Source organism: Lygodium microphyllum, chromosome 10, assembly GCF_053477565.2.
Source record: "Lygodium microphyllum isolate KBCC chromosome 10, Lygodium_microphyllum_v1.1.10, whole genome shotgun sequence".
NCBI lineage: Eukaryota > Viridiplantae > Streptophyta > Polypodiopsida > Schizaeales > Lygodiaceae > Lygodium > Lygodium microphyllum.
Genome location: NC_141144.1, coordinates 94122933 through 94195021, shown reverse-complemented (window position 1 = coordinate 94195021; position 72089 = coordinate 94122933). Strand labels below are relative to the sequence as shown.

The following is a 72089-nucleotide window of genomic DNA, read 5'->3' as shown; positions in this document are numbered from 1 at the left end:
CTTGATAGCATGGCACATGGAAAATAGATCCAAGGATGGTCAATTCAAAGGCATGGCACCACATCAACTCATCATTTTTAGAGTTTGAGAAATAATCGAGGAATTTGCACCATGGATAGCATGAAACCATTCACATTCCACTTAACCACTTACAATGTATAGTGAGTAGTCCTTGTTGACTATATTATTCTACCTCGACTTTCTACCAAGAAAGAGCACCTATCCTCAACTTGCTTGTGCTTGGAAGCTAAAAGGTCAAGAATACAAATGTCTATATCCATCCATTGATTGATGAGTTCAAGGAGTTATGGGAGGTGGATCACATTGAATGACATGAACAAGCACATTGGGAGGTGGTCACACTCGTATAAGCATCGTTCTCGTGTAGATGACATTATGGATCCTTAGATGAGTTTGTATGATGAGCTTGTCAACCAATTTTTGCAACAAACTTTAGTACTTCATTGCATGTTTCTATCTTTAATGCAAGTATATATACAATATATTTATTATTGTACATATCAATCTCCACACACATATTGGACTAACTTGTATTTCTTTTGTCAATGTAGATCATTGCACTATGGTTGTGGACATCATGAGCTGGCAATATTTAGACATAGAGCTCAATGATATTTTTGCATTGATGTCTCCTAAGAAAATGGTGCATTTTAGATATAGACTAGACACATCTCTATCACATTCTAAGTTTGTATACTCAAACACATCACTCACACAAATAAGCATAGCAAATGCTCTAGGCTAACTATGGATGGTGGCTCGGGTGCTCCTCACTCTAGTGGGGTGCACTAGTGCCTTTGGTACTCCTAACTCTAGTGGGGCAGCTACATAGGTTATCGCTACTAGTACTCCTCACTCTAGTGGGGAAGCTGCACGTGCTTACTATGAGTGGTGGCTCAAGTACTCTTCACTCTAGTGGGGAGCTAGTAGCTTAGGTACTCCTCACTCTAGTGAGGGATTTGGTGCTTTTGGCACAGTTGGTGATGATGGATGCTATAGAAACATAGATGTTGTGACCCCTCGTTACTCTGATGTTTTGCCCCATGGTGGGGGCACCAATGTGGGTGGTGGCAATGGGTGATACAAAGAAATAGATGTTGTGACCCCTCATCATTGGTATTCTTGGCTCTACTTGGGGTGTGGGTGTAGCCAAGGGTGACTTTGGTGCAAGTGGCTTTAGTGCGAGTGGTGGTGATAGGTGTTGCAAATACGTAGATAGTATGACCCTTCCCATTGATATAGTATGCCACCATCACCCTCATTAGCCGTGCCCATTGAGACTCACTCTCCCATGATACCCAATCTTTTTCAGTCCTATGTAGATCTCACTCATGAGGCTATATCTATCATGTAAAATACTCCCGTAGATACTAAACAACATACTAGATTCAGTAGGCAATATGCTAGAGTTATGTTACCTAGCTACATCTATTTGGTGGATGAGGATATTGGAGAGGTAATGATGGGGGGGAAGAGGGTCAATCGATAGTGGATATGTATAGGTTTTACCATGTTCCATCAATATGTCATCTAATTGTTTTGTTAAAGTGATGCAATGTGTGAGATAATCTCATACTTTTGGCTAATATCTAAAAAGCTAATGAATAAGTGGACAATTATATTGAAGCATCTGCATTTTTCATGCAATCATTACTATTAGCCATTTATAATAATGTTGCAAATAGAATATTTAAAAGTGACAGTATATAGAGATATTATTACCGATGCTAAAATAGCAATGCTAACAGGGATGATTTTGTCCCAATGCTAATAGTGATGCATATAGTGATGAAGGGAGTTTTTTTCCCTAAACTAATAGTGTCACTATAAGGATCACTATATGTCAATATAGGGGGTATTTTTTTTCCTAAACCAATAGCATGACTATAGGGATCAATATAGGTACAATATGTTGTAGTGTCACATTAGTGAATCCATCATACACAAATTTGGAAGTGCTCCTTATTGGGTGCTCCTTATCGGTGTTGAGTCCTCGGCTCTAGTTTGCTATAAGGGACTCATCGCTTCTCTTGACCCTCATAGCTCAGCGTCGTGTAAAGAATGATCGCAACAGAAGAGAAGGTAGGTAGCCAACGAAGACTGAAGAAGGTGACGAGCTCCGACGACGGAGGAGGAGAGTGGAAGACAAAGACCTAAACGAGATAATTGCCGAAGATAGCTTCCTCTTTGACTCCCGTAATTCACTTGCCCTTTCTTGCGAGATTGATGGCGATGGAAAGCCAAAGCTCCTGCTGCTGCAAAGAAGGCTGTAGCACCCCCACTCAAGACAAGCGACGCCATTACATTCAAAGCATGCTCCGCCACCTCCATCTTCTCCTGCCATCCCTGCTTCAAGGACCAAGCCTCCCAGCCATTCTCCTCTCCCGTTGCCGCCATCTCTATTGATGGTGCTGTCTCCTTTTCCCTCTGACAGATAGCGACGCAGACGAGAGGACCTCGTTAAATCTATCAAGAGGCTAAAGCAAGTGGAAGTAGCACAAGAAAAGGCTCTTCAAGAGAAGTATATTTCAAAAGCAGAACATGCTGAAGATAGAATTTGTATTACCATAAAGGTATCAAAGTCATCACCATATGCCCAAGGGAGTGTATTTCAATCAATCCAAATGTATCTCTTACCTATTGTGAGAAATTTAATCTCATGGGATTGGTCTTGTTCAACGACATAGTAAGCTTTCCCTTAAACTATATATTTTTTGATATTCTTGTACTCCTTATATTCATGCCAAAGCATGAGAAGCTTTAGAAGAATCTAAAGCACGTAATGCAAACATGTGTGCCTCTATTAATCTTATTGATTCCTCTTGTGAAAATATTTTGATGTCTTTCGGATTCTATGTGTTTATCTTGAGTTGAGCACTCTTCATCATCCTTGCTCCCTTCTCAAAGAGTCCCTGCGGCAAGCGACTTTCACGAACACCCCGCGCGAATCCCGTGTGACACCTTGTGAACCCGATGTGAAAGGAGCACGCAACCTTTTGACTGTCAAGATGGGAAACTCTTCAAATACTCCACCCACTTCATCATCGAGTGCTTCTTCCTTTTCAACCAAAGAGATGAAGAATTTATTGCAAACTCTATCTTCAACTATTATGATGCAGAATCAGCAAATGCAGTTATCTATGCAGCAATAACAACAGTTACATTAACAATAATTGGATCAACAACGAATGCTATATTAAGAACAAGAGTGAGAGCGGAGTTTTGAGCCCAAGATGTGCTTAAAATTTGCCAAAAAATCTGGAATTTATGGGAAAAATATTCAACATCGAAGGCGGCGGCTCCAGCTATGACGATTTTAAGCACCAAGTGAAATACGACTTTTAAAAGGCGCCCAAGCGACACTTGTGAATTTTTGATAATTTTTCCGACTACCGTGTGGGTTGTCAGGCCAGTCAATGCGGGATATAAAGTCGGATGCGCAAAAATTTACAGCACTCGAATCGAAGCCAGGACGGGGAAATGGCCACAAATGGGGCAAAATATGAAAAGGTGGACATTGGAGAAGACCAAAAGGGGTGCCCTTTGGAGCCTTTGCCCCTCCTCCCCCCCCCCCCCCCCCCCCTCTCCCCAAAAAAATTTATGCATCCCTTATCAAAAAATGTGGAAAGAGAAGATGGGAGGATGAAAACGTAAAGAAGGCGGCATCATTAAAATTTGCTCCTCCATGGATGGATCTTGTATTGGCAGGTTACAAACACCCTATGCAACGGACATTACCCTCGATCTTCTCCCTCCTTGCCGGTCTTATCGCCTGTCTTCGCCCGTGAAATGGCTGTGGGAATGAAGAGATGGAAATCTAGTATTTCTCTCTCCTCCCTCTCTCTCCCCTAAAGGGCTTTTCTTGTGTGCAAGAGGAAAATGAAGAATGGTGAAGGAAAGCTTGTCCGGTTGGGACCGAATTGCTTCCGAGTGGATGAAGACATGAAGATTGCTGATTGTGAAGATGCTAGACATTGAATGTGGGTTGACCCGTAGTCCCGTACCAAAATCGAGATCCCGAAACACAAAGCCTAAGCGGTAATTCAATTTTTATGAAGGAAAAATGAGCTTTTATGCTATTTGATTGATGAAACATTGTTCCCATGGGCTGAATATTCATTATGATGTTGTTTGCTATGATTTTCAACAGTTTATAATCTGAAAATCAGAAAATTATAAGTGATATGGCCGAAATTAATGTTATAAAACCCGAAAAACACTCGTTTAAGGGGTAAATTGAGATTTTTTTGCAAAATAAATGGGAAATATGAGATATAACATCAACAAAACCCTGAATTTTTGCTAACAAGAAACCTAAGGGCCACAGCCCACAATCAATCTTAATTTTTAGTCATTTTTTATTGAAGAAAATAGAGAAAAAATACCAAAAAATGGTGAAAAATAGATTTTAAATGGGAGAAATTTAGGAAACGATAAAAGAAAAATTCCAAAAAAGTACATGTGTGTTTGTGCAATGTATAATGAAGGTAAAGCATGAGGTTGGCCTCGGTTTATCCTCGTTTCTATGTTTTCGTCCGTGTTTATCGTTTTCTTTATAATGAAATATACATAAAATGACTCTTTCACCTATCAATGAATGCAAAACATTAAACAGTAGGGTGAGAGGGGAGATTGAGCGTCAAAATATGAGCTAAAATCTGGTTTTATGTGTTGCATCATGCAATCTCGTGATTAAAGACCATGGCCCCAAAGAAGAAAGTTATGAAGGCCACGGAGGCAGAAGCTACCAATAATGCTATGAACACAATCACTACAAACGAAATAACAAGTATTGGGATTACAAATGAAGCTATGAATACCATCAACCAAGCACTCGTCATGGATCCCCAGGTACTATACTTTGATAATAAAGACAGCTAGCATACCATCATCCCATGAATTGGCAACAAAAAGCTGCATTCGTAAAATGGGATTTTATTTATTTCTTATATATAATCTTTTAAAGAAATTCTTAACCCCAAATTCCAAGGGGTAATTTGGATTTGTACAAGATATACCAAGAATAGTACAAGGAAGGTATTGTGTCACTAAAAGACTTAATATTTTTTATTTGTATTGATCTAACCAAACCTCTAATGGATAAGCACGGATGCTAATTCTTAGTACATAAAAAACCTTGAGATGGAATTGTCAAACAAATACTTTTCATAATAAAACTCACCAAGACCTTTTTTTTTTAAATCACGGGCAATGACCCACGAAACTCCATTGAGAAAAGTTCACCAAGGGAGTTATTCTCAAAAATAGAATTCTTGTTTCGATTCAATCCAAACTAGATCCTGAGGAAGGGGAGATCCGAGAAGACTATTGGAAGATATTTCCACTTATGCTAAATTTTGCCTTGATATTATTATTTTTGAAAAGAAAAGATGTATCTTGGAAATAAATTTGTTAAAAGTTTATGTATAATGCATTCAAAATAAAATGTTCGTGATTGTAAGTTTAGTACTAATCTTTCCTAAAATCATCAAGCTAAAAGCTGGATGATCGGTACAGATCGCGGACTGAGACAGTATTTTGATGAGCACAGAACGCCAACTAAGGCAGTGTTCTTATGCCAGTGTGAATAAAACCTACTCCAAGGGGTTTCTTTTTTGTTTTGCGTTAGTAAGTATAGACCAATCATGATGCGAAAGTTCTTGTCGTAGTGGGGAACCCTAGTTGGTAGAAGGAGGTGAGGATACCAGGGGGCTCTGGTCATAAACTCCTAGGGCTCTTATGAACTACTGACTACCCTTCGAATTCCAAATAGTATCCTGAAAGTTCCAATGCTAGTTTACGAACTGAACTTGGAGAGAATAATACCTTCAGGTTGATATCATTTCTAGCTAGAACAAGAAAAGATTGTAAAATTTTATTTTTCTTAAGCCTAGAAGCTTACTACTCCAAATTTGTGACACTTCTAAAATATGCATCTACGATGGATGTTTCACACCAAGTATCCAAATTTTACAATGGTCTAAATCCGCCCCTAAATACGCGCCTTGAATCAATGAGACCATTGGATTTACAGGATGCATTGATTTGAATAGCTCCAATAGTTGAGGAGATCGAGCAAAGGCCAAGAAATGTAAAAATTTGGAATAAAAACAGTTAGAATAAGGGAAACTTCCAATGTTATGCAAAAAGAGCCCCAGGGCAGTACCAACTAAATAGGACGAAGAAAGCCAAATCAAATGCAGTGGGAAACTTTATACCCACAGGAAAGAGCAATGAGACTCCAAGGTGCTTCTATTGAAAGGAACAATGACATTTCAAGAGGCAATGCACAAATCTAGGCCAAACATCCACCAAGGTCAATTTCGCGGGCAAAGCCAAGATGCCAAGGGAAAGGTTACTGGAATAAACCTAAAGGAGGTCAGTATTGATAAAGATCTTACAATGGAATTTGATGGAAAGAGCTAGAGTACACACCACTCTCAATAAGAAGGGTCCAAATTGCCAATTCTCAATAATTCAAACACCAGCAAATTATCAAGGTAAACCCTTTCAAATTTTAATCGACTGTGGAAGTACCCACTCTTTTGTATCACCAAAATGTGCAAAAAGGCTAGGCATAAATACGACTCTTGCACCTAGTTTGCTTGCGGAGTTAGCAAATGGCAAAGAAGTTCTATCAACACAACAAACTAGCAAGGTAGAATTTAGCTTGGGTGGCAATTCTTCCCAAATGAGCTTCCGAATTATGAACCTCAAGGATTATGAATGTCTGCTAGGTATGGATTGGTTAATTCCAAATAATGCCCATATCCATTGCAGAAAGGGCCAAATCACATTTCAAAACTCAAAGGGAGAACAAGTAACCACTTAGGGAGAAGCATAAACTAGATCCTGAGGAAGGGGAAATCCGAGAAGACTATTGGAAGATATCGCCACTTATGCTAATTTTTGCCTTGATATTATTATTTTTGGAAGGAAAAGATTCGTCTTGGAAATAAATTTGTTAAAATTTTATGTATAATGCATTCAAAATAAGATGTTCATGATTGTAAGTTAGGTACTAATCTTTCCTAAAATCATCGAGCTAAAAGATGGATGATCGGGTGCAGATCGTTGACTGAGGTAGTATGAGGCAGTGTTCTTAATGGTGCTAAACCTCCCCAAGACCAGCATGAATAAAACCTACTCTAAAGGGTTTCTTTTTTGTTTTGCATTAGTAAGTATAGACCAATCATGATGCGAAAGGTCTTGTCGTAGGGAACTCTAGTCAGCAAGAGGAGGTGATACCATTGGGCTCTAGTCATAACCTCCTAAGGCTCTTACGAACTGCCAACTACCATTCAAATTCCAGATAGTATCCTGGAAGTTCCAATACTAGTTTAGGAACTGAACTTGGAGAGAATAATACTTTGGGTTGACATCATTTCTAGCTAGAAAAAGAAAACATTGTAAAAATTTATTTTTCTTAAAGGAACTATTGAGAAGGGATTTCTTTACTCTATTTTTGTGTTGTGAAATAAAGGCGTGTAACAAATTTGTATCAGGAGATAATTCAAAGAAGCTAGTTTTATATGTTTTGAACCTAAGGTGGTAGGTAATTAGGTAACTAAAAATACTCTCTCGAGGAAAGCGAGAGGATGCGGATCCAGACCTATGGTTGGGTGGTCTTGTAAGCTGAGAGATTTCCTAAGAAGGAATAAAAATCACATTTTTATGGACCATTAGAGATCAAAAAGCCTGACTTGCATTACTATGGAACCATGAGCAGAAGGGATCAAAGTGCCACACTTCCCTTCGTCTTCCATTCTCTTTGAACCTAGCACAATGCAAGCCTATTTCAGTCAGCAAATTCTACAAGGGGTGGAAACTCAAACCACTGATGCTAATCAACTGTTAGGAGTTGATTTGACCAAAAAGACTCTGATCGATCTTCATGGGAATGGCCAGAACTTCCACTGTGGGGTGGACTCAAGCGATCCTAGTTAGCAAACTCCAAGGGTTTTCATCAAAATCCCAAACAACATTTTCAAGGACATCTCTTGATGGGCTACTAAGAATGTATCGTCGAGAAAGCAGCTCTGGGTGGCGGGCACGTTAGAGAACTCTAAAGGTTGCCTCTTCTCATCAATATACATCTTCATTAGATCTTGGGCCTTTTAAGATTTATCTTATATTTATGAATAAGGGTCTGCATTCTTTTCAATTCTTCTTTCCCATGAGGGTTGATCTTCTCACTGAAAATGATTGTGGATAAGGGCACCTTCCAACTATGCATAGCCTCAAACATTAAAATTCCAATACTAGCACGGGCGGAGTTATTATAAGAAAATTCAGCCAAATGTAACCATGAATCTTACACATGCTACATATCATGACAAAAATGGCGAAAGTAAGTCTCCAACCACTTATTTACTCTTTCTATCTAGACATCGGTCTATGGATGATAGGCTATAGAAGAAGCCAACTTAGCATCCATGGAACTGAATGCCACTTGTAAAAAGCTACTCATAAACTTAGTATACCTATCGTATATAATCACATGCAATAATCCATGTAATCTAAAGATATGCTCCATGAACTGACTAGCCGCTTATAAAGCAATAAACTGTGTCTTGGTAGGAATAAAATGGATTGTCTTAGTGAGTCTATTCACTACTACATAGATGTTATTCTATCTCTTTTTGGTAGTAGATAAGCCATTAATGAAATCCATGGTAATATGTGCTCAATTTCCTTCAAGGGTAAGCAATTCATTGTCAGTCCACTACACAAGAGTGTGTTTATGAGTCAAAGCTTCCATCTCGGAGCCTAATTCACTTGTGTGACATTTGGTCTTAATGTCTGGTACCTCATTAGCTCACTCTTCCTCTTTCAACCTCCGTAGCCATGCTCTAGATCCGACATTTTTTACAAAATGGCCACTATATTTGGTCAACACTATCTTATCCACAAAGTTCCCTCTCAATAAAACCTTTTTGTCCATTGGTTACTTGAGGATGCATGTCCATATAACTAATGGGGTTTGAAATATTAGAGACACTCCTATTATAATTGATTTGAAACTTACCTAGAGGAATAGATGGTTGACTTCTAGCTCCCGAAGGAGGATTTGACTCATGAATAAGCTCATTAGTCCTAAAAGAAGTCTTTGCAATCTCATAACTGGTATGTGTTATACCCTTATTGCCAATAATACTTGGTTGATGATTATGATTTGATGACTAAAAGGACTGTTTGTCTCTACTCTCTTTGTCTACCATTTATGCTACCACAAGCATAGATATTTGAGCAATAAGCTTATTTAATGAATCTTTAATAACATAGGTAAACTTCTCCAAGGAATTCTTAGTAGAGTGGGCCATCTCAAATCTTAGATTAAACCATCTGTTCAACCACTGGATCTAGTTTAGAGGCTAACTCCATATGTCTGATAGAATGCCTAGTCTCATGGTTACAAAGAATGGCATTGAGTATACTATATGCAGCATACTCTTGAGATTCTTCATCATCGTAATATACCTCAAGTATTATCTCATGTTTTTCCTTGAATTGTTATTAAGCATTATCATTATCCTTTTAGCTATTTTTACTCATTGATATAGTGCAGTCCTAGTAGACCTCCTCTCATTAAAATGGCTATATTTTTCGCTTCGATATCAAAGTCAAGTACTTTTTTAAGAAAAACAAAGCGAACAAATAGCTCTTCAAGATGAGCTATAGCACTCCACTTCAAAATTAAAATAGAATATTTTTAAAATACTCTTTTTTTTGTTACACAGATAGTCCTGCAACTTGTAAAAGCATTGTTTTGGTCTATCAACCTCTCTTAGGTCCAAACTAAGGTCTCCAAACCCTGTGGTACCTTGTATATGACTTGCAACACCCTATATAGGCCTTGGAAAATTTTTGAATTACTTTGCAATACATATAACCATGTAAAAAGTACCCCGAAATAAGTTCCAATTCACTATTTGACTAAAATACCCTATGCAAAATCTATAACCAATATGTATAATCATTGTAGCTAATCAATGAGGCCCTGATCAATGATCTTCAATTGAAATATTTGGGTCTTCAATGAATCCACTCATGGTACCTAATGGTTACCTAATGGTGAGGGATATAACAGCATGGTAGGCTCCCTATACATGACTAGTTGAGTATTTGACTTTCATGCATTGTAATATGGAAGAATAGGCTTTTGGATTTTTGAGAGATTGATTTTTCATGGGGATACAAATCTTTGTAAACTATTGTAATCTCTTTACATAAATAAAATGGTTCTCGTCTTTTGCCAAAACTGCCTTTGTATAGTTGGAAGGTTGAAACGTGTTAATAAGAGTTTCCTCGTGCAACTTGGAAATAATTAATTGTTTAAAATAGTTTTCATTTCTAAATTTATGGTTAACATATTTACGATAATGTTTCTTGGTAACACACTCATTTGGGAGAGTGCAATAAGTAGCTCATCTTGGTAATTGGTAATTCGTAAAACGTATATAGTTAATGAGCTGCCTAGCAAAACATTTCTTTTGTAGTCAATGGGGTGGCACCTTGAGCTCATTGCTATGGGATGTCTTGAACCATTGCCACCTCCTATGTTTGTACAAGGCATACTTTGCTGCATCAACTTCATCAAGGTGCATTGTGTCATTATAGATAAAGACAATGACATGACCACATTGCAAGTTCTTAATTCAAAAAGGTCGCTCTTACTACAATTGTGCACTTCCAAGTGGTTTAAGATCTACCATCTTGTACTCTCAAACATGGAGAATGCAATCACAAAGATCAAATTATTGGTTGGAAACTTGGATACACTTATTAAAGAAGATGAGAGAAACCATAGTCAATGCATAAAGTTATCTAAAGGTATCATTTGCAATCTATTATCCCATACTAATGTAATGTTCATTGAAGAAATTCCTAGGCCAAGGCCAAAGCCCGTAGAAGTTGCCACCTCTTCTTTAGTAGAACTTAGCATAAGAAAAGCATTAATCCCCACATTGGATTCTTTGATTTGGATGCACTATTTTTAAATATGACTTGGGACACTCCCAAATAATTGAAATGCTATGACCAAAACTCTTATGTAGATGCCTTTATTTCATGGGCTATTTGAACTTTACTTACACTCTTGTAAAGAGCAACCTTGAATGTATGGTGTCTTCATACTTGTCGCACCTATTCTTGTAAAATTGTGGCTTTTACTGCTTGGAGAAGAAGATATTTTCAATGCTTCAAAATATTATGTTGGCTTCGCACATGAAGGATCTTCCTGTCTCTTTAAGACTACAATTTCTAATCGTCCTCTATCTATGGTTCTATTTGAAGCTAGTAGATGTGGCTCACCCTCGAAATATGCGTTTCCACCTAGTTCACAAAATTGAATAAAGGTAGGCATGACTCTAATTTTCTATATGGGATATTCAACTATGTGAGACCATTCATAAAATGTTGTGATTTGGTTGGTCACAAAGCTAAATGTAGGAACAACTAAGTTTTATGATTTGATCATGTTGTTTGGTATGGCATGCACAATGTTGACATAATATTCCAAGTAAGATCTCTTAGAGGCTCCATGATATTATGTTTTAATGGCGTGCCACTTAAGTATAGTATCCCTTGTATTCTTATATTTTTTAGAAATGGTCTTAAATGCAACAAAGAACCTTATGATTAATAATGATTCTCAAAGTATCCTTGGGCCTATTAAGGGTGAAGGAGTCAAACTCATTGAAAGTTGTTTCTTCTCCATATACTTAAGTGGCACGCCATTAAAACATAATATCATGGAGCCTCTAAGAGATCTTACTTGGAATATTATGTCAACATTGTGCATGCCATACCAAACAACATGATCAAATCATAAAACTTAGTTGTTCCTACATTTAGCTTTGTGACCAACCAAATCACAACATTTTATGAATGGTCTCACATAGTTGAATATCCCATATAGAAAATTAGAGTCATGCCTACCTTTATTCAATTTTGTGAACTAGGTGGAAACGCATATTTCGAGGGTGAGCCACATCTACTAGCTTCAAATAGAACCATAGATAGAGGACGATTAAAAATTGTAGTCTTAAAGAGACAGGAAGATCCTTCATGTGCGAAGCCAACATAATATTTTGAAGCATTGAAAACATCTTCTTCTCCAAGCAGTAAAAGCCACAATTTTACAAGAATAGGTGCGACAAGTATGAAGACACCATACATTCAAGGTTGCTCTTTACAAGAGTGTAAGTAAAGTTCAAATAGCCCATGAAATAAAGGTCTCTAGCATTGAAAGCAATCCCTCCATAAAAAGAGGCTCACAATCTTCCTCTTCTAGAAGTAAAAGACCATAAGGTCAATATAAGTTTAGAAACTTTGGCTCAAACATCACTACAATGTCAACTTGAAAATGGATAGGTACAAAGACCAAGGAGACCAAGGGCAACCTAGTCAAAGCTAATTGCAATACATGAAGACAAAGTTGGAGATAGCATGGACAAAATGACAGGTCGTGGATTAAAAAAGCTATTTTTAAGGTAAATGATAAAAGGAAAAAATAAAGTTAGTCTTAGTTAATAGTCCAATTACTTTTCAAGACAAGCTTTCTCTTTCCTCTTTTCTTCAAGCTCTTGTTGAAGCTTCTATGGTAGACAACAAGAATCATTTTACTTAATCAATAGCCACTTCCTCTTTCTTTGCAACTATGAAGCAAAGATTCTAAATTTTTTGAGCATCAAGTAAAGCACCATAGTGCTAGCATTGATTGAGGGATTGCTTCAAGAATGGGCCCAAAAATTTGCCGCAACTTACACTAATTTCAACAACATCCATCATATTCTTCAATTTTTTGAGCATCAAGTAAAGCACCATAGTGCTAGCATTGATTGAGGGATTGCTTCAAGAATGGGCCCAAAAATTTGCCGCAACTTACACTAATTTCAACAACATCCATCATATTCTTCAATAAGTATTACTTAGTTCTAGGGTCATCGGTGAGATTAGCACTCTTATTAAGCAAGGCAACATATTTTTCAAGTTTTTGAGCTCTTTTTTTAAGCTTCATTAAACCCTAGCTATGGCAAAACAAGGCAATAGTTTCAATGGTCAAGAATCTTGACAAATCTCACATGATTACTTATCTTCTTGGTCTTGAAACTCTCTGTTTGGTTATGGCTTACTAATGGCAATAAGATTAAGCCATTTCTTAATCTCTTCAAGCTTTCTTCTCTCAATGACCATGGATATCAAATTATTGCTGAAACTTCTTTAAAAGCCTTTAAACTCTTCAAGAAAAGCTTGTATCCAAGGCCAAAGGACATTGTTCAAGCAAACATTGAAGTGATAGATTGAAGAAATTGAAAAACTTTCAACACATTGAGCTTCTTAGAGTACATAATGGAGTCTATTTTTCAAGTGTTCAAGAGTACTCAAGCACATGTAATTTTTGGGATCTTTTTATTGTATCTCATCTTATCTGCTTGCACTCAACTTTCATGGTTTCCTCGCTTCTTTATTATCTTACTAGTCTCTCTTTCCTTCCCACTCAATCCTACATACCTTACTTTCAATGCTTCAAGATATCAAAGTGCTTCAAAGTCTATAATCAACCATGATGTGAAGCCTACGCAAGGTGACAATAAACTTTGAAATAATTAAATAAACAAATGGCAAATTTTCATACTTATGGACCTTTTGAAAGGTTAAAAAGAAATGTATACAACTAATCATGTATCTTAGTGCACATACAAAAATGCAAAGATAAAGAATGACAATATCATAGTATCTGAGGATATGGATGATGCAATTATTGAAAAATCGAATATACAAGCTGAATTTGAAGAGCATGAAAAAAATCTTGATCTCAATCAATATTATCAAGTTGCAAATGGATTTCCATTGGACCCTGGTGGACATGTTCCTTTTGATCCTAATGGAATAGATTTCCCTCTTGCTACCACTACCCTTTGTTCTATTTCCACGGATCCTAGGACAAATTCAAAGAGCCCTAATACGCTTTGTATGAGGGACACCATTCATGGAAGAGATTTGTTTAACTTGATAAACAATGGTAGTGCCCATAATTTTGTGAAAACGTGTAAAGATAATTCTCTTGTGCATTGCATGCCTTCTTGCAAAAATAAGCCTATGACTTGGAAAAGAAGAAAAATTGCCATTAAGAAAATAGAAATCATTGTAAAGATGTTTTACTTATTCAATCATTTTTTTATTTTGAGGTTTGTATTATAAAGAAAGTAGTTCAATCCCTCTCCACTAAAAGCCCCATTATACCAAGGTAACAACAGAATAATCCTATAATCCAGATTGTTGATGATTGCTTGCAAAGAAATTCGGTGAGAGAAAAAAGTGGTTCCATTGCCGAACGTCATTGTGTTTGTAATGTGCTTTCATATTTCACAAGGGCAATGGAGTCTCTAAGCGAAGGACTAATTTCGATGGTTGATAAGGGAAACATCAACCTTTTTAGACATATTTAAACATGCTACTCCGAGTAGAGGTAGATTCCCCTCCAAAATAGGCAAGATCCCTAGCAGACCCTCAGCTTTCGTAGGCGTTCATGGGCATATGGCTAGCCAAACATTGAACCCATGCAGAGTGTCATCTACCTACAGTCCATAGTATTAAGGATAAAATGATTAGTCTTAAGATCGAAGAGCCCCTATCGGCTGTACTAGGAAACCATTCTAGCCATCAGACCTGGTGGCAGGCTTTTCAAGTCATTAGAGCGGTTGTCCTCTAAACAACTGCCCATAGACGCTTGCAGTGTGCAATTAGCCCCAATCATGAAGTCTTGTGTTACAATTCGCCTCTAATCTGCAAATGTTTATTCCGTAGCGTTTCAAATTTGGGGTGTGTATTACAATGTGCCAGCTAGGTCTGTATTCACATCATCCGCGCTCTGGGAACTCCTAAGGGAAAATATTTGTACAGGTTACGCCCATGCAGTATGAGTTACCACAGCACCTATACCTACAGAAAGAGGGGCGCAGAGCATGAGGGGAAGTGCAAATAGCTAGGCGGTTGAAGAACCTTTGCCGATGTGAGATAAATCTCTCTTTGGGAATTTCCAGAGCTAGTGATGAAAGGACTGGATAGAAAGGGACCCTTTAGATCACTCTTCCTTCGACAGAGAAACGTAGTTGACAGGAGCACATGGGCGAGGCCTCTCCTTCCCGTCTTTTCCAGCCCGCACAGGAGTCACTCCATTCTTCTTTGGCGCAACGTCTGTATGGAGCAATGCTGTCCCCATTGAGAGACGCCGATTGGGAATCACGGTAGGAGTATTGCCGTTGGATCGTACACTAAGACCCTTTTTGGCACTCAGTGTGTTGTGGGGACTCTGCCTTGATCCAAAGAACGGCCCTTGTTCTGCCGCCAGCTGCCCTTGTAGCTTCTTTTGATCCTGAACCAACACGAACCAAAACAAGTGAGCCCTGGGGCTTTGATTTAAGAGCACAATTAAAGATCAACACACAAACAGTGGTATATTCATCTACAAATTTACCTTCAATTTCCTCTTCTCTTGTTCTTTTTCCTTCCTCGATTTATTATGGTCGTCCAGAACTTCCAACAAACGCATCTGATACCCGCAAGAAAAGATTTGCATTAGCCCAGAAATACGGCCGAATCGGTTAATCGAATGGAGATTTTTATTAATCTTACCCCATCGTAAAGGAAAGGCACGCAATGTTTGTCTTCCCATGTTTTAGTTTTTGTAATCAACGCCTCCATCATAGCTGCAAAATACGACTGAAACTCGTATAAGATATTGAATGTATGATAACGAAAGCAGGTTTTGGATCGAAGAGGTAAACCTGGCAGCTTCTGGATCGTGATTCGAGCTCGTTCGGCACGCTTCAGATTTATGTGGGCGCCTCTAGTCGCACTATACCGGTTTTCGTCCTGAGAACAAAAGACATCATCCTAATTATTCAGAAAGAAAGATATGCTTTAAACAGTGCTGTCGTGGCTGGCTCGACGAGCACGGTGAAAGTTTGTTCGTTGCTTTACACAGAGACAAAGGGAGTCAGGCACACTTGATGCTGAGTATACCCTGTTATATTCTTCCAGCCAGATTTCTTCTTCACATGCGGACATCCATTTCTCCAGTTTTTCCAAGATCTCTCTTCTACTGAGAGCCTCCTCTTTAGCAGCTGCTAATTTCTTATCCATACACTCCAAAAGTTCCGAGGCGTCAAACAGACCTTGAGACAGCAATCGAGAGCGCTTCACCTCAGTACAACTTGTCAAACGGAAGGATAGCATTGGCTAGAAAGTTTAAACATAGATATAGATAAATACCTGATTCGAATATGGCAACAATCTTCTCTTCTGTTGAGTCAGGATCTGGCACCATATGAGCATCCTTGTAAATGTCATCTATTTCCGCCTGTTTTTTCATGACAAGCTCTCTCATTTTACTGGCTTTGAGTTGCTCTAATCTATGTACTTCAGCTTCAGCCTGCATTTGGAAGGAGCAAGTGCAAAATTGTCTCAAAATCACTACTCGTTTCAGTATATGCAACCACTAGACAAAGATGACAACCACTTGGCCACCAGAATTAAACCTTCTTCACGTGATCCATTGAGAGAGCTCCAGAGATACAAATTTCGTTTTCATGAGCTCCTATGACACTCGTAATGTGCTGGAATTCGCCATGTTCGTCTGGAGAAATATCCAAGAGAGTCCACAGTTCAACCAAAAAAGCCCCTAAATCTTGAAGCTGCAGGGGATGCGAAGATGTTAGTTGCAGGGCCGCAATACTTTAAGACGAGGTCCCGTGCTTAAAATCTAGTCATGCTCACCCGCCGCAGGCGCTGTTTTTGCTCCTTAAGCAGAAGTTCCAAGGCCGAGTTCAGTCCAGAAAGAGTCTCGTCGCTGATGCTTTTCGATTCACAAGGAGAAGGATCGCCCAGGCTGGGATGCACTTCAGTAACGATCTTCTTGAAATCCATGGCAAGAATGTTACAGAGATTCTGGATCGAGTTGATGCAATCTGATAATTTTTGAAGCCTAGCAGCCTGCAAAAAACGCCATGAAGGATTGATACTCGTATCCCGTTTCAGTTCTAGCAAGGGGTACAGTCCAAGTGAGTACCTTCTCCTTAACCAGGGAATGTAAGTAGACTCTACATTCCTCGAGCTTTGCTTCAGAGAGATCATTCTCATCGACAGATGCAGACGCAGTCGCATGTTTTGGATCTGAACCGGCGAATTCAGCTTGGAAAATTTGTGTCTGCGCTATTACGTCCAAAATTTGTTTGAGACGATCTTCTTTCTTCTTCCGCAGTTCTCCCAGCTGCGGCTTAACTGCCTCAAGCTGCTCCCTCAGTGTACTCTTTACTTTCTCACACTGTCAACCCCAAGCCGTTTTGTACATTTCAATTTGTCTTTTCATAGATACTTATGCATGTATGAGATCGTTCCATTCAACAACTCCTGTTGAACTCACCCGTGCAAGGACTGAGCAGAAAAGAAACACTACCTTGCTTACCTTCGTTAATCCAAGGGACCGAGCTCCTAGAATTGAGACTAGAGATGCAATCTCTGCCTCGGCATCGGCTATCTCTTGGCGGAGAAGGGCCTTTGCACGACTGGCGTGACCTACTTTTCTCCTGTAAACTTCTAGGCATTCTTGCTCAAGCTGGAGAAGAATTTTGTCTCTCTCACAATTAGTCTCGCCGACTTCATCCCAGATCATCTGTGAGCATAGGGATGGTAGAAAAGTTGAGATTATAAATCTCTTGCCAGTAAGGAATTACGGCGTCGAGAATCAAGTATCTGGCCACTAAGAAATGAGTTAGAACGTCACGAAAACCAACGAACCTGCAACTCACGAAGCAGGGAGCTACAAGTTGTATCTGCTGGAATGTCTGCCAGATCAGCCATGACCTCTCTCTTCAAGAGTAACAGGCGAGCCTGCGCTTACGATTATGCAGCCGATAAGACGACCTCCATGTATAAGGTTCTTTTGCTCTGGAGAAGGCAAAACGATAAGCAAAATGAAGCGACAAACTACCTACAAGATCTTGAAAGTTTTCAAAAAAGGAAGCAATGGATAAAAGGAGAAAATTTCACATGGCGCATGCACGAAACAAGATAATGCAACCTTGCTTGAAGAAAGGTGGAGTGCAATTGAAGCAAATCCACTTGATGAAAGGAGTTCGGAACTTCTAGCGTGAAGTTGGCGAACAATTTTGCCTTCTCTGGAGCGGGACCGATCATTCCAGGAGTGCAGAAAGGAGCTCCACATACCAGACTGCAGTGCACAAAAAAGACGGGCCTCGAGGAACATAAGGATAAGGCAGGAGACGTACCTGTGCTATGGCGTTATAGAGGGGACGGCCAAGATTTCTCGGTTGAATCTATACTCGTGTCTGAGAGCTTGAAATGTTGGAGCCTCGTACTGCGTTTTTGAACACTGTCTCTGACGGTCTCTCTCGATCTGTGCGTGCGCGCGCGTGTGCACTGTGTATGTTTGCACCCGGGTGGGGAGGAGAGAGAGGCTGTTACTAGATAGTAGAGTTCTCTCGCTGTTTGTGGAAGGAGACGTTGACGTGGCATACGCCGCCGTTTCCCGCCCTTCCACCGTCCGTCCAAACCATGTTTTGAAAACAAGCACCACCCGGTAGTACGCACGTCCTTTTCCTTAATTTAATTCGCTACCTGGCCTAACCGCGCATTGTGTGATTTAGAGAGGCTTCACACGCGGGCTGTGACACAACTCTCTGTGTGTTTTGTGTGTGCCGAAAGGGAAAACGTGTATTTAAGGGCCATGCAAGGTTCGGGAAAAGACGGGGTTCGCTTCAACGTAGAACTTGTTCACCTTGGCAAAAATCCTTCTCAATTCTTTGGAAGAAAGACATAAATCCTCTTCAAATTTCTCTAATATAGTTATATTTGTTAAATATATGTATACGATACCGTCTCAATAGGGGATACTTCCTTCTCAGATGATGATGAAAAGGATTTACTTCCTCTTCCTCAAAAAAAAAAAAATCGAACCCTGGGGCCATGTCGCACTGGCACTAATAGGGGCAATGATGTTTCATGTTTCTTCTACCCCAGCATTACGATCGCACCTAGGGTCTATGCATTTATGGGAGCAGAGAATGACAAGTAGGTACCTGACAATTTGTCAAATTCTGGGGGTAGGATTGGTGATGAAGTGAACCTACCATTCAATGGAACCAATGAGAATCATATTTGTGCTTAATCCTACAAACCTTGGGTTAGGAACACCCTTCTCGCAAGGATTTGTAGGGGTTTCTTAGGGGTTAGCAAACCCCTCTCTCTCCATTGCCACAAGGTGCAACCATATGGTAGCACCACTCGATGCAACCCAGCTCTAATAAGGGAGGAGGGACCTCCAACAAGCTGTCATCTATTGAGACAAACAAGATAGTTGAACAGTTAGGAAAAGGAATCCTTCATTCGACGTCCCTTTTATTGTAGATGTATAACAACATACCACGTGAAGGTCTAAAAAATTGATCAAATGGATGTGGTCCCTTCGTGAATGTGTTGTTACACATTTGGGAAGCCACAATCCACGAGGTTGTTTTTGTGAGACAAAGGGGGAGCAATCATTCTAAAAATAAAAGGATTGTGTGAGTGAAAGTAAGCAATTGTGCTAAAAATAAAGGGAATCATTTGGCCTACCTTAGAGCTCGGTTGCCTCTCGCTTTAGCAGGGTAAAGGGGTCAATAAAGTGACGGCTCCCAAAAGCAAAACACACCCTACTCCAATTGAGTGACAATTTTGAGCAAAAGACACCATTTTTTTCAACCGCTCAACATTGTAATACAAATTTTTTCATATTACATATAGGCTTATTGTGAGTCAAACAATCGAGCCATGTTAAAATTTTAATATTTTAGATGTTTTAAAACCTTAAAACAATGCATCCTCAAATGTCACTCTATTGGCCCCTCACTCTCATTCTTTTATGAACCCTTCATTTCTAACTAGGGATACTTGATAAAAATATCAAAATGCCCCAAAGTTTTTTTCCAAGCTCCATATGATATATAGAGTTGCACTATTAAAAAATATTTATGTAACTCACTTGAAAAAATAAATTATAATGAAGGATTGTTAGATGACACTCTATTGGCCCCTTTACCCTAGGGGGATTGGGAAAGCAATTGACTCCACTATAACCCAACCATTCAGAGTAAGAGTGGGGGTAGTGGGGTTTTCTTCCCCTCACTAGTGCTTCTAAAAATACATGTACTAATGTTATGCTAATAGTAACCAATCCCATTTGTCAACAAACTAAAAATTCAATCATGTTTCTTACTTTATCTCTACTACCCCTCGAGTGGCCCAACTCTTAACCTTGACATTATCAACGTGTAATCAAAAGCAATTAACAATTGTCAAACAAAAGTGTAAATCATTGATCATTATGATACGTTTACGTAAACTTCAATAATCAATCAATATAACGAAGCATGTCAAGACCCCATTTATAGCATTGAAACACACTATCCTAAGCAAAAGTGAATTTTCTTTTCATAGAGAAGCCCACTACAACCCCCCATCACAAGGGCATCACCAATCTCAAAACTACAACAATATGAAAAGGTATAAGTTTATGCTTTTAAAAAGCCAAATCAATTTTTACAAAAACTTATGCCTCAATGTCAATAGATCACACCTTCCAAAGGAGTCATGATGTAGTTTCATGAAATAACTGTATATTAGAAAATATACTCAAATCCTTTGAGAAATAATTTTGAAATCATGCAATATCAAGAGTAATACAAATAATCATATCTCAAGTTTTATTAGGTAAACTTTATATCTAGGATATCAATACTCACGCTTTTGTTTACATGTCCATATGCCCCACGCAATTACATCAAGAATTTTCTAAAATGTAATACCCAAATCTTAACAATGGTAGTCAAAATTAAAATGTATATCAAAACTTGATGCCATTATTTATAATGCATCTCCTTCTCGTCGCCTAATTTGACCTAACCACTATTTTTTAACCTATTTTTATTCTATAATTGTATTAATTGTTATAGGAAAGGTCTAACACATCAAGACACTAACTTATGCTAAATTCTACTTATCTATCTTAAATATGTATTTTCAACCCTTGAATATTCATTTTTAAGTACTCCATATTTCCTTAAAAACTAAATATTTGTAAATCACCCCATAAGTATATTATGATCTTCCTATTAACCGAGTATTAACCAAAAGATAATGAGCATGCCTTAGCTTTGAGACCCCATTATGAACTTGCACAATTTTCATTAGAATGCATATACACATTGCACACACGAACATGCATGTGTGTGTGTGTGTGTGTGTGTGTGTGTGTGTGTGTGTGTGTGTGTGGAGAGAGAGAGAGAGAGAGAGAGAGAGAGAGAGAGAGAGAGAGAGAGAGAGAGAGAGAGAGAGATCCCCTTTCTCACATTGACCTCACGTCAATACATGAATCTTTGATATTCCCCCAAGAGGCATTTTTTAAAATGCAAAATGTAATACTAATTTACAACTTTTAAAGTGTGGCTTGGGAGCCCTCACTAGCAAAAACTTTGGCTATTGCTAGTATAGAGTCATTGCTAAGATGATCAAGAATTCTATGTAGGCTTATGATGAGAGGTTTATTGTATGTAGAAGCACTATCATGATAGTTTTTATGCACTTATGCTTGATGCCTTGTTGCCATGGACAATGTTCGTACCCTCTAGATGCATGTTAGTTTTAAGGGTTTGATCAATCCTCTCACATATGCATATAGTTTCTTCAAATGTGTACCCTAGTAAGGTAAAGGGGCTAAGGGCCATCCTCATAGCAAAACATGTCCTACCTAGTTTAGTTGTTATTGGTATTTTTACAAAAGATGCATCATTTTAGCTACCCAAAGCTCTAACAATACTTTCTAGATATATGTTTTCTATGATTGAGGCATATGATTTCTTTTGTATATTGGTTTTCTTAAGGCCTTAAAACAATAAGTAACTTTGTCTACTTGATAAAGATATCAATTTGCTTCAATATCTTTTATTGAAGTAATATATGATGTGTGTATCTCAAGTATGGGAAACTTATATCATTCATGCAAATATGAAAACCCCTAAAAGTCACTAAAAATAGGCTCCTTTACTCTATTTTTTCTAAATATCTATAGTTAATAAACCTTTAGAGAAGGTTTTCTTATGTGTGATTTTGTATATGTGTCTTGTGCCCAACTTAGAAAACTTGTAAAAAATCCATTTACCCGAGCATTTACCACGCAAACACAATAACTCTTTATGCATATTCAATCGCACAAGCACCAGACACCTAGTTCTTGACATTCAAGCTAGTTAACAAAACAACATAAAATTTACCGAAATCTTATAAGGTGCAAAAGAAAAAGGTTTTCGACTTATCATACTAAACAACTTATAAACCCTTATCAATAAGTTTTCAAAACCAAAGTAAAGTTTCAAATAGCATTCAAATTCCTATAACTTGGATTTAAAGTTGTAGCAGTCCTAGTAAATTGAAATAACATACTTCACCATGTATGGATCATATAGAAGCTTATCTCCATCTCAACTTTGCCCTTTTTTTAATCCACAATAGGTTTATTTTCTATATTTCAATCAAGGTGACACAAATATTAAAAATATTTGAGCAAATGATCACAATTGAAATTATCAACCGTTATCATATTTTGATAGTGATATGTGAACACACCTAAGACCACTATGGTACACTTTTCTCTCGTTAAAGGTTTTTTTCCCCCATCCTTGTGTACATGCCTATTCACTTAGAGCATACTAAGTCTTATAAATCTTCTCTATTGATACCTCTCAATATACATTGAGCTATGCTCTCTCAAGTTTTTTCTTCTCTAAGTAATGTACTTGCATTTATGCAACCCTAAATCTAATAAATGGTATAACATCACTCTTCAACCTCTTAGGTACAGTTATCAATACCCTCTGTTTGATTTCATTAAACTGGGACAAGATTTGATGATCATTTATAGGTCGACAAATGTCATGGGTTAGTCGACAAATGTCATGGGTTAGCCCTAAGGGCTTGGCATTGTTGGATTTCTTATTCGATTCTTTTTTATCTACTTTTACACTACTACAAGTATTATGTATGCTATTTCATCCCTTTGTATAGAATATTTGTGTTGCTAGGTGGCACCTACACGAGGGAATGAGCACCTTCAATGATTGTCCCTTGTGTGCATGTTGACGAGATGAGTGCCTTGAATGGTTCTCTGTTAGCACAGGGCATGTTCCTAAGAACAAATTACTTTTCATCTTGGGTAGAAGGTTGATGGGGACTCCAGCTATCCTTTTCGAGCATGAGACTTGCAAGTGTGAATGCAAGTGAAGCCGTACATGGGTGATGCCACAATATTCATATCTCAACTGCTAACGTCTACGTGATTTGATTATTCAATGGAATTCCAATGACTAGTTGATTTATTATGGCTAGCTATAATTTATTCAGCTGATTCTTTTTCTAACATGATTTTTTGAATTTTGGACAACTGATATGTAGAGCATGATGAATTGGATATATGTGGCAAGTGCAATTTATTCCAAAGACTTCTCCATTAAATTATTTAAATAAATGCATAGTCCTTTATTTTAAGATGTATGTACGTCTTCTTTATAAATATTTATTGATACTTGAGATTTTTAGAAAATATATTGAAGATATTATAAAAGTATTTTATGGCTCTCAATAGTTGTGAGTTGTGTAACTGATTGTAACTATTTATTTAGTTAACTCAAACTCTTTTTTGAAAAGAGTGATTGTAAAGGGCCCATCTTTGGGCAAAGTAAGATTCATTTTAACATTATAAATATGGCATGGAGAAGATACCCACTCCATGTATGGGGCAAAATTGCACCTGATAGTGTGTTGTTTAATTTCACTTTACTCTTCTTTAAGTCTATTTTGAGTTTTATGAGTTATATTATCGATTTTTATAAGAAAAGAGAGTAAGGGAGAGTTGTGGTATCAGAGCTAAGCTTACATCTGGGGCTTCCAATCGCCTATCATCTTGCATGAAGGCAAGCTCTTTGGAGCAATTGGGCTCTATAGTCTGTCTTAGCTCAAGCTAACTGCATGGCCAGATTCCTAGGGCTTCAAAACCCCAAACCCCTCTATCTCTACTAAAAATTTTGCAATTCATTCCAAGATTGAAAAATTCAACACCCCTACCATGGTGCCATTATTATGTGAGTTTCAAGTCAAATTAAGTATAGTAAGACCTTAATTAATCTTTGCAATTAATTATTGTTTAAGCTTTAAAAATCTTAAAGCTTGTTTTTTGCAATTCAGAGAGGGGGAGGGGGGGGAAGGGGGCTTGTTTTTGGCCATTGCCAACAAATCGACGCCATCCTTAAGTCCTAGAACACTAAGTTTTTGTTTAGTAAGGCTTAATCTTTCCCAACTTAATCAACTTCAAGCCTTTGCTATTCCAAGTCACCTATAGACTACTTAGATCAATCCAAATCATCATTAACTTCCAGCTTCTAAGAGGTGATTCCCATGTAAACACTACGGGGCTGTGAAACTGCATCAAACTACAATTAAAGTTTTTTGTATTTCTTGCCTATTCGAGATGTTAACCTCAATTTGAGATGGTGAAAAAATAAAGGAAAAAGTGAAAAAAGGATGGAAAAAGAGCAAAGGCATAGAGGCAGCTCCTAAAGTTAAGCTGAGGCAAAAAGTGTAATTTTAAATGAAAGACACCTCAACAAACTCTAAACACTCTTGTAAAAGAGCGCCAGGTTGCCTGCTGTGCCATTTGTAAAAGAATAGATAAGTATAGGCTTAGGGCATGAAGCAATAAGAGGGAATTAGAAAAAGGGACCTTGCCACAATGACCGGTCATGTAAAAAGGGATGGGTGCCCAAAAGGGATTTAGGGTTTTGTATATAAAGTTGAAAAGTGAATGAGAAGCTCATTCTGTGGTGTGTGGCTAACAAGAGTCGTCTCTTCTTCTCTTCACCTTGCTTGTGTGTGTGCTCTTGAGAGAGGAAGTGTGAGGGAGTGAGTGAGTGTGTGGGAGTGAGGGATCAAAAGGATGAAGCCCTTCACCATCTCCTCTTCTCTCTTCTCTTTTCTCGTGCACGCGGCTACGGTGGATGGAGCTTGGAGATGGAGGAGGCTTGAGGATGCTTGAGCTAGCATCTAGGATCGTGAAGCTACCGGCGTGTGCGAGAGAGGAGGCAACTCATTTCGGCATCAAGGTAAACTCACTACACCCCGAGAGGATCGACGGTGCATTGGCTAGGTGAGAGAGAGCCATGAGAGCTCACTTGAAATGTTTGAAACAATAAGTAGTTCGTGGGTCTTGGCGGTTGAGCGTGAGCTCCCACTACACATGCCATGACGACCCATGTTATGACACCCTAGGTCGTGATACCCCATGTCATATTACCCCATGTCACATCGACCCTTGGCGTGATGACCCTGACATAAGTCACCATCTGAATGTGACATTGCTTCCTTGTGGCACAACCACCATCCGGAGGTGAAACGCGACTTTCTCGCATCGACAACACCGGAGCTAAGGCATGGCTCCCCATGATAACATGGAGGAAAATGGAGAGAATGCAACCATCCCAGTGGTTGAAGAGAGGAAGAAGAGTTAAGTTCAAGAATGGAGAGAAGCTTAGGAAGAAAAAGTAGTAGGACTAGAGAGGTAGTTGGAGGGCATGTTAGGGTTTCTGCACTCAATTTGGAGGAATGTGCATATGAAGGAAGAAGCGTAGGAAAAGATGAGAAAGTTTAAAGTGGGGCAGGATTACAGAGAGTGGGTGATACAGCAATAGAAGAAAGAGAAAAGACACAAATTACAACAGGAGGTACATAGATTGGCAGATCTAGGGAGAAACCTCTAAGTGAGCTCAAGATGCAAAGAAAGGCAAGGAGAAGGAATTAGCTAAAGTAGGAAGCAAGAAGAAGGGCAATAATGAGGACAAAAGGCAAAACAATAAGGATGATGAGGAGAGTGAAAGTTCAGAAGATGACTATGGCAAGTTCAAGATGCCTCAACCTACCAAGTACAAGGGAGAAAGAGATGGGTTGATCATGAAGAAATTTATTGTAGAAGTAGATAGATACTTGAAGTATGCTAGAACCACTAAAGATAGAAAGGGAGAAGTGGTAGCCATCTATTTGGAGGAGGATGCTACTAGTTAGTACCGGTATGGGGCTCTAGTTGGTGGGATTGCCCCTAGGAGTAGCTCAATCTTATGGTCTACCTCTCTTTTAGGGATAGGCCTTTGGGTAATTCTACTAGCATCACATCTGCATACTCCTTAAGTATGGCTTCTACTTCTTTATTGCCAACTTGCGATTTAGGATTTTTGGTGACCTCCTACTCTATAGGTCGAATCATGCATACATACACCATATCTCCCTTCTTCACAAATTTCTCCACTTGTTTGGTACTGCAAGTCATGATGCAAGGCCTAATATTCGTTACTATTTGAGGCATTCCTTGAACTGGAGCTCCTGGTTTAGTAGGTCCCGACTTTGCAATTTGACAAGAGAATCTAGGCTTGTGCTCCTTCATTTTCACTTTGATTAACATCCTTCTTGGAAATTGCATTCTTAACGTCCTTCTTGGAAATTGCATTCTTTCACATGGTACTCTTACATCCTCTCCTTGCATACCTAATAGCATTTCATGAACTCCTTTACCAAACATTGCAATGACATACTTGTCATAGAACTCTAGGCCCAAAATGACTTCAAAGTCATCCATGGGTATCACTAGAAAATTGAGCCTGGCCTTCCATTTCCATGCTTCCACTTACATCGCAAATACTTGCTTGACTTCCTTTGCTTCTCCTTGTGCAAAAGTCATTGTTAATCTATCTTGGGCCTTAGACAATTTTAGTCCATATTTTGCTGCACAAACTGGTGGGATGAAATTGTGAGTGGCTCTTGTATTTACCATGAAAGCTCAATCCCCTTCACTCACTCTACCCTTAAGATATAAGTAATGTATTACTTCTACCCGAGCCACCATACATTGGGGATGTGCACTAACTATTCCCACCCTTGGGTGGTCTAGGCTCTCTTCACTTCCATTTGAAATTTTTTGGATGCATGGGGGTTATGGCTCCTCTCCTCCATATGCACTGATGAAGTAGTCCTTGAGTTCCTCTTGAAATTCCTCCCATGAGAAGACAATGCAGCCTTGCTACTATTTAATGCATCAAATCTGGTGATTTCAGTGGTGATAAAGAGTGAAAAAATGGTGGATCTCACAACCAAGAGCACTCCTCATGAGGTTGCAGATAAAAAAATTAGATTTTTTAATGATTGGAGAGAGCGTCGAAAATATGGCACTCGCCACGCCCCCTCCCCCCTAAAGAAAAACATTTTTTTTCTTTATGCCCCTTCATTCCACAAGCTTAAATTCAAGTTTTTTTTATAAAAAATATCACTTTTATATGTTCATGCTTCCTACCAAGTGTATTTTTTACTTTTAGAGGGGCAAACGTGCTTGGAATTGAGATCTGTCTAGACGCACTACAAGATATAGGCCTTATACCGATGTTAAAAGCGATGAAAATGTAAATAACAAAATTTGCCCTCGTCCTCGCAAAAAAGCGTCGTTATTGGCGACACCATAGAACAGTTGGTATCAGCGTCACTATTTGTGTCGGTGATATCGACGCAAATATCAACGCTGATAACGACGCTCTATGATGCTAATAACAACGCAAATAATGACACGTGCAGGTAAATTTATGACACTAATAACAACGGTAATAGGGGAAAAAAATTTATGGCAGGGCAGATGTAGCACTGTGTGCTTTATTTGGGCCATATAAAATAGTTTCTGCATTGTGTACAATGCTCGTGTAAACAAAAACAAAGTGTACTTAAATCATACCACTGATACATGAAATAAATATATGATTGCATAATGAAAGCGAATGGTACAATCATGACAAGATATCACTGCTACATAGAAAATGTTTACACAGATCAGGCGACCAAAAAAGAAGGGTGTGTAAGCTCCAGGGATCCAAGGGCGAGTTACATATCCTCGCCATTCGAAAGCTTGTCTCGCCGCAAAGGAGCATCGAACGAACTCTATAAAAAAAGAAACAACTACACATCAGTCCACCATACAATAATGCATTCTAATTAAGCATAGTAACTACGGACAAGAAAGATGAGTGACTTACAGGGCCGTCACGTCTATACAATCGGTCGATCAATGCAGTGAGACTGTGCCTCTCTACATATCGAGTCTCAAGGCCGATCGGATCACGATTTGTGATGGAGTGCTGCAAAGAAAACAAAATACTAACTATTAGAAACATGATTGTCAGTACAAAGGATATTTAAAAAAAAAAGCCAGCAAAATAAAAGAAAAACTTACAAAGTCCTCCAAATATATCCTGTGGCCGCTACTCCCAAGATGATGGACCACTCCGGCCTCTAGTCGTGACCTCGCTGCCTCGTGCTACTGAATCCAACGTCCTGGAGAATCTGTAGCCTCCTCCCTCAGTCGGCGCCAGTCGCCCGCATCTAGCCACTTGGGCTTTGCAACCCCACTCTTGAGTGCCTTGCATGCGTCTGATCGTCTATGTGACATATATGCATGCATACAGTCCATCATTCAGCCCGTAGAAAATCTATCTAATGTGGCTGGAACCAGAAACTCCTCATGCAGCAAGGATGCTACTATATAGTCCTTGCTCCCCTCCGGTATGTTTTTCCAATGATCTAAGACATTGTGCCGAAAAACTTGTTGGCATAACTCTCTCATGCGAGCCATCACCCTCCTCCCCTCATCATTCATGATGATGGCTCCTGACCTATCATCAACAAGATAGGCATATTCCTCTGGGATACGCCTAAGATGAGTCCTCTCCCACACCTGTGTCCACGCTCCTGGGCATATCTAGGAGACCCCTGTACGTCTGGTGTACCGGCCGGGGTAGTATTTATCGGTGTAGCACCCATAGGGGTGCCACCTGCAGAGACGACTGAGCAAAAGCCGGAGTAACTGGAGTAGACGTCCCCACAGGTGTGACAAATCCTGGAGGTGACACAACTCCAGCAGAACGATGAGACGAAGAAGATATCCTGCAACTCCTCATCACTCATTCCTTGACTCATCCTAAAAAGGTCACCTGCACATATAAAAAATGATGTTAGCATAATCAATTTAAATAATACAAAGTACGGTAATATAAATCCTAAAAAAATGATCTCATATAAAACACATATCTTATGTGCCCTTATAAGCGATTAGTCAACAAATTGAGTAAGTGGATGCTCCAAGTATGAAGTATCCTATGGTCCCATGGCAATCTCCCGACACAACTCCGCATACACTGGAAGGTTGATAGACATGTCACCACAAAAAAATGAGTCCACCTCGTTCTCACAAAGAATTCTTGGACTCCTATATTTTCATAATTGTTAGACGATGCTAGCTCCTCTACATGCTCCAAGCTTTCGATGGCCTCCATCCCTTGCAATATCGATCCCTTTATTTGCACATTGTCCTCATCTATGCTCGAAACATCGCTTTGATCATATACTCTCGCACTTTGGGGAGCTGAAGGTATAACATACCACCATCGAGGTTGTTGAGGGTTTGGATAGAAGATTACATGTTCACAAAGACGTACAAGAGAGATTAAACTATTGTGACATGTACCATGTCGTAATACAATTAACAAACAAATGAGTTCATGTATCCTGTTCACAATGGGCTGGCAACACAAAGGTGTCGCGCAAATCTGTCAATTTTTTTTCGGAATCTATTTCAAGAAATCCATAGGGGCCTCGTCAAACTGTTGCTCCAGCTTCTTCAAGTACCACTGTACATCGAATAATATCATGGAGAAGCTACGGTAATCTACCGTAACAATACTTTGTAAGTTCCCAAAATATTTCATCTCATCTATAACCGTGTTTGGATCCATTGCTCGTCATTGGCTCTCCTGCTCGTACCTTGCCATGATACCATAGTCCATTGTGGAGCGCATTTTGTCAATACGCTCCACATGAAAATACCGTCCGCATGACCACGCTGCACTATATATTTTGTACTGTACATTGAAACACTCAAATTAGTTGTCGCATGTAAAATATCGATACGAAAAATCCTAAACACGTAATCACCTTTGGACTACATCCCTTCAAGAATTCCCACTCCTTCATTGAGACCTCCACCCCTTCGCGAGACGCTGCGGTCAAAGCTCCATGCAACCATTGCGTTGACATGAACCGCAGTATCTCCTCCATGCCCTTGGGATATCGAGTCGGTTGATGGCGCGTACTACGTCGAAATTCAGATCATGCTTCCTCTCGATCTTGCCTAGCTTGTTGGTACCTGGCAAGCCACGTCTCCATAGAGGCATGGTGCAACATACAAAAGCGATTCACCTTCTCTTCCATTGCAGCATCCATTCTTTTTTCTACCCCATTTCCAACCACCACATCTCCGATCAGTCTATCATCGTCCTTCAACGACCAAAGCATTTTGTTGTCTGGATCCATCGTTGGTAGCCATTGTGAAATATGCACTAGCGCCTCAATCTTCAGCCATGCTACCTTCTGGCCGAGCTCATTGTCGCACAAAGCCTTTGAGGGTTTTCATGAAGCGCTTCAAGAAGAATATCCATCGTGTATAGACAGGTTGAGCAATCTCCACTTCATCTACAAGATGTACAAGAAGGTGGATTTGTATCGTGAGCATGCTGGTAGGCATGTATTTCTCAAAGAGATAGACCGTCTCCACTGCTCCCCGCCTCGCAGATTCAATAGAGGACGTCTTAATCTCATTCTATGAGATCCATTGTACTAAAGTCGACAACCTCTAAATGGCCCCGTGTATTTCTGGAGTAAGGCATCCTATGATCGCGATCGGTAGTACAAATTGCTACAAATGAGAAAGCATTATGAACAATGGCTACACTCTAAATAGCAAAATGCACATGCCAATTACAATCCATTCATAGTGCAAACCTGACATATCTTATGCCATTCATGGGATTTTAACCTTGATAATTGGTCTTCTTTAGAAAATGCAGACTTGAGAGAATGCATCATACTTGTTGGAGTGCGGATAGACTTGACGACTTGCTTCACAATGCGCTTTTCTTTAGTGAACAAAACCCAAGGAGCGCGAGGTAGTTGCACGCGACCATCAGCACTCGACTGCGGCCAAAGCGCCTCCATCTTGCCTACCTTCTTCAAATCCATTTGTGCCCCTATAGTGTCTCTCTTTCCTGTGATGTGGTCCCATAGAAAGCTGCTCACATTCTTGAAAATATGCATGGGATCCAACAAGTGGTTGATTTATAAGTGGGTCCAATATGGCAACTCGTAGAAAACTGAGAACCGTCGCATTCCGTTTGGATGTGACTCCGCGTGGACCATTTTTAGCTCGTATCAGCTTGCATCATTCATACGTGTTGGAGGTCGTCCAAGAAAACCTTCCTTGAGTTCATGACTCTCTGGCAAGAAGCGGCGTGTCCTTGATATACCATCTTCTTCATGGTTCGTGACCTTCGGGAGTCTAACTGTGGTCCGCACAATGGACATGCATGATAATCTGAGATAACCAGACTTGTTCCAATACCTCTATCCAGTGAATACAAACTTGAACGAGATAAAATATAGATATTACCAATGAGAACGAAAGCCTATTTACCTGAGCACTCTTCGAATCCTGGAAAGTCATGAATTGTCCACATGAGAATGGCTCGAATATTGACAGACCATCGACCATCATGTTTGCTCATATCTTGCACGGTGACCCCCTCCTCCCACAAAATCTTAAGCTCATCGACTAATGGACGAATATACATGTCCATATTTGCGGCAGGGGATGAGTAAGCTAAGGATGAGATGTCCTTTCTTCGTAGAAAGCCATGGAGGGATATTGTAGTTGACAAGGACTATAAGCCACACACTGTAAGAAGTTGAGCACACCGAATGGGTTCACACCATATATTGCAAGACCGAGCCAAAGATTCCTTGGCTCTCGGGCAAAGCCTGGGAAGGTAGAGTCAATGTGGCTCCATGCGTAATGAATCCGCTGATATTCGTTGAACTCCATCTGTGGACCTATTCTGCGCATGCCATGTTGTCAAGCTCGCCATGCCAGACATAAGAAACATGTGGTTTATGCGGGGGATAAGCGGAAAGTGTCTAAGAACTTTTTGAGGGATGGTTTGCCCTTGCAAGTCATGTCGATACCTGTGAGCACCACACTTTGGACATGTCTCTGTAGTCTCGTATTCTCCTCGAAACAGTATGCAATCGTTGATACATGCATGGATGCTGTTGTAGTCCATGCCAAGCTTTCGTAAAACATATCGTGCATCATCACGAGACTCAGGCATGGTATTTGCAAGTGGTAATATATGATATTTCAATAACCTTTAAAAAATCATAAAACATCTTGAAAAAACACAAATGTTATTAATGATGGTACTGAAAAGAAATCAACGAAGTGTATATATAAGGTACCTAAACAACTCAGTCACACTCGCATCGCTCCACTCGTATTTTACTTGCATACTTAGGAGTGCAAGTAGTGTCTTCAGGCGAGATACTTGGCACCCATCATATAATGGTATGGATGCTTTCTCTCTAAGCGGATCAGAAGTATCGACATGATCCATGGGAATAAATGCATCGATCATTGCCTCCATCTCAGGCTCCAAGATTGTAGGTAGGTCTGGAAGGCTGCCTGTCTCCTTTGGTATTGATGGTATAGTTTAGGTAGTACCTTCCAAGTGGTAGATTGGCTTAGGCACTCCATCCATCGCATGCCCACAAACTCTTCTAATTGGCTGCAAAGTGTGCACTCCTCCTTGGGATGAGACGTCACCTCCTTGGATAGAAAATTTGCCACTAGCGACACCCAATCTTCTTGTATATGGTATTCAATTAGCTTGCGAGTACAATGCATGATTGATATTAACTTCTCTTACCGTTTGCTGAAAATCCAAGATCGCATGATCAATGATCTTAGTTTGAAACTCACCGAAGCGTCGTACGTATTCTATAGACAATTGACGTTTTTGTCTAATTGCCAGCTTGCATTGAGAGCAAGGACATGGGACATGCTGATTAAGATATGCCTCGCGATCTTGAACAACAAGGCCTTCATTGTTTTTCATTTTATCTACATTACGACAAACAATTTGTTTTTGTTATCATTCTTTTTTTCTTTCTTAAATTGTTTGAGAAGGGATTTCTTCTCTTGTAACTCAGCAAAAATTAACGTATGTAAAGTCTATCTCGTTCCTTTTTCTTTTTTCTTTTCCTCCCCCTCTCTCATATTCTTTAACGATCACGGCTATGACTATGACCAAGACCACGACCACGACCACGAGTGCGACCACGACCATGACCAAGACTATGACTACGACTACGACTACGACAACCATGACCACGACCACGATGACCACGACCACAACTACGACTACAACCATGACCACAACTACCACTACCACTACCATGACTATGACCACCACATCTACCACTACCACTACCACGACTACGACCACTATAATAAACAAGAAAAGAAGAAAAGAAAAACAACAACTACTACTACTGCTACAACAATAAACAAGAAAAGAAGAAAAAACACTACTCCTACAACAATAAACAAGAAAAGAAGAAAAAACTACTACTACTACAACAATAAACAAGAAAACTAAACAACAATAAACAAGAAAAAAAAAATACTACTACTACTACTACTACTACTACAAACAACAACAATTAATTTCCTTTTCTCTTTTCCTCACCCTCCCTCACCCTCTCCCTCTCTTTATCTCTTTCCCTATCACGTTTAATGTTTTTCCTCTCTTTTTCTCTCTCCTCTCCCTCTCTCATTTTTTCTCTCTCCTCCCCCTCTCTCATTTCCTTTTCTCTCTTTCTTTCCCTCTCTTGTATACTCTCCCTCTCTTTCCTTATCAGGTTTAATGTTTTTTCTCTCTTTTTCTCTCTCCTCTCCCTCTCTCATTTTTTTAATCTCTTTCTCATTTTTTTCTCTCTTTTTCTTCCTCTCTCATTTTCTCTCCCTTCCTCACCCTCTCCCTCTCTTTCTTTCTTTCCCTATTATGTTTAATGTTTTTTCTCTCTCCTCTCCCTCTCTCATTTCCTTTTCTCTCTTCCTCTCCCTCTCTTTCTCTCTTTTCTTATTAGGTTTAAAGTTTTTTCTCTCTCCTTTCCCTCTCTCATTTCCCTATTATGTATAATGTCTCCCTCTCCCTCTCCCTCCCTCTTCCTTTCCCATTTCCTCCCTCTCTCATTTCCTCTCCCTCCCTCTCCCTCTCCCTCCCATTTCCTCTCCCTCTCTCAATACACATGAATTATACCAAAAACAAGTAAAAGAGAGAGAGAAAACTCCCTCTCCCTCTCTCATTTTCTCTTCCTCCCCCTCTCCCTCTCTTTCTCTCTCCCTCCCTCTCCCTCTCTCATTTCCTCTCTCTCTCTCAATACACACGAATTATACCTCATTTCCTCTTCCTTCCTCTCCCTCTCCCTCTCCCTCTCCCTCTCTTTCTCTCTCATTTCCTCTCCCTCTCTCAATACACACAATTTATACAAAAAATAAGTAAAAGAGAGAGAGAAAACACAAAATCAAAGCAAAAATGGACAATGCACTCACCTTAAAGGCTCGAAGAAGGGTTTGGTGGCTCCTCTTCGTAAGACGACGGCTCCTCTTCACCCTCTGTACACCTCCTTCTCTTCTTCGCGAACGGCGGCGGCGGCGGTAATGGTAGTGAGAAGCCTTCTTTCTCCTTCTTTCTCTCTTTCTCTCCCTTTTAGCAAGATGCTCGCTCTCCCTCTCGCTCTCCCTTTCGCTCTCTCTTTCGTGAATGGGCAAAAAATGACGCACTTTGGTTTTGGCCCGCATTTTTTTCCTCTAGGTACTATTGCTATTTGCGTTGCAAATGGTGACGCTAATAGCGACACCACTATTTGTCGTCGTTGTACCCTCATATCCTTGTAGTGACGGTTGTGTTCGTGACATCAAAATCCATATATTTGGGACTTGCGACACACTTTTTGGCTTTCGGATCATGTAGTTGCTTCATAATGCGAAACCTTGTGGGGATTAAATGGGGGGTCAATGACTCTGATCGACGAACTGAGACTTGGTTCCTCGCATCAAACTCCAATCATAGTAAAATTACAAAGTTGATGAAGCACTTGCATGAACTGGAAGAGTAAGGATTGATTTGACCAAGCAAGTCACCATTTGGTGCCCCAATGTTGTTTGTCAAGAAGAAGGATGGGGGGACTTTGATTGTGTGTAGACTATAAGGCTCTTAACAAGATCACCATCAAGAAAAAATATCCTATGCCCTTAGTTGAAGACCTAGTAGATAGATCAATGGAGCCAAATACTTTAGCCACATAGATCTTAGGTCAGATTGCCACCAAATCCGCATAGTTGAAGAAGACAAAACAGCTTTTCGCACCCGCAATGGAAGCTTTGAGTGGCCCGTCCTAGGATTTGGACTAAGCAATGGATCGAGTACCTTTTATGGCTTAATGAATGGAGTATTTCGGCTAGAGATCAATGTATTCATTGTTATATACATATATGATCTCCTAGTGTATAGTAAAACCTTAGAGGAACACAAGCAACATCTAAGATTAGTCTTTGAGAAGTTGAGACAACACAAACTGCATGCCAAACTTGAAAAATGTGAGTTTGGAATAAAGGAATTAGAATTCCTAGGATTTATCATAGGCGAGGAAGGCACCAAGGTGGACCCCAAGAAAGTCATTGTCGTGAAGAATTGCTCAGTCCTAAAGACTATTAGAGAAGTTAGGGAATTCTTAGGTTCACGTTGTTTTGTAGAAGATTTGTCAAGGATTTCAGTATGGTAATAGCCTCACTATTCCACCTAACCAAAGGAGATAGAAGTTTCACATGGGGGAGTGAGCAACAAGCCGCTTTTGAGAGGATGAAAGAATGTATGAGTCAGACCCCCATACTCAGAGTGCTAGACTTTACCAAGCCCTTCAAAATCTCCATAGATACATGTGATTATGGTATTGGGAGAGTGTTGATGCAAGATGGGCATCTCGTAGCTTATGAATCCAAGAAGTTCACATACACATAGGCTAGATGGAGCACACATGAGAAGGAAATGCTAGCAATAATTCATTGCCTAAGAAAATGAAAGCACTATGTATAAGACAAACACACAATTGTGTTCACAGACAACATATCACTCAAATATTTCCAATCCTAGCCCAAGTTGTTTGCCAAACAAGCTAGATGACTCGACTTCCCGATAGAGTTTGACTTGGAAATCAAACACAAGCCATGGTCCACAAATAAAATAGTAAATGCACTAAGTCACAAGGCCGATTTGAAAGCTACATGTGTGGCCAATAGCAACTTCCTCAATTTAGTGAAAGGGGCTTTAGAACATGACCAAGAAATGCACAAAATCACAGAAGAAGTCTGAGCTGAAAGGATGCCACATGGCATGGACACCTTGGAAGAGGGAATCATAAGTTAGGAGGACATAAGGGCCAAAGCAAGACACTTAAGACCCTCCAGAAATAATTCTTTTGGCCAAACATGAAGAAGGAAGTCATAGACTATGTCAAGACTTGCCCCACTTGCCAACTAGTGAAAACCCCACGCTCTAAGCCAGTTGGTTTACTTCAACCAATGCCAATACCTAGCTAGCCAAGAGATGTCATCAACATGGATTTTATTATGGAACTTTCCATATTGCGTAACTATACCATCATCTTTGTAGTGGTGGATTATTTTTTCAAGCAAGCTCACTTTATACTCGCCAAGCCACCATTGAGTTATATGGGCTACCATTAGCCATTGTATCATATCAAGATGGGTACTTCATGAGTGACATGTGGAAGGAACCCTTTAAGACCTTGGAAACACAACTAAGATTCTCATTATCCTTCCACCTCGAAACAGATGGGCAAACCAAAAGAGTGAACCAAGGCATCAAAGACTATCTCATAAGCTATGCCAAGGTGGACCAAAAAGATTGGGCCTTGTATCTTGATGTGCTCGAGTTCCACTACAACAATTCAATCTATTTTGCAATAAGTTACTAAGTTAGCTACGTGGAAAGAAGTCATAAAAATTTTAGCCTTAGCCTTAGGAGTTACCAAAGCTGAAGATTAGAATGTAGACGTCTTTTTAAAGAAGCCGAGAGAGAGAAATGCAATAGCCAAGCAAAGTTTGGAAAGGGAGCAAAATTACCATGACCAAAGAAGGCAATAAGAAATGCAAGGCATTGCTCTTCACCAAAGTTGACATGGTTCTCATAAGCTCCAAGTATATGTCCCTTCCAAAGAATATGAGTCCTAAATTCAACCATCAATACTATGGACCTTACAACATCACCCAGGACCTGAATGAGGTCACCTACAAGCTTGACCTTCCAAAAAGGATATGCATACACAATGCCTTCCATGCACACCTTCTACGTAGGTTCTACCTTGACACCCAGTGGGGGTGGCACATTCAATTGCTTCACTCCAATGGCCCCTTCGAAGTAGAAGCAATCCTTTAGTGCCAGGAATAAAAAGGGTATCTTGAGTACCTCACCAAGTGGAAAGGATGCCCTCTTAAAGAAGCCACTTGGATCTTAGAAGCAAAGGCCCACGAACATGGCAATGAGGCCTTTGCCACTTGACTCAAGGAGAATCCCAACAATGCTTCCAATGTATCTTGAGCCATAACTTAGCTTATCATAGGACTTGCAAAGCCTCCACTCCTCACATGTAATTGAGTTAAGGGTGGGTTGGCATGACAAACAATAATAAAAACTAAGTCTAGATGGGCAGACACTAGCCAACTTAATAGAAAAAGCTGTGTTTATAAGATCCCTAAGTCGTAGTGTTGTAGACACTGACCAAGTTGATAGAAAAGGTTGCGTTAGGACCCCATTAAGGCATCTAGTCCTAGACTGGCAGACATTGACTAGCTTGATAGAAGGAGTTGCGTTAAGACCCTAGAATGACTCAATAGGCACTACCCTTAAATTACTGATGGTAACAAACCATTGTATAAGGGTGAGTGTAAGGGATTTGTAGCTATACCATGGTGTTGTAGGGTATAGTCCTGGGATGTGCCTATGTTGTACTGTGTCTTTCATTGAATAATATAAGAGTATACCTTGCTCTCACATACTATGTTACCTTTTTGTGCCGTGTTGAGCGAGTGATTGAGTGTAGGTGTATTCACAGGGGGTTTCTTATGTGGACATGATTAGGAAAATTTGGGGCATAAGCATTGATGCTGACAGGCTTGAGAGGATCTTGAAAAAAATTTGGGTGATCAAGTTGCCATTGAAGAATAGGGTTTTCACTGCAAGTAAGCTTCAAGCTTAAGGTATCTCAAATGGAAGGTGTGGTTGTGGCCATAGGGAGACAATGGAGCACCTATTCTTAAATGGATATATTTTCAATTAGATATGGTCTCTTATCATGCCTTGTTTACTACATTGCACTCCGTAGACCCAACCGCTTGGAGCTATTGTCTACCGTATACCACCGCCAAGTTGAATGGTCACATCAGTCAACTAGATCTAGCCAGGATAAGCACGATGCTTAACTAGCTGGCTTACCTTTGTAATACCGAACTAGCGTTCCTGGCGCGCTTCGCGCGCAAGGAACGCTATCCCGCTTCGCGGCAGCTTCGCTGCCGCGAAGCGGGGTGCGAGGGAAGTGAAGCTGCCGTGCTATCGCACGGCAGCTTCACATCCCTATCGCACAGTGGATAATGCTATCACAAAAACATCGCATGCTTTACTCTCCTCTATATCGCACGGCAGCTTCACATCCCTATCGCATAGTGGATAATGCTATCACAAAAACATCGCATGCTTTACTCTCCTCTATATCGCACGACAGCTTCACTTCCCTATCGCACAGTGGATAATGCTATCACAAAAACATCGCATGCTTTACTCTCCTCTACTCACAACCCCTCTATCTCTCATCCCATTTACACCTCCCCCCTCTATCCACACTCACTCAATCACTCCTAAATCAATTGCATTCAATGGAGTCGAATGCACTATGTATGGAACATCTCTCTCTCTCTCTCTCTCTCTCTCTCTCTCTCTCTCTCTCTCTCTCTCTCATGTATAAAAGACCAAATATGCATTTGCATCAAGGAGTACATAGACTCATATATACATGCAATGACCATGCACCAAACTTATAGACTTGTATCTATACTTGCTCTGCAAAACTTATAGAAACAACTTGTATCCTTGGATGTTACAATGAGAAATAACATTCCTACGGTGAAACAAACCACAAATAAAAGATATATGAGCCACACCACAAATTTTTGTCCAAGCATTGCATGCAAACTCCCAGTATTAATAACCCACATAGGTGAAGCAAAGCCCGAAACCAAAGTTTCTTCTAGAGACTACACCAATAACCTTGCACCACAATTTCAAGTATCAACAAACCACAAAGTGTCACTCCATGATTGTGCCTATGCATCTACATCCAAATGTTACAAAAAAATTTACAGTTCCCATAGGGTCTAACCAAAACGAAGCTTTTCTTTCTTTGAGAAATAATTGGAAAATTTTCCACTCTCCAACATAGCATGGCCAAGCAAAGCAAGTCCGATCGCCACTCTTCGTCTTGTTGATGGTACAGGGACATAATAGTATTTCCGCTCTTCAATATAGTATGGCCAGGCGAAGCAAGTCCAATCACCACTCAACATTAAAACAACAACACCTGCTATGCGCAATAGCTAGAAGTAGCTCTTCATGATCATTCGACGTTACAATCAGAAATAACATTGCTACGCTGAAAGGAACCACAAAGTTTAAGCATATCCAAGCATCAAATACAGATAGGTGAAGTAAAGCCCAAAACCAAACCTTGCTTCAGAGCCGAAAACTTTGTACCATAAATCCAAGTATCTACACCTATAATAAGTAGATATAGATACATATCTACATCCAAACGCTACAAAGATGTTGAAACTTTTCATCGGGCCTAACCAAAATGAAGCTTTCTTTTCTTTGAGGAATCACTGGGGAAAATTCCATCCTCCAACACAGCATGCTCAGGAGAAGCAAGTCCCATTGCCACTCTTCGTCCCGGTGATGGTACAGGGGACATGATAGTCTTTCCTCTCTTTCTTGCACCTAAAATTTTAAAAGCTCACAACGTAAATATGAACATATCCAACAATATTGACAAAGATCACTTAATATTGGAATAACAATACCTGGCTTAACACTTGCAAACCCCTTGGCAGGCATTGTCACAGCTTGATGTAGCGTCACAAAACAACTGAGATCCTTAAATTCATACGCCGACCACCCCCTTGGTATTCTATCAGTGTGAGATCGCCGAAACCTCTTGTCTTGCTCAGCTTCACCCATATGCACTCGAAAGCATTGAGTATACCCACAATGCACCACCTCAATAAAGACTGGAAGTAAAATCTCTATGTTGACATCATCATACAAACGCTCAATGACCCTTGCAAGCGTTCTTCTTATAATATCATCCGTTGTCACTGCGCGCAAGTTACACTGCAGTTCCTTCTGATACTCAGAAGCTGGATAATAACCCCAGCTTGGAGTAGGCATCTGCAAAAGTCAAGCAAACACTTATATACAGTGCAGGGAATATATACTCAATTACGATCGAGTATATGCCAACCGAATACAGCTTTGAGGCTATCTCACCTACACACCAAGCAAGGACTACGAAGCCATCAAAATTCAATAGATACATCTCTAAAAAAATGCAAGCATATCTTCCACTCTCCAAAAAACTCATCTCCGTATGCATCTTTGCAAAAAAGCAATGCACCTCATTGCATCTTTTGAAGTACCTCCTTGTACACAATGTTCGTCGTGACATTCACAGTGCTTCCATCCTCATCTAATAACACCCTCACACCACATGAGGATTTCACCCTTGAAAATGCAACATACAGCTGTCCATGTGTAAATACTGGTGTCTTTAAGTAAAGACCAACAACAGACAATGTCTGGCCTTGCGACTTATTGATTGTCATAGCAAAGGCCAATCGAATAGGAAATTGCCTCCGCCTCATAGCAAACGGAAACTGCAAGGTGCCAGGAATAAAAGTGATCCTAGGAATAAAAACTCGCTCCCCTACATTTGTCCCTGTTATTATTTCAGCATCTATCACTTTTTTATTGAATGCCTTACACATCAACCGTGTACCATTACACAAACCTTTTGCTGGATTTAAGTTCCTAAGCAGAATAATAGGTGCATTCATCTTTAGCAACAATAGATGGGGAGGAAATCCACCTCCAAGATCCAATGTATTTAAATACTCTACAGAGTATAAAAATGAGCTATCACCTGTCTCTGCAATTGAATCTGCACTATAGTACTGTACAACTTCTCCTGGCATCGATTGTAATGCACAATGATTCAAAGAAGCCACCTTTGTATTCCGTGCTGCAAGTATAGCACGCTCACTAAAATATGCCCCAAAGTCTCTCACCACGGATACTTCACCGTACACACTATTAACCAAGGTTTCAATAGAGCACCCTTTCAATACCATGCTAGATGGAATATGTAACTTATCACAATTCTCCGTAATACCCACTCCATCCCCTATCCCTTGAATCCAACCAACAAATCCATTATCCATTACACCACCAACGGTTGACATTCTCATATTCCCAGACAACCTTAGCACCTTAACATACTGCCATAAATGAGAGCAACACAGTGCCGCATTAGCAATATCTTCACGAGAACCCTTCATCACGACGGGCAAGATTTGCCTAAAATCACCCCCAAGCAAAGTAACCTTTCCACCAAATGGTTTATTACAGCCCATAATATCTCTTAAAGTTCTATCAACAGCTTCAAATGCAAACCTGTGCATCATGGGAGCCTCATCCCATAAAATAAGGCTCGATTGTCTGAGAAGTTGGAGCAAGATCGCTCTGAACAGGAATATTACAGGTGGATCGATTACATAGATCCAATGGAATTTTAAATCTTGAGTGAGCAGTACGACCGCCCTGCAGAAGCAAAGCAGCAATGCCAGATGATGCCGTTGCCAATGCTATATGACCATCACTGCGCAACCTAGCAAGCAAACACTTGTAAAGAAACGTCTTTCCAGACCCATTGGGACCATCCAAAAAAAAAACATCCCCAAAGTTTCCACCAATGGCACCCATAACTGCATCATATGCAATCCTCTGTCCATCATTCAACATTGCCTCCATACAAACACAAACTCTACGTTGCTCCAGTATATCATATGCATATTCATCTTCTAAAAGAGGGTTAGCACACAACTGAGAATCTGTTCGATGAGGTTCTGGCAATCCATCAAAGTCAGACAATCTTCGCCCATGCTGTCGCAAAAGATCCTGAAGATGCAATAAAGCCCTCTTTGATGCCTCTTGTTGTAGAACTGCAGAAGATATATGCACATGCTCTAGCTGTAACTTATACAAAATATCCTCCACCATCGGTGACATAAACCTATCCCAGAGCTGACCAGGCTGTGCAGGCTCACAGAAGACCAAAATTGCAGCAAACAAAGCACGCAACTGGGCACCAACTTGTACAGATGCAGCCTCTTCCAAGCACACAACACACTCATCATCACCCTCTAACATGCCCTTTGCAATGCAGGCTTCCTTAAAGGTGTTGTACACCACGTTGCCAACAGTACGCAAATCATCAAAAGACATACATCCTCGAGACACTGTCAAGAGCATTCGCAAGTAATAACGCTCACCAGATGTGGGCGGCACAAAGTATATTCGACCACACGTATTTCCACGCTTTCTCTTCGTCCATACCTTTCGTTGTGCATTCCACACCCAATACATCGGGAAGTCTTGATACCGTATAGCTCTAGCCTCTGGATGAACACTATTGCACACAAACCATTCCGTAAGAGTAGTTTTCCTGATATCTTCATTCTGCATAACATGTGATATATTGTCTGTATCTTGAAACACCACATAATTCTCACCAGGCAAGTGCACCTGCAACCGCTGTATATCAGGCTTCTCATTGTGCAATGCATAGTCATATATTCGCCAATACGCTTCCGAAGCAGAAACATACCATGCATCTAAATAACTCTCGATCTCATCTACTTCACGAAAGGTCGTACCATTTAATCCTGAGTTTCCAACAGAAAATTTAATCGTTGCACGATCATGTCCCTTGTATATATACTTATACAAATACTTGACAGCTGCCACCGTTGAGCATACCTCAACATTTATATGTGCATTGTATTTTTTACTCAAGTACGGATTGTATGGAACAATCCATCGATTATCAATAGTATTACCCTTTATTGTGACTGTCTTTCCATCATCTCGTTTTCTATAAACAGGATAGCCAGAGCTATCAACAGTTGTCACATTCACAAATCTTCGAGGGAATTTTTTAGTGCATCGACCATTGCGCATGCAAGGGCTCTTGGGATTCATTACACCGCAAGGACCATGGACATTGCATTTTGAGATAGTTTCAAACAAAGCTGAAAACTTTTCTCTATCAGGAAACTTAGCACAAACAAATCTATCATAATGGCATGCTTCAGAGGGTTTAAAAGGGTGCTCCAAAATTAGCAAAGTATGAGAATGTGGTAGCCCCCGCTTTTGAAACTCAATCACACTAACATAGCCTGCAACATTTCCAAACAGATTCCTTTTCAACAATGTATGCATCATATCAGCATGTTTTTTATGAAATACCCGAGCAGTCAAATCCGGACGATCATAAGCAGTCTGTCCAGGCAACAAAGCATTAGTTATCTCTAACCACTTTGGATTACATGTCATCGTTATAAACAGATCAGGTTTTCCCTTACTTCGCACTATAGCCATGGCATCCTGATACAACTGATACATGTGTCTTGGCCCACCAGTAAAAGAAGACGGCAAAACCACCCTTTTACCAACAGAGGCACCAATAATCCCCATCGGCCCATCATCCATCACTCCCACCATATCTGCTAAGCCCTTATAAACTTCCGAGCGTAAAACTGATTGATTTTGACGACACCAAGCTAACCTACATTGCTCTATACTACAATAAGCATCAACAATAAATTGTTGCAACAATCGGCCACCCCGCAACATGCACACCTCAGTGTCCTCACGCACTTGTAGTCGAAATGCATAAAATTGCATCTGAGTAACACAATCCTTATTAGATAATCCATGTATATTAATTGGAACATTAACACCACTATAAGGTACCTTTACATGCCAACCATCATCACCCATAGGAAAAAGAAGGACGTATAGCATTGGCATATATGCCCTATGCAAGTTTGAAATAGCAATACATCGTCCATCCCGACTATAAACATGTATGTCTCGACGATCAAGAGTATTCTCATCGCCTTTTCCTGGCATGATAGCCGCAACCTCAGTTGCCACTGGAACTGAGTATTGTCTATTAGCATGTTGAACCCCAAAAATAGTCATTCTCAAATCATGCAAGGGATTATTTTGCAATTGCATACCCACGGATCTAAAAGCTTGTGCATATGCATTGTGTTGATACATCATAGACTGAAGCTCCCCAAGCAAGTTTGGCAATAAATTAGGCATAACATCCAACCGATTAGATAACTCATGCTCAGTATCATAAACATAAAGTTGTGCAAATCTTGGCCTTTCCTGTCGTTGCACATTAGGAATCAAAGAGCCTATACGATGATAAATAGAGCCATGCACTCTAAAGGTATAAGAATTTCCCACAACAGGCAAAAGCTCATCAACATTGGCACCAAGTGACACAAATGCAAGAGCACTATTATATGCTCGTATATTATTTTTAAATACTCTGCTTTGAGGATGCATACCATGCAACAAATCATGCAATAGTTGTGGTGGATATTGCAACTGTGGCAACATTACTTTTCCATTTCGACAACAATGTTTACCGAACAAAACTGACCCCTGCACTTGAGCCTCACATCTCCACAATTTAGCTGAACATCGCTCACACATCTCAGAAAGACTTCCCATGGAATGCACAATCGGGTCTTGAAATAGCAATATTGTAGTTGCAGGATGAATATCCATTGCAGGCAAAGCATGTAAAATGGAGCAAAAACCTCCATTTCGAGCACTAAAGGTCGGTACATTATTGACACGTGACTCATTAATCACAGCATTTCCTAAGTTCTGGTGATTTTCAACATCACAATTATAATCATTAGCAAATTGCTGCTCAATCAAGCTGTGAAGTCTCTCACGAATCAAGCTATCATGATTTAGAGCCCCTCCTTGCAAAACGTTCCGGCACTCAACTATAGTAGAACACATCTCTTTATACCCCCTCCGGTCATGTCTTGCCATTTGAGCCCTAAGCCTAGCAATTTGTCGTCGTCTATATCGTGTGGAGTTGAGTCTATGCCTATGAATACGCAACACATAATCCCTGCTAGTTCTCTAATTATTTAATCCCATATTATTTGGATTCTCACAGAGCCTGCACATCAAGAGAAAACATGCATTATTTCAAGGAGAGTCTTGATTGGGAATAGTATATTTTCAAAAAGACTTAAAAGCAAAATCAATCTCGAATCACATAATCCAAAAAATACTACGACAATTTAAATCATCACAATCCTCGTACGTGCAAGGAACAACGATAGTCAAAATTAGAATCATCATATATTTTTATATATTCTATACAATTAGATATATCTAACCCAAAGAAAAAAAAAAGCTATATACAACCGACGCATGATCCCCCAACCTATAACTTAAACCCAAACATTACTCTTCAACATGAATGCGCAATAAACTATAAAGCGTTAGGATTTTAAAATCAATGAACTATTCTCTATAGATTGCAAGACATAATAAGTATTTCTATAGATCAAACCTCAAGAAAGAGACAATATACTTAAAAATAAAAATGTACTTAATATTTACAAACTCTTGAAAAGAGAAAAAATACACAATCTTATTATGATACATAGCAAGTTCCTAGACATTGAAACATATTTTTCAGAAAATATTACTCTTTGATACATACTACATAGCAAAAACCAATGAAGTTTCTCTCTAGATTGCAAGACATAATAATTATATCTATAAATAAACTACTATAGATATAGATCAATAAATCAAACCAATAAATTAAACCAAATACTGGAGAGAGAGAGAGAGAGAGAGAGAGAATATTACAATTAGACCATAGAATTCTTACATTAAAACCATACAGAGAGAGAGAGAGAATATCACATCGTTACATTAAAACCAATATAAGCTTCACAAAAAGGAAGCACACATCATTACAAAAAAAATATTGGTCCAAGCACTTCCAAGCAAGATATAAGCGAGACGATAATAGATCATAAGCCTCAGCCAAGTAAATCCCCCTCAATTGGGACCGTTCATTTGACGACTCAATTGTTGTAGCAAGGCATTGAACCTATTAACATTCATTTGGAACTGCAAAAACGGTAGTCGACAACCCCTCTGGCAAATCATAGGCTCACGATCATCTCCATGCCCCCAAAACGATGCCCACATATCATTCAACAACAAATTCATCAACCTACTTGTCTCAGAGACAATTGCTGAAAGTTCTCTTACTTCACCGCCCAAACCACTCGACACTTGTTGAAGAACACTCTGGGTGTGCTTTGTCTCGCACACAACACCATATAAACCCTTAGCTTGTTCATGCAACTCTGCAGAGTAAATAGCAAGTGCATGATCGACACGTGTGGATAAACTCGTCTGCAATTCCATCAACTCATCCATCTTGGTCTCGAGGCTTTTAAACTCCAAAGAACTTGAAGCAGCCTTTGTGTTTCTTCGGATCGTTGATGTCCTTGTGAATTTACTAACATGGCCTCCCTGTTGCCTCGCCACTTCTTTCATCTTTCGCACATTAACTTTATTCACTCTATTAAACTCCACATTTTGGCTGCAACAAAATACACAAATGACTATCTTAAAAAAAAGAACAAAATAGCTTGGTGAAAATACAATTATTAGAATAACAACTATCTCCCATACCCATGCGAACGACTCCAAGCAGGCAAGCGTCGAAGAGATGATGTTGTCGTTGTTTTCTTTGATTCAACCAAATCAATTGCATTCAATGGAGTCGAATGCACTATGTCTGGAACATCGTCCATAGCTTTGCTTTGTTCCATGACGACTGCACGAAACTTTCAATAAAGTATAAGAGTCCCAACAGAGAAACCTCAAATCTCAAAGCCATTGAAGACAAACACATTTCCAATTGAAAACCCTAAATTGAAAGTGTGTTGGACTCCAAGACAAAAGAACAGTCATACACGAACACGTGTAAATAATCATGCATGGGTACACACATACACAGTGCTCACCAAAATCCAATTAATGATTCCCCTCTTCAATGGATGTCCATTCATCCACATGTACACATGACACTCACCAAATATATAGCCATGCCTTACCTCCTCCCTCTCTCTCTCTCTCTCTCTCTCTCTCTCTCTCTCTCTCTCTCTCTCGCTGTGTGTGCAAGCCCTACTAATGGATGTTCATTCGTTTAGATCCATACATAGATCTTGGCAAAGGCTCAAACATGTTAAAGATCCAAAGATGAATACCAAGGTGAAAATATGAAAATCTAAACTATCAAACTGAGATCAAAAATAAAAAAATCTTAATAATTTAGAAGAGATAGACAATGTTTATTAAAATGGAGGTTTTCATCAATTTAAGAAGTCTTTACACAACTCATTTAAAAAGTCTTACAAAGATTATATATATCAAGTATGTAGCAATTTTCAATTTGAAAGAGATAGACAATGTTTTTCAAAATGGAGGTTTTCAAGGATGTGCTTATGCAGCGGCGACTCATCCAAGTTAACATTGTCAAAAACCTATCCAGATAAACTTTGAAAGAAGAAAATTGCATATCAAGGGCAATGCTCTCGAGTGAAAGGGAATGAACCCACACGGTGATTCATCTGGGTTAACATTGCCGAAAACCTATTAAGGGAAACTTTCAAAGAAGTAAGTTGCACATCAAGGGAAACATTTTCATTCTTGTGAGCAATTAACTCACATACGCCATCCTCTATACGACCAGCACTGTCAATAAGATCTTTCATCTTCTCATCATGATCATCCAAGGATCCAATACGTGGCCAATACTTTCGGACATGCTCATATATCTCGCACATGTAACCCTTGATTTCTTCCAACTCATCATGTATCCTCACCCCATCACAAAGGTTCCCTTCGTATTTCTCCTCCAAAATTCTCTCAATCCTCTGTAGACGGCTATCAATGCTTTCACCAAGAGGAATCGAAGCCCTTTGACGTCGAAACAGTGCCTTCACTTGCTTCTCAAGCCCATCGAAGCGATGAATGAATCTCAAAAAACTAACAGAACTTTCATATCCTCCAACATGCCTAAGTGCACGACGAATTGCTTTCCTCCTTATAACCTCTTTCCCTTTGCACACATTCGTTTGCACACTGGGAGCGCACTGCACAACATTTGCTACAGACGCATTTTTTTCTTCCATGCTGCGCAAAACACATACGTCAACATCCAAGTGCATATCAACTATTCTTATCTTATCTTAAAAATTAAAAAGAATGGAAGATCCTAGATGACATTAGATTAACTTCCAATGCATTAAATTTAAACATACGTGCATTAACTTCTAATGCTCAAACAGTGAAAGATCGTAGATGACATTAGATTGACATTAGATTTATCCCACACAGGACTCAAGTGGGTCTTCAAGATGCATTTGGATTAGATTTCAAGCAAATTCTCATGGCTTCCTAATTGAGACATTAGGCTTTTTGTCACAATGAATGTATCCATTTTATAATGAGAAAAGTCAAGGATCAAAGCCAACGCCACAATGACCAATGAGTTGGTATTTTAGGTGGTGCACCTAACATTGCACGGTGCACACCAACTAATATCCTTTCTTAGAAAATCATACCCCACCCCTGCCAATGAAATTATAATTCACACACTAAACAATCTCCTAAGTTTAAAAACGTCAATAACGAATTTTTAATGCCATGAAGGGCTACCACATCCATGCCAACCCCACAGATCGCAATGAGTTGATCTGAAGGATAGTTGTATCTCTCAACAATGAAAGTCACGACCACGAATAAGTAAATGGTAATATAATTAACAATAGTTTTCTAACTTGAATAATGCCCTACGAATTGCAATCAATGAGACAAAGGATAGTTTTACCCACATATCCTAAAACGTTTATCTTGTCTAATCTAAATCTAAATAAAATAAGACCACAATAAATTACAAATTATAAACTAACAATAAATAAACTAATAAACAATACAACAACAATAATAATAATCATCATCATCATCATTATATATTATAATTAATTAGATAAACTAATAATATCTAAATAAAATCTAAATCTAAATAAATAATAATAATAACAACAATAACCCTTAACATCTAACTAATCTAAACATCATCACCATATCATTATCATCATCATCATCATCATCATCATATAAACTAATAAACTAATTAGTTAGATATAAACTGATTAGATATTAGATTAGATAACAATAAACTAATAAAACTAATTAGTTAGATAACAATATTTAGTAATCTATCTGATAAACAAACAAACTAACTAATAAATCTATCTGATAAACAAACAAACTAACTAACTAACTAATAAAACTAATTAGTTAGATTAGATAAAGATAATAACAATAAACTAATTAGATAACAATAAATAAACCAATAAACTAATTATCAAACTAATAAACTAATGTTAGATAGTTAGATAGTTAGATAACAATAAACTGATAAAACTAATTAGTTAGTTAGATAGTTAGATTAGATAATTAGATAAAGATAAAGATAACAATAAACTATTTAGATAACAATAAATAAACAAATAAACTATTTAGATAACAATAAACTATTTAGATAACAATAAACTAATTAGTTAGATAACAATAAACTGATAAAACTAATTAGTTAATGTTTAATGTTAGATAGTTAGATAACAATAAACATAATAAAATAGTCATAATCATAATCATCATTTTCATAAACTAATAAAACTAATTAGTTAGATAACAATAAACTGATAAAACTAATTAGTTAGTTAGATAGTTAGATTAGATAATTAGATAAAGATAACAATAAACTATTTAGATAACAATAAATAAACAAATAAACTAATTAGTAAACTAAGAAACTAATTGTGTTAATGTTATGTTATGTTATGTTATTGTTGTTAGATAATTAGTTAGTTAGATAATTAGATTAGATAAAGATAACAATAAACTAATTAGATAACAATAAATAAACCAATAAACTAATTATCAAACTAATAAACTAATTAGTAAACCAATAAATAAATTAAGATATTATTTTATTATTTAGATTAGTTTTATTAGTTTATCTATCTAATCTAATATCCAATATCTAATAGTAGTTTATTTATTAGTTTATCTAATCTAATATCTATCTATCTAATATATTTAGTAATCTATCTATCTATCTAATAAACAAATAAACAAACTAATCAAATTAGATATAGATAACTAACTAACTAACTAATTAGATTAGATAGAATCTAATATCTATCTATCTATCTAATATTTAGTAAAGATTAGATAGATAGATAGATAACAATAAACTAATAAAACTAATTAGTTAGATAACGATAAACTAATAAGATAACAATAAACTGATAAAACTAATTAGTTAGTTAGATATAATTAGATTAGATAAAGATAACAATAAACTAATTAGATAACAATAAATAAACCAATAAACTAATTATCAAACTAATAAACTAATTAGTAAACTAATAAATAAACTAAGATATTATTTTATTATTTATTTTATTATTTAGATTAGTTTTATTAGTTTATCTATCTAATCTAATATCTAATAGTAGTTTATTAGTTTATCTAATCTAATATCTATCTATCTATCTATCTAATAAACAAATAAACAAACTAATTAGATTAGATAGATAGATAACAATAAACTAATAAAACTAATTATAAACTAACAATAAATAAACTAATTATCATCATCATCATCATCATCATATAAACTAATAAACTAATTAGTTAGATATAAACTGATTAGATATTAGATTAGATAACAATAAACTAATAAAACTAATTAGTTAGATAACAATATTTAGTAATCTCTCTGATAAACAAACAAACTAACTAATAAATCTATCTGATAAACAAACAAACTAACTAACTAACTAATAAAACTAATTAGTTAGATTAGATAAAGATAATAACAATAAACTAATTAGATAACAATAAATAAACCAATAAACTAATTATCAAACTAATAAACTAATTAGTAAACCAATAAATAAACTAAGATATTATTTTATTATTTAGATTAGTTTTATTAGTTTATCTATCTAATCTAATATCCAATATCTAATAGTAGTTTATTTATTAGTTTATCTAATCTAATATCTATCTATCTAATATATTTAGTAATCTATCTATCTATCTTATAAACAAATAAACAAACTAATCAAATTAGATATAGATAACTAACTAACTAACTAATTAGATTAGATAACTAACTAATAACTAATTAGATTAGATAGAATCTAATATCTATCTATCTATCTAATATTTAGTAAAGATTAGATAGATAGATAGATAACAATAAACTAATAAAACTAATTAGTTAGATAACGATAAACTAATAAGATAACAATAAACTGATAAAACTAATTAGTTAGTTAGATATAATTAGATTAGATAAAGATAACAATAAACTAATTAGATAACAATAAATAAACCAATAAACTAATTATCAAACTAATAAACTAATTAGTAAACTAATAAATAAACTAAGATATTATTTTATTTTTTATTTTATTATTTAGATTAGTTTTATTAGTTTATCTATCTAATCTAATATCTAATAGTAGTTTATTAGTTTATCTAATCTAATATCTATCTATCTATCTATCTAATAAACAAATAAACAAACTAATTAGATTAGATAGATAGATAACAATAAACTAATAAAACTAATTAGTTAGATAACAATAAACTGATAAAACTAATTAGTTAGTTAGATAGTTAGATTAGATAATTAGATAAAGATAACAATAAACTATTTAGATAACAATAAATAAACTAATAAACTAATTAGTAAACTAAGAAACTAATTGTGTTAATGTTATGTTATGTTATTGTTGTTAGATAGTTAGATTAGATAAAGATAACAATAAACATAATAAAATAGTCATAATCATAATCATCATTTTCATAAACTAATAAACTAATTAGTTAGATAACAATAAACTGATAAAACTAATTAGTTAGTTAGATAGTTAGATTAGATAATTAGATAAAGATAAAGATAACAATAAACTATTTAGATAACAATAAATAAACAAATAAACTATTTAGATAACAATAAACTAATTAGTTAGATAACAATAAACTGATAAAACTAATTAGTTAATGTTTAATGTTAGATAGTTAGATAACAATAAACATAATAAAATAGTCATAATCATAATCATCATTTTCATAAACTAATAAAACTAATTAGTTAGATAACAATGAACTGATAAAACTAATTAGTTAGTTAGATAGTTAGATTAGATAATTAGATAAAGATAACAATAAACTATTTAGATAACAATAAATAAACAAATAAACTAATTAGTAAACTAAGAAACTAATTGTGTTAATGTTATGTTATTGTTGTTAGATAATTAGTTAGTTAGATAATTAGATTAGATAAAGATAACAATAAACTAATTAGATAACAATAAATAAACCAATAAACTAATTATCAAACTAATAAACTAATTAGTAAACCAATAAATAAACTAAGACTATATCTAATCTAATATCTATCTAATAGTAGTTTATTAGTTTATCTAATCTAATATCTATCTATCTATGTAATAAACAAATAAACAAACTAATTAGATTAGATAGATAACAATAAACTAATAAAACTAACTAATTAGTTAGATAACAATAAAATGATAAAACTAATTAGTTAATGTTTAATGTTAGATAGTTAGATAGTTAGATTAGATAAAGATAACAATAAACTATTCTTAGTTAAATAGTTAGATTAGATAAAGATAACAATAAACTATTTAGATAACAATAAACAAACCAATAAACTAATTAGTAAACTAAGAAACTAATTATGTTAATGTTATTGTTGTTATGTTGTTATGTTGTTATTGTTATTATTAATTAATAACCAACACATTAAAATCATTGGTTAATAATCAACACATTAAACTAATATCTAAAAATCTAAAAAATAAACTAATCATCAGATAAACTAATAAAACTATATAATTAGTTAGCTAGATAATAGATAACAATAAACATAATAAAATAGTCATAATCAATAATCATCATTTTCATAAACTTAAGCTTATAAACATCAACTCATAAATTAAGATTATTAAACATTAACTAATAACATCAACTCAACATCAACATTAACATAACATAACATAAACATAACATAACATTAACAATAATAACTAACATAAACATAAACATAACATAACATAATAATTAGATAGATATTAACATAAGTATTAACATTAACATAACATCAATAAACTAATAAACTAATCTAAATCTAAAAAATAACAATAAACATAATAAAATAGTCATAATCATAATCATCATATTCATAACCTTAAACTTATAAACATTAACTAATAACATCAATCAACATCAACATTAACATAACATAACATAAACATAAACATAACATAATAATTAGATAGATAGATGTTAACATAACTATAACTATTAACATTAACATAACATTAATAAACTAATTAGATAACAATAAATAAACTATAAAAAACTATAAACTAATAAACTAATGAGATAGATAACAATAAACTAACAATAAAACTAACTAATTAGTTAGTCAAACAACAATAAACAAATCTAAAAAATCTAAAAAATAAATTACTTAGATAAACCAATAATAAAACTAATTAGCTAGTTAGATAATAATAAACATAATAAAATAAAATAATTATGAAATGAATGATGAATGATGATTATTATGATATGATTATTTAGATTAGATTAGATAATTATAATTATAGTAAAATACTCATGTGTCTATCTATCTATCTAATCTTCTAACTTCTAATCCAACTAACTAATCTATCTATCTAATAATAACTATAACTATAACTAATAACTAACAATAATAAATATAAACAATAATAATAATAATCATAATCTATCAAATAATAATAAGTAATAAATAAATAACTAATAATCTAATAAATAGATAACATAACATCAAATCATCAAATAAACAAACATGCCTAACATTAACATTAACTAATAAAATCTACATTAACATAACACAACAATAATATAACATAAACATAAACATAACATAACATTAACAATAATAACACAACATAAACATAAACAACATAACATAAAAATAATAATAATAATCATAATCTATCTAATAATAATAACTAATAAATAAATAAATAAATAACTAATAATCCAATAAATAGATAACATAACATCAAATCATCAAATAAACAAACATTAAACATTAACATTAACATAACATAAACATAAACATTAACTAATAAATTTAACAACATAACACAAAAATAATAATAATAATCATAATCTATCTAATAATAATAACTAATAAATAAATAAATAAATAACTAATAATCTAATAAATAGATAACGTAACATCAAATCATCAAATAAACAAACATTTTAAACATTAACATTAACATAACATAAACATAAACATTAACTAATAAATTTAACAACATAACATAATAATAATAATCATAATCATAATCTATGTAATAATAATAACTAATAAATAAATAAATAAATAACTAATAATCTAATAAATAGATAACATAACATCAAATCATCAAATAAACAAACATTTTAAACATTAACATTAACATTAACATAAACATTAACTAATAAATTTAACAACATAACATAAAAATAATAATAATAATCATAATCTATCTAATAATAATAACTAATAAATAAATAAATAACTAATAATCTAATAAATAGATAACATAACATCAAATCATCAAATAAACAAACATTAAACATTAAACATTAACATTAACATAACATAAACATTAACATTAACTAATAAAATTAACATTAACATAACACAACAATAACATAACATAAACATAAACATAACATAACATTAACAATAATAACACAACATTAACATTAACATTAACATTAATAAATATAAAAAATAATAATCATAATCATAATCTATCTAATAATAATAACTAACTAATAAATAAATAACTAATAATCTAATAAATAGATAACATAACATCAAATCATCAAATAAACAAACATTAAACATTAAACATTAACATTAACATAACATAAACATTAACATTAACTAATAAAATTAACATTAACATAACACAACAATAACATAACATAAACATAAACATAACATAACACAACAATAACATAACATAAATATAAACATAACATAACACAACAATAACATAACATAACACAACAATAACATAACATAAACATAAACATAACATAACATTAACAATAATAACACAACATAAACATAAACATAACATAACACAACATAATAATTGGATAGAAGACAATTAATTAACAATAACAATAATAACATAACATAACATAAAAAACATTAACATAACATTCACAACTATCAATCAACATAACATTAACAACGATAACATAAACAATAACAACAATAACATAAACATAACATAAAACAATAACATTAACATTACCATAAACAATAACATAACATAAAACAACATATTAACATAACATAAAACAACATAATAATAATATTATTATTAACATTAACATCTACATATTAACATAACACAACATTAATTAATAACAAAACTAATAATAAACATTAACATCTACAATATTAATTAATAACAAAACTAATCTTAACTAAATAAACTAATAATAACTAATAAACGAACAATAACTAATAAACTAACTAATAACTAATAAAAAACTAACTAATAACTAATAACTAATAAAAAACTAACTAATAACTAATAACTAATAAAAAACTAACTAATAACTAATAAAAAATAAAAAACTAATAATAACTAATCTTAACAGGCGCCCCGGGGGGGGGGGGGGGGGTTGGGGGCGCAAATGCGTCAGCGGCCGGCGGGGGGGGGGGGGGGGGGGGGCGCAAATGCGTCAGCGGCCGGCGGGGGGGGGAGGGGGGGGGGGTGGGCGGGCGGGGCCGCGTGCCCAGGCGCCGGGGGGGGGGGCCGCGCCGGGGGGGGGGGGGGGGGGGTTATTGGGACTGGGAGGGCCGCGTGCCCAGGCGGCCCCGGGGTTGGGGGGGGCGGATTTCGCCAGAGGGGGGGGACGGGGCGGTGGATTTTTGAGGCGGAGGCAGAGGCGAAGGCCAACGACTGAGAGAGAGAGAGAGAGAGAGAGAGAGAGAGAGAGAGAGAGAGAGAGAGAGAGAGAGAGAGAGAGAGAGAGAGAGAGAGAGAGAGAGAGAGAACCTTCAACGCCCTGCTTCAACGCCTCAAGCTTCAACGCCCAAGAGAGAGAGAGAGAACCTTCAACGCCCAACGCACGATCCAACCTGCACAAACACTAAACAACGAAGAATCGAAGGCAGCTCGTATATTTATCATGTATCATCCTCATCATGAGAGAGGGAGGAGGGGAAGACGTGGGGGGCATTAAAGCCACCATTGCATGCAATTCAAATTTTTCATGCGCATGCAATTCAAATTTTGGTTGGAAGTAGAGGCTTGGAAAAGAAGTGGAGGTTCGGGAGAAAAATGGAGGTTCGGGAAATGAGCATTGCCTCACCTCCAATATCAGTACGTTCCAGTGAGTCATTTGTTCAGTAGCCTCTGGATTGCAACGTGCAGACTGATGGATGGATAGATCGACAAACCGAGAGTCTGATACATACGCCTACAGGAACGTTACTCTCTCTTACCCGATTAGGGATAGTTCGGGTATACTTGAAAGTAAGAGATGTTCAGGTGCATTTGATTTTTCGTTATATCTATACTATCTCTTATTTTCAAATATACCCGAACTATCACTAGACTGACACAATCTGATGTGGCACACATCCCAATTCCCAAAATTGCCAATGCAAAAAGTACGATTTTATGTAAAAGATATATTGTTTCACTAATACAATTGGGCCTTGGCTACGATAAAGATCCACTCTGCTCTTACAGGTTGGTAAGGTGGGTGAGCAATTAAGTGGCTGGCCGCCACTGAGGGTTATGTGTATGTGTGTGTGTATGGGTTTGGGGGATGGAGGGTTTTTCAAGATCCTACCTAACCCTCCCTCTCCCTCCCACCATATCTCACTTGTGCATTCTCACACTGGGCCTCCTGTGCCCTCCCCCCATAGCAGCAACTCCTGCGTCACGGGCCATGGCCGATTCCTATTATGCATGATGTTGATGGTGGGGGTGGTCATGCCATGGCTAGTGAAGAAGAAGCCAGGGGAGGGGCTTGCCGTCTTCGTTAATGGCATTGATGATGACGGAGGAGACGACATTGACAGTGGCGATGGCACTAGGACCATCTAGGTTGCGTGAACAAGTGTGGTTAATGCGACTCAAATATGCCGCCACACTCACAGATGAGATCACGAAAGAGCTGGACAAGGTTGACGCACACACAACAGCCCTTGCAAAAGCATGTGCCAAGGAAGTAGACATGGAGGTGCTAAACATGCGATCGAAGCAAGCCTTGCAATGGGGGTCATCGTCCTCAAGGAGGCCAACCGGAAGAGTACTGGTAAGGTTGAGGGTGGGATTTGACAAAGGCATGGAGGGAGGGGAGGCAAGGGGGTTTGCGGTGCTCAGCTAGGCAACACCGCAGGAAGTCCACAACAATGGGATCGAAGCATAAAATGATAGACTGTGAGAGGCAGGATAAGAGGCCATGGAGGCACTTGTGGCGTGCACCGCCACCAAAGCGGGTCATGATGGCATGGTAGCTAAAGAGTTGCAGCATGCTGGAGGGATAGGTGGGCTTCGGTATAAGGCAAGTGCCTGAGGAGAAGAGAAAGCGGCTCACGCCACAGGCTCAGCCATCACCATGGTGGGCTTGAAGAGGACTAGTATTGGAAACATGGCCAAATCACCATCCCTTGCTCACCGCGCTTCCTCGAATACTCGATGTACAGTTTGAGAAACTTACAATACTTGGAAACATATCATACTTTGATTTCCAATGGAAAACCTTAAGTGCATGTAGAGTTTGAGAAATTTGGAGACAACTTTATATGTTGAGGCAAAAAAAAAAACATGTAGAATTATCTACTATAGGAAAAGCAAAAAAATTATCATATATACAAATGGCTTTATCACTTTTACTAGTATTGTGGCATGCAATTGGCTTTATCATTGTTACTCGAGATTGTATAGTATAATTGAAGTTTGGATTGTGAAAAAAAGAAATGCATGAATCTTGAGAGAGAGAGAGAGAGAGAGAGAGAGAGAGAGAGAGAGAGTGTGTGTGTGTGGGTGTGTGTGTGTGTTTTGAATATATGAGTATATCATGATTCACAGGATAGAAACAATGTTAATTGTAGTCATTTGTTTTGGTACTTAAGTGAGGAGTGGTGAGGATTATGAGTTGTTGCTTTAGAATGTGTGGAGAAGACTTTAATGTTATTAGAACTTAGAGAAAGACAAGGGTTTAGTCCCCTAAACTTGTGAATTTTTTAATAGAATATGGTCTTAGTACAAAATAAAGAAGACAAGCCTTTTAAGTCGATGTGAGTGGTGAGTTAAGTTTGGAAAGCTTTTACATTTGTGGCTACAACTTCTTAAAAAGAGATATTGGTTTCTTAGGTTTGCCAAGGATCAAATCCTTGAAATTTTATTATGCAAATATTTGTCATATATATAGTAGATATCCTACACCACAATCTAGCTCTATCCACGAAAGTAGAAAACTTCTTTTATCTTTAAATACATAACACATGCCAATATATATTTACACACAAAGGTATACTTGTATAAATACGTGCACACACACACACACACACTTGCATACACACATATATTGAATGTTTGAGATGCAAATTGTACAAGTTGTATCCAATGTTTTAATTGAATTCACATAGGAAAAAAGACATGATCACACATTCTTTCCAATTTTGAACCAAACACTTGTTAATTATTACAAATTTTATATGGAATAGATAGAATATAGGAGAAAATAATAAAACTTATGTGATTTTTTTTTTCAAGAATAGTTGAAAACTAAAAACTTGATGCTAATTGAAGACTTTATTTGATAGAAAATTGGTAAATTTATGTGTGGTTTACCTCAATTTAGTTTGACATCCATAATCACATTATCTCACTTTTTATTTGGCTTTCTTGCTTGCTCAATACCTAATGCTACAAGATAATGGTGTTTTCTCCAATGGTTGAGTTGAAAGGGAGCGACGGATCGAAGGTTGGATTCGAGAGCTATGGCGAGAGAGCAAGAGTAAGAAAGGGAGAGACTAGAAATGGGAACTTCAACAGTCACAATGTGTGACCGGGCCTTCCTTTATTCAAACTGTCACTAAAAGAATAAAGAATAAAGTGACGGTGATAGGTGCCCGTCACCTACAGTGTACAATGGCGGTGACTATCAGTGTAGTAATTCACGAGCGGCTAGGCAGAGGCGTCTTTACCCCCAACAACCTTCCACTTAAAGGCGAATCTGCCCCAATGAGGAGTGAAAAGAAAAAGAAAAAAGACAGTACAACATGTACACATGTACAACAGGATGAGGAAATACGTCATCTCATCCCATGCCCATCAACCTCCTGAGGAAGGCAAAGCGCTCTGTAGAGAGGCTTTTCGTAAGCAGATCTGCAGGATTCTGGTCAGTCGAGATCTTGACAAGATCAACAGACTTGTCCTCAATGACCCCACATATGAAGTGATACCTCACCTCAATGTGTTTCATCTTCGCATGGAAGACCGGATTCTTGGCTAACTGAATAGCACTCCTAGAATTCGAATGTACTGTAGGGATAGCATCAATACCAAGGTCAGAAACTAAACGACCCAACCAAATGGCCTCCTTGCAAGCCTCAGTGGCTACAACATACTCGGCCTTTGTAGTAGAAAGGGATGTGCAATTCTGCACCCTAGACATCCAAGAAACAGCACCTCCAGCATAGGTGAATACATAGCCGAAAGTGGACTTTCTACTGTCTCCATGTCCTGCATAATCAGAGTTAGTGTACTCCATGACTCCTATATTCTGGCTGCCATAGCATATGCACATATATGTAGTGTCCTTCAGGTATCTCATGATACCCTTCATGGCATCCCAATGCTTCTTGCTAGGTGTAGCCATATAGCGTGCCACAACACCAACTACAAAGGCAATATCTGGACGAGTGGCTATCATGGCATACATAAGAATGCCCACTACGGATGCATAGGGAATCTTGGCTATCTTGGCCCTCTGCTCATCTGTCTGTGGACAATCAGTCTGTGATATCTTCATATAAGAAGGCAATGGACAGCCAATAGGCTTTATGTCCTGCATGCGAAAGCGCTCAAGGACTTTATGAATGTACTCCCTCTATGACAAGTAGAGGAGTCCCTGATGCCTGTCGCGTCTAATGCGCATACCAAGTATGTGAGCGGCCTGTTCCAGATCTTTCATCTCAAAGCTCTTATTAAGTTGAGCCTTAAGAGCATCTAGCTCATCATGAGCTTTCCCTGCTATCATCATATCATCCACATAGAGTACCAAAATCAATAAAGAACCATCACAGGCTTTCTTCGTGTAAAGACATAGATCCATAGCACTCTGGCTGTAGCCCTGTGACTGCATAAATGCATCAAACTTATGATACCACTCCCTAGGTACCTGTTTCAAGCCATAAAGACTTTTCTTCAATTTGCACACTAGGTGCTACCTGCCAGGTTTTGCAAAGCCCTTAGGCTGCTCCATATAGATCTCATCATGCAAGTCTCCATGTAAGAAAGCCGTCTTGACATCCATCTGGTATAAATCCAAAGTCAAGCTGAGCAACCAAAGGCAAGATTAAGCATAGGGTGATCATCTTAACCATAAGAGAAAAGACCTCGTCAAAGTCCACACCATGCTCTTGGTTAAAACCCTTTGCTACCAATCTAGCCTTGTATATCGGCTTGGGGTGTCCAGGGGTACTTTTTAGCTTGTACACCCACTTGCATGGCAAAGCCTTCTTGCTCGTAGGCAAGGAAACCAAATCCCAAGTGTCATACTTATGCAAGAAGTCTATCTCAGACTGCATAGCCCTCTCCCAGGAGTGATTGTCACCCCTGCGCATAGCCTCATCATAGGTGAAAGGCTCTCCTGCATCTGTAACCAAGACATAATGCATCGAGGGCTAAAATCTATCAGGTGGACGTCTGTCTCTAGTAGACCGTCTCACGACAGGCTCTACTGCCTGCCCGGCTGCTTGTCCAACACCCTGACCATGAGCATCTGTTGCAGCTGTAGGCTGTCCAACTAGCTATGCGGGAGCTCTCGGCTCCTCCTGAAATATGACCTTGTGGATCTCAACAACTCTTTCAGGTTGCCTATGCATTTTTTCTTCATGGAAGACTACATCATGACTGCGGATGACTTTCCCCGCCTGCGAATTCCAGAGACGGTAACCCATCTCGCCTGCATTCGCATAACCAAGGAAAATGCATTTGACACTCTTGGAATCCAGCTTACTTCTCTCATCCCTGGGCACATGGCAAAATGCCTCACATCCAAAGATAAGGAGATGTGCATAAGAGGGAGGTTTTCCAGTCCATACCTCCTCTACAACCTAGAAATCCAAACCACTAGAGGGTGATCTATTTATGACATGCACAGATGTACTAACTGCCTTAGCCCAAAAGCTCTGTGGTAGGCCTGCATGGTAAGCATACTGCGTACACGCTCTTGGATGGTTCTATTCATCCGCTCAGCCAAACCATTCTGGGGGGAGGTGTAGGGAGCGGTCAACTGATGCTTAATACCCTTCTCATCACATAACTGCTCAAAAGCACGTGAGACATACTCACCCTCATTATCTGTCCTTAGGCATTTTAGCCTATACCCAGACTGGTTCTCAACCAATGCAAGCCATCTCTGAAACACAACCAAGACATTGGATTTCAGCTTAATGGGATAAGCCCAGACTTTCTGTGAAAAATCATCTATGAACGTAACAAAATACTTTGCACCACCCATAGACTGACAAGGCATGGGCCCATAGACTTTCGAATGTACCAATGCCAAGGGCTCACTCATGTGTGGCCTACCAAACTTCTTATACATAGACCTAGTCTGCCTGCCATAAAGACAATGCTCACATGAATCAAAACATGCATAATCAAGGGGCAGTAAGTACTACAAATCAGAAAGCATTTTCATTCCCTTCAAAGACATATGACCCAAACGGGCATGCCAAAGAGATACATGTGGGATAGAATCCACAGACAAAACATGATCAAGGGAAGAAGCTGATACAATCAAGGGGTAGAGACTGCCAGCCTTGGCACCTCTCACAATCACAAGTCTGCCACGAGTGATCTTCCATACAGAGTCTCCAAAACATACATGATATCCTGCGTCATCAAGCTGTCCAATTGACATGAGACTGCATGTCAAAGCAGGTACATGATGTACATCCTGCATAACAAAACTGCTGCCAGAAGGAAACTGCAGCCTAACATCACCAATGCCCACAATATCAAGAGAGTCGTCATCACCCAAGCGCACAGAACCCAAAATAGTACAGTATGAATGAAACCACTCTCGACAAGGTGTCACATGAAAGGACGCACCTGAGTCTAAGAGCCAACACTATGCATACATAGAGTGTATCTCTGTCATATGCGAAGCACTAGAAGAAGCTGCTAGGATATAGTCATTATCATCAACATTCTCAGGCTACATAACATTGATTTCTTTAATTTTAACATTGGACTTTGCAGGTACTATGCTGCGATCAGAAGACTTATCGTGCACTTTGTCTTTCCCCTTATCTTTACGCCTTTCATTGCGTAATTCATGGCATTGTGGCCTAATATGGCCCTTTTTCCCACAATGGTGATAAGTAACATCTGCATTCCTACCACGGGATTTGCTACGTGACTTCCCACGAGACTTGGACCGAGATTTCTGAGAATCCCATCCACGGCCACTACCACTGCCATGCTTTCCATATCCATCATTCCTGCCTCTAACTGTAATAGCATGAGACACACGAGAGGCATCCAAATTTTTACGGTTAACCTCTTCCTGTAGAAGAGCACTGTCGATATCATATAATTTCAAGGTAATAGTAGAGGCACATAATGCAGTGCGAGCTTCAATGGTGGCTACCCCAATCTTGTTTACAGCCTGTGAGACCTGAGAACTAAAGTAAACCCTGAAGAAAATGATCAAATACCTCTGATGTAATGCCCTGAATGTGCCCAACAATGCTGGGAAGGTGCTTGGGAAGCCGGAGAGTGACGAGAGTTCGAAGGAGTCGGATATGGCTGCCGAAGGAGACCCAATGCAAGTAGGGAGTTGATGGGATGCTGAGAATGCCACGAACCAAGCTCAAGAGTCGAAAAGCAAAGCTCTGATACTAGTTGAAAGGGAGCGATAGATTGAAGGTTGGACTCGAGAGCTATGGCGGGAGAGCAAGAGCAAGAAAGGGAGAGACTAGAAATGGGAACTCCAACCGTCACAATGTGTAACCGGGCCTTCCTTTATTCAAACTGTCACTAAAAGAATAAAGAATAAAGAGATGGTGACGGGCACTCGCCACCTGTAGTGTGCAGTGGTGGTGACTGTCAATGTACTAATACACAAGTGACTAGGCAAAGGCGCCTTTACCCCCAACACGAGTGACAATATATGAAATATTTATTGGCAAGTTTTTTCTTTGGGTAGGGGGCAAGGGACAATTCACACTCTTTAGGGATCTTGACAAGCAAGTGTAGAGCACTATATTGCAAGACATGAAATTTTTAGTGTTTGGGCTGCTCTCTCTAACATGCATTGTGCGAGAGAGAGAGAGAGAGAGAGAGAGAGAGACACACACACACACACACAAAACATCTTGTTAGGGTCTCCCTTCAGGCCCACTCTTGTGCATGTCCTAGTGTGAAGTGCTATGATAATGAACACCTATGTTTGTATGGGGTAGTAGCGTGGAGTGCTATTTTTATAAAAGGAAAGAATACACAATTGTTCTCATGAGGGTTATTCGAAGGGAACAATTTTTTAGGAATATGTTCACAGGTGGGTTTTCAATACTTGCAAAACAAATTGATAATACATAGCATTTAACCCCCCCTCCCCCCCCCCCCCCCCAACTCTAAAAGAATACTAAAATATATCACTTTTTCTCAAGTTTAGGAAGATGGAGGCAAGCCTTGAAGTCTTCTCCTAGAAATGGAAGTTTTCATTTGGAGAAACCCTTGTGAAGGGCAGTGTTCCAATGGGAACGGGTTTTTTTCTAGAATAAACGAACCAACCACAACCCCCCCTGTAAGGGCTTTGTAGCTATACCATGCTGTTATCACCGAAAAAAGCACCTATATAAGAAGTAGTAGTGACTCAAAGCCATGTCTTATTTCCACACTATGTGTGATTCCCTATACCCAGTGGTGAATCCTCTCATGTGCGGCGTCACGAGGGTGTAGTCTTGGGATGTGTCTATGTTGTCTTGCTTTTTGGATTGAATAATACAAGAGTATACCTTGAGCTCACATATCGTGTTACCTTTCTGTTTCATGTTGAGTGCGTAATGAGTGCAGGTGCATCACACTTGGTATCAGAGTGACTCTTGCTCGGAGTGAGGAGTGCTCACGGAAGCAGGAGAAAAGATCCAATGCCCCAAAGAGAATGAAATTGTAATGACCCATGTCGTGATGTCTTGTGTTGCAATGCCTTGCGTCGCGTTGACCCGCGTTGCGTTGACCCCATTGCGTCGGCCCCAGTGTGACGTCCCGACCCCGACACCACCCACCATCTGAAGATGTGATGCGGCTTCCCCACGGCATGACCACTACCACCATTGGCAAGATGCGGCTTCCCCACGACGACAACACCACCAACCACATGGATGACGAAAGGGAGAATGTCACCCTCCCAACAATGGAGGAGGGGAAGAAGAGTAGAGGGCAAGAATGGAGAGTAGGCCAAGAGGAGAAGATAGCTGGACTGGAAAGGCAGTTGGAGGGCATGTCAGGCATGGTGGAGTCAATATGGAGGAACGTGCAGATGAAGGAAGAGGAAGAGGAAAGGAAGAGAAAACTAGAAGTAGAGTAGGGCTATAGAGAATGGGTGTTATAACAACAATAAGAGGAGAAAAGACACAAAATGCAAGAGGAGATGGATAGAATGGGTAGAGAGGAGATGTCTAAGAGGGCGCAAGACACCAGGAAAGAGAAGGGGAAGGCAGTAGAAACAAGAAACAAGAAGAAATACAAGAAGAAGGAGAAGAAGCACAATCAAAGGGAAGAGGAAGATAGCGACAACTCGGAAGATGACTATGGAAAATTCAAAATGCCCCAACTAGCCAAATATAAAGGAGAGAGAGACGGGCTAGTCCTGAAGAAGTAGATCGCAGAGGTGGACATGTATTTGAAGTATTTCCGAATAACCGAAGACAAAAAGATGGAAGTGGCAACCATTTACTTGGAGGAGGACGCTGCCAGTTGGTACCTGCTGGAGCAAGAGCAGGGCCACACCATCTTTTCATCCAGGAAGAACTAAAATACTACTTCATTCCAAAGATGGAGAAATTCAAAGTGAGAGACGAATGGAGGAACCTCAAACAAACATAAGGGAAGATAAAAGAATACGTTAACAAATATAAGCAAATTATGCTGCAGCTACCAAACATGGATACAGACACCAAATTGCATGGATTTTTGTTTGGGATACAAGAATGGGCTAGAAGAGATGTGGAGAGATAGGAGCCAACAAGCTTAGCAGAAGCCATGAGAATGGCCGAAAGACTAGTGGACCTAGAAGGCATGAGAACGGCCCAGGGGAACCAAAGCAGGTTCAACATCAACTTCGACAACAACAACTCATGGAACCAAAGGCCCAATGCCCCTAGAGGGCCATTTACGGACATAAGGAGCCAAACCCCCACCACCACAACGGTCGTGTCGCAAACTCCATTGGTACCAAGAGGAGCAACAAGAAGATGGGGAAACAACCATTACAGGCCAAGCCCCAATACATCATATGGACCCGCATGATCAAATACATCACAGTGGAGACCTTTAGGCCCTTCCATTGGGATTAGATGCTTTAGATGCAAGGGTCCACACTACCAAAACAGATGCCCTGTAGAAGATACAGCCTCATCAAGTGGGTCGAGGGTGAATGCCACTAGCGCATATGGAGGAGAAGAACCGCAACCCCCGCATATCCGAGAAATCCCAAGCGGAAGTGAAGAAAGCATGGACCACCCAAGGGTAGGGACAGTCAGCGCCCAACCCCAATGCATGGCGACTAGAGTAGCAGCAATCCACCACCTATATATCAAAGGCAGAGTGAGCGAAGGAAATCAACCCATCATGGTGAATACAGGGGCCACGCACAACTTCATTACCCCAGAGTGCGCAGCAAAACATAGATTGAAACTATCTAAGGCCCCAGAAGGATTAACGGTAACATTTGCACAAGGAGAAGCCAAGGAAGTGAAACAAGTCTTTGTAGTTCAAGTAGAAGTTGGAAAGTGGAAATCAAAACTCAACTTCTTAGTAATCCCCATGGATGATTTTGAAGTGATCCTAGGCTTGGAATTCTATGACAAATATGTCATTGTGATGTTTGGGAAAGGAATAAATGAGATGATGCTAGATATACAAGGAGAAGGCGTTAGAGTACCCTGTGAAAGAATGCAATTGCCTGGTAGGACCCCAATCAAAGTGCAAATGAAGGAGAATAAGCCAGGAGTTTCATGCCAAACAGTGAAGCCAAATGCAACCCAACCAAGAGGCCCAACCCAGGCAGTACCAGTCCAAGGGACCATTATCAGGCCACACATCATGACGTGTAGTGCCAAGCAGGTAGAGAAATCAGTCAAGCAAGGAGATATGGTCTACTTATGTATGATTCGACCAATTGGAGAAGAAGATGGCAAAAAGCCTAAGTACCAAAGCAATAACACATAAGTGGCAGAGATACTCGAAGAATTCAAAGATGTAATGCAAGCAGAGCTACCCAAGGGTCTACCACCCAGATTGGATGTGGATCATAAGATTGAATTGATTCCAGGATTCGCCCCACCGGCTTGAGCACCCTATCACATGAACCACACTGAACTCATGGAATTGAAGAAGCAGTTTCATGAACTAGAAGAGCAAGGTTTCATCCACCTCATTAAATCCCCCTTTGGTGCCCCAGTGTTATTTGTCAAGAAGAAGGATGGGGGACATAGACTCTATGTAGACTATAGGGCTCTTAACAAAATCACCATAAAAAACAAATATCCGATGCCCTTAGTGGAAGACCTCTTAGATAGATTACATGGGGCCAAGTACTTTAGCTACATAGACCTTAGATCAGGTTACCATCAGATCCGCATAGCAGACGAGGATATCCCTAAAACAACATTTCGCACCCGCTATGGTAGTTTTGAGTGGATGGGCCAAGCACATTCTGCGGCCTCATGGATGGAGTCTTCAGGAGCGAGATAGATATCTGTCATTATCTACATTGATAATCTCCTAGTCTATACCAAACCTTAGAGGAGCACAAGCAAGATTTACATCGAGTTTTTGAGAAACTGCAGCAACATCAGTTATATGCCAAGCTTGAAAAATGTGAGTTTGCAATGAAAGAGTTGGAATTCTTAGGCTTTATTGTAGGAGCAGTTGGAATCAAAGTGGATCTTAAGAAAGTGGAAGCTGTCCAAAGATGACATGTACTGAAAACTGTAAGAGAAGTGCGGGAGTTCCTCGGCTTCACAGTATTTTGCTAAAGGTTCATCAAAGATTATAGCCTCATCACAGCCCCCCTCTCCCACCTCACCAAAGAAGATCACTCTTTTACATGGGGGATCGCGCAAGAGGAAGCTTTTGAGCAGATGAAGAAATGCATGAGTCAAACTCCCATCTTGAAGGTGCCAAATTTTACCAAGCCCTTTGAAATATTTACAGATCCATACGATTATGGCATAGGAGGTGTACTGGTGCAAGAAGGCCACTCCATAGCTTATGAGTCCAAGAAATTTACTGATGCTGAAACAAGGTGGAGTACACATGAGAAAGAAATGTTGGCAGTCATCCACTGTGTCAAGAAATGGAAGCACTATGTTCAAGAAGAGCACATAATAGTCTTCACCGACAATATCTCCCTCAAATACTTCCAATCACAACCCAAATTATCGGCAAAGCAAGCTCGCTGGATAGACTTCATAGCAGAATTCGACCTAGAGATTAAACACAAGCCCGACTCCACTAACAAAATAGTAGATGCCTTGAGCCGAAAAGCTGACCTGAAAGCTGTCAATGTGGTCAGCAGCAATTTCATGGAATTAGTCGAGGAGGCCTCAGAGCAGGACCAAGAGATGCACAAAATAATCCGAGATGTGGAAGCACAGAAGACCTTGCATGGAATGTACACCCTTGAGGAGGGTATCCTATTTTTAGGCAAGAGATTGTATATCCCCAACAATTTGGAGTTGAAGAAACTCATCCTTCATGAGATACATGACAGCAAACTTGGAGGACACAAAGGGAAAAGCAAAACCTTGGAATCCCTTAGGAAGCAGTTCTTTTGGCCCAATATGAAGGAAGAAGTCATCGACTACATCAAAACCTGCCCCACTTGCCAGCTGGTCAAAGCACCACACTCAAAGCCAGTAGGATTACTACAACCATTACCCATACCCAACCACCCATGGGATGTCATCAGCATGGATTTCATTGTGGAACTACCCAAGTCCCATGGGTACACAATCATCTTTGTAGTGGTGGACTATTTCTCCAAGCAGGCCCACTTCATCCCGGCCAAGCCACCACTGAATGCTAAGGAAATAGCATGCCTCTTCTTCACACATGTATTCAAACTCCATGGCTTACCACTGGCAATCGTATCAGATAGAGATGGAAGATTCATGAGCGATATGTGGAAGGAACTCTTCAAGTCCTTGGAAACACAATTGAGATTCTCCTCATCCTTCCACCCTGAGACAGATGGACAGACAGAACGAGTCAACCAAGGCATTGAAGACTATCTCCGAAGCTATGCTCGAGTGGACCAAAAAGATTGGGCCTTGTATCTTGATGTCTTGGAATTCCCCTACAACATCTCCATCCACTCGGCAAAGGGGTACACCCCCTTTGAATTAGCTACAAGCAAAGAAGTCATGACCCCGTTGACCTTAGCATCCGGAGCAGCCAAATCAAAAGATCAAGATGCAGAGGAGTTCCTAAAGAAATTGAGAGATTGAAATGCATCGGCCGAGCAGAGCCTAGAACAAAGCAAAATCACTATGTCTGAACAAGCCAACAAAAAGAGAAAGGCCGTACTATTCACCAAAGGAGACATGGTCCTAGTCAACTCTAAGAATGTGTCACTTCCCAAAAACATGACTCCCAAGTTCAATCACTACTACTATGGACCCTATCGAATCACTCAAGTGCTGAACGAAGTCACCTACAAACTCGACCTGCCAGATAGTGTATGTGTTCATAATGCTTTTCATGCTCGTCTTCTGCGTAGGTTCTATCCCGACAACTAATGGTGACGACGCGTACCAATGCTCCATTCCAATAGTCTCTTCAAAGTAGAAGCATTCCTCCGACACCGGGAACAAAGAGGATTCCTCGAATATCTCACCAAGTGGCATGGGTGTCCACTCAAGGAGGCCACTTGGATCTTAGAAGTGGAGGCTCGTGAATGCGGCAAAGACGCCTTCACCCTTTGGCTCGAGAAAGACCCCACTATTCCTTCCAATGACCCTTGAGCCTCTCCAAAACCAACAAGCGGTTCTCAATCATAGACCCCAATATGCCTCCACTCCTCAAATGTAATTGAGTCGAGGGTGGACTCGGATGGTAATCCCAACATCAAATAAATCCAACAAAGCCCTAAAAGAAAAGTCTAGATGGGCAGACACTAACCAGCTTGCTAGAAAAGGCTGTGTTAAGATCCCCAAGTCCTAGACTGGCAGAAACTGACCAACTTGATAGGAAAAGTTGTGTTAAGACCCCGAATGCTGAGGAGGGCAATCTAGTAAGCGGGGGTGAGTGTAAGGGCTTTGTAGCTATACCATGTCGTTATCACCGGAAGCACATATATAGGGAGTAGTAGTGACTCAAAGCCTTGCCTTGTTTCCACACTATGTGTGATTCCCTATACCCAGTGGTGAACCCTCTCATGTGTGGCGTCACAAGGGTACATAGTCTTGGGATGTGTCTATGTTGTCCCGCTTTTTGGATTGAATAATACAAGAGTATACCTTGAGCTCACATATCGTGTTACCTTTCTATGGCGTGCTGAGTGCGTAAGGAGTGTAGGTGCATCACTTCCCCCCCCACTAACAATGAGTATTTCTTGTTTTTTGGAAAAAACTCTCAAAAAACCCCCTCACCCCACCCAAAAAACCCCATGGCAGTAGCTCCTCAAGAATTTTTTGAGAGAGATTGGTTTTCAATTTTATGTCTAGGCCAAGTGAGGTTTTTTAAAAGAAAACCATCCAATTAAAAATGGGCCAAAAGTGTTTCAAAGTGATTGATAGAAGGTGAAATTTGTGCACAAGAGAACAATAAGGAGAAGATCTCAATTGCAAGATCCTAACTAAACCTCCTTCATTTCCTACATCTCTTTTGTAAGGTTCATCTATTGGAGCTCCTTGTGTCTCAACTACAACATAATGACTAGCAGTGATCTGAAAGAAGATATAAATAGCATGAAAACATCACGAGTAAGTTAACCTACCAACCATTAAGCACCTCATAACACTTAGCTACAATTAAAGAATTACTAATGGCAACTTCTAGTCTACAATACTTGCAAGTTCAACCTATGTTGATGCAAGCATTGGCAGTGGAAGAAAATAGTAGGAATGAAGGGTTAATGTAAGAAGCGGATGTTTGTTTGAATTATTTGAATGCCCTATAATATACACTAACAAATCAAACAATGTTCAAAGTTGTGCAAAGTATAGGCACTATTCATCATTACATCACTAACATAGAAATATGTGTTATACATGCATAAAAATCTAGAAACACAAAGCTCAGATGCCTTTGATTGTATTTGGGAGCATGATTTTGCTATCATTTGAGAGACTTTTTGCACCTACAAAAGATACATGTGTTATTATTAGAAACAAAATATGAATGTACTTGCTGTGAAAATATAGTTGTCGATGTATCAGATATATATCTCAAGACATGAGCATGAATCTCCACATTAGAATGCTTATTTTGGGTCAAGGTTACATACAAACTAATGTTAATAAGGTGTTGCCTTGCATAAGTGACAAGGTTCATTATTGTTATGCTGATACATGTACTAAAAAGTTTCTAAAACATTCAGAAATAGTGAGTCAACATTCTCACTTGGGCAACTTGTAGAGAATACCATTGATTGCTTCCTTGAAATAAACTAGGAAAAGAACAGGTTGTGTGCAATGTAGTTGTAAACCTTGGAATTTTGATAAATAATATGTCTGCAGACTACACATACCTTTCTACTCATGGATATGTAGTAAATAGAGGGCCTATTTTGCTACTAGGAGAAAAAATACGTAAATGATTACACAATGAAAAACAATTTCATGTGATATATTAATTATGTCACTGAAACAAAAAAGGTACATGGAAGTCATGTTACATGATGATGAATATCACAATATTGCCATGCTATAACAAATATCACCTATGCAATGTTGCAGTACTTGCATAGGCAACTCTTATTGCAATAGAACTCTTTAAATGATCCTTTTGTAGTGAATTTATTTGTAGGAATCACCTTTCAAGTTATGCATTCAATATT

At 38.5% G+C, this 72089-nt stretch overlaps 2 protein-coding genes across 5 annotated transcripts; both read right to left on the bottom strand.

The window, feature by feature from the left end:
- Positions 1–14303: 14303 nt before the first annotated feature.
- LOC148030295 (65-kDa microtubule-associated protein 1-like) lies at positions 14304–18562 on the bottom strand. 4 transcript variants are annotated; one of them, XM_087686580.1, is made up of 12 exons: positions 18076–18562; positions 17824–17973; positions 17483–17698; positions 17096–17350; positions 16804–17019; positions 16566–16721; positions 16300–16459; positions 16051–16202; positions 15813–15900; positions 15661–15734; positions 15503–15577; positions 14304–15400 (listed from the first exon to the last, which is right to left on the bottom strand). In XM_087686580.1, exons 2-12 carry the CDS (start codon positions 17884–17886, stop codon positions 15110–15112), a joined length of 1746 nt encoding a protein of 581 aa, XP_087542706.1. In that variant the 5' UTR covers positions 17887–17973; positions 18076–18562; the 3' UTR covers positions 14304–15109. The 4 variants fall into 4 exon arrangements, with proteins under 4 accessions (XP_087542706.1, XP_087542705.1, XP_087542704.1 ...); XM_087686579.1 differs by having other exon boundaries at positions 18107–18562; XM_087686578.1 differs by having other exon boundaries at positions 18315–18562.
- A 27753-nt stretch (positions 18563–46315) lies between these two features.
- On the bottom strand, positions 46316–47412 carry LOC148030294 (uncharacterized). Its single transcript, XM_087687233.1, has 2 exons — positions 47052–47412; positions 46316–46959 (listed from the first exon to the last, which is right to left on the bottom strand). Exons 1-2 carry the CDS (start codon positions 47189–47191, stop codon positions 46407–46409), a joined length of 693 nt encoding a protein of 230 aa, XP_087543359.1. The 5' UTR covers positions 47192–47412; the 3' UTR covers positions 46316–46406.
- Between the last annotated feature and the right edge of the window lie 24677 nt (positions 47413–72089).

Bases quoted from the DNA above. Each gene is read 5' to 3' on its own strand.
- LOC148030295 (XM_087686580.1), bottom strand. From the start codon at position 17,886: ATGGCTGATCTGGCAGACATTCCAGCAGATACAACTTGTAGCTCCCTG. The intron at 17,699-17,823 runs GTTCGTTGGTTT...CTATGCTCACAG, and splicing joins CCCTGCTTCGTGAGTTGCAG to ATGATCTGGGATGAAGTCGG. The intron at 17,020-17,095 runs GTACTCACTTGG...CGTTTTTTGCAG, and splicing joins ATTCCCTGGTTAAGGAGAAG to GCTGCTAGGCTTCAAAAATT.
- LOC148030294 (XM_087687233.1), bottom strand. From the start codon at position 47,191: ATGGAACAAAGCAAAGCTATGGACGATGTTCCAGACATAGTGCATTCG. The intron at 46,960-47,051 runs GTATGGGAGATA...ATTTTGTTGCAG, and splicing joins GCTTGGAGTCGTTCGCATGG to CCAAAATGTGGAGTTTAATA.